Source organism: Cannabis sativa, chromosome 7, assembly GCF_029168945.1.
Source record: "Cannabis sativa cultivar Pink pepper isolate KNU-18-1 chromosome 7, ASM2916894v1, whole genome shotgun sequence".
Classification (NCBI taxonomy): Eukaryota; Viridiplantae; Streptophyta; class Magnoliopsida; order Rosales; family Cannabaceae; genus Cannabis; species Cannabis sativa.
Genome location: NC_083607.1, coordinates 59,242,492 through 59,306,962, shown reverse-complemented (window position 1 = coordinate 59,306,962; position 64,471 = coordinate 59,242,492). Strand labels below are relative to the sequence as shown.

General features: G+C 33.8%; 4 protein-coding genes across 4 annotated transcripts; 1 reads left to right on the top strand and 3 right to left on the bottom strand.

The window, feature by feature from the left end:
- Positions 1-4,873: 4,873 nt before the first annotated feature.
- Positions 4,874-6,562, bottom strand: LOC133039921 (uncharacterized protein At5g01610-like). Its single transcript, XM_061119047.1, has 3 exons — positions 6,359-6,562; positions 5,562-5,616; positions 4,874-5,462 (listed from the first exon to the last, which is right to left on the bottom strand). Exons 1-3 carry the CDS (start codon positions 6,458-6,460, stop codon positions 5,083-5,085), a joined length of 537 nt encoding a protein of 178 aa, XP_060975030.1. The 5' UTR covers positions 6,461-6,562; the 3' UTR covers positions 4,874-5,082.
- Positions 6,563-42,109: 35,547 nt separating this feature from the next.
- LOC115697243 (cullin-4) lies at positions 42,110-49,682 on the top strand. Its single transcript, XM_030624170.2, has 17 exons — positions 42,110-42,690; positions 44,338-44,453; positions 44,538-44,884; positions 45,689-45,869; positions 46,061-46,183; positions 46,326-46,613; positions 46,943-47,068; positions 47,224-47,325; positions 47,436-47,489; positions 47,909-48,015; positions 48,102-48,162; positions 48,259-48,390; positions 48,515-48,652; positions 48,766-48,846; positions 48,964-49,044; positions 49,150-49,230; positions 49,329-49,682. The coding sequence occupies exons 1-17, from the start codon at positions 42,339-42,341 to the stop codon at positions 49,440-49,442; spliced, it is 2,484 nt and encodes an 827-aa protein (XP_030480030.1). The 5' UTR covers positions 42,110-42,338; the 3' UTR covers positions 49,443-49,682.
- Positions 49,683-52,552: 2,870 nt separating this feature from the next.
- Positions 52,553-53,184, bottom strand: LOC115696895 (uncharacterized). Its single transcript, XM_030623782.2, has one exon. It carries the CDS (start codon positions 53,032-53,034, stop codon positions 52,759-52,761), a length of 276 nt encoding a protein of 91 aa, XP_030479642.1. The 5' UTR covers positions 53,035-53,184; the 3' UTR covers positions 52,553-52,758.
- A 1,770-nt stretch (positions 53,185-54,954) lies between these two features.
- On the bottom strand, positions 54,955-57,198 carry LOC115697480 (F-box/kelch-repeat protein At1g30090). Its single transcript, XM_030624503.2, has 2 exons — positions 57,040-57,198; positions 54,955-56,593 (listed from the first exon to the last, which is right to left on the bottom strand). The coding sequence occupies exon 2, from the start codon at positions 56,357-56,359 to the stop codon at positions 55,145-55,147; it is 1,215 nt and encodes a 404-aa protein (XP_030480363.1). The 5' UTR covers positions 56,360-56,593; positions 57,040-57,198; the 3' UTR covers positions 54,955-55,144.
- Positions 57,199-64,471: the final 7,273 nt, after the last annotated feature.

The following is a 64,471-nucleotide window of genomic DNA, read 5'->3' as shown; positions in this document are numbered from 1 at the left end:
CGTTTCAAAACTGCAAAACAACCAAAATGAAACCAAAACGATAAAAATACAACTATTAATTCTGGCGAAATAAACTGGAAAAGAAGACCTGCAATGATCTAAACAGAAAATGACGAAAAAAAATCAGAAAAACTGTGAAGAAACTGAAATTACACATTTGTTTTCTGTTTTATTCGATCAAAATAACTCCCCCTAATATCGAAATCTATATTCATGAAATGTAGATCTGTAACAAATAGATCTGAAGCTCTCACCAAATCTAAAACAATGTATGATGTGAAAATTTTTAAAAAAAACCTCATAAATAATACATGTACGTTATATACAGTTGCATTTTGATTGATTACTGGTTTCCAATATAAATATATTTTTTTAGAAACACAATAAGAAGAGTAAATTCGAATTAAGGTACAACCAGTTACGTATAAGTCTGTTTATTTTTTGTTTTGGTTGCCTTATAGTTGCATTATCGTTTTATTATAGTTTATATATTATGCATGAATTTAATTTGACGGGGACCAAAAAATAGTAGTTATAATGAAATAGTTGCATATTACTTTTATAATGAAATAACATATGCAAGTAGCAAAACTATAATAAAACTACTAAACAACTGTATACAAACTAAAATACAGGAAAAACTCTTTGAACATCAACATCCATGATAAATCTCATTGTTACCCATTGATGATATAAAAATGGACAAGAAACAACTAGACAAAAAACATATTTAAAAAAAATACATACAGAAGGTGTTTACACTATTAAAAAACTATTACAAAATGAGAAATAATTAAATGAAGAAACTGAAATGAAAAACAATAAAACATCTGAAAAAACAAAAACAAAAAAAACAAAAAAAAAACAGAAATTAAGACTAAACAAACGAAAATGAAAAACTCATAAAAAGAACAAATAAATTAAACTAAAAAATAGAAGCCCTAAAAAACTAAACAAAACTAAAAGAAATGTTAAAATGAAAAACCTAAAATAGTAAAATCGATAAACACGAAACACAATAATGTCAAATATGAAAAAAAATTCAAAAAGGGGGGAAACGAAAAAGAAACCGAAAACAAACCTGAGATCGAAGACCAGCTCCATCTTAATCATTTTTTGAGCATCATCTTGATGAATTTTTTCCTGAGCATCATCTTAATCATTACAGTTATGGGATTCGGTAATGGGAGTTGAAAAAAAATTAAAGAACAAAAAGAAGAGGGAAATCGAGTTGGGATCGTGGAGGGGGAAGTGTTTAGCTATGGAGGTTAATATTTAAAAAAAACTGAAAAGAAATGAAAAATAAAAAGAAAAAAGAAGAGAAAAAAAAAAAGAGAAATGATATATAGAAAGATTGATGTGGTACATCAATCTCACGTGTCAATCAAGAAAGCATTCATTGTGTGTGCATGTGGTACAAATGTAAAAAATTAAAAGAAAATGGTATAAATGTTTGGGTAACCGTGTAGTGGTTTTTTGGTAATAAAATTAATATTTTGTATTTTTAATGTAAAAATTTCTTTTAATTATTAATAAAAAGTAAAAAGGATATAATTGTAACTATACTTAAACATACCTTAAAAAGTTACATGTCACTCATTTATAAAGAGAGTGCAATATAGAGTGCCCTTAGCATTCCTCTTTTAATCAATTGTCTTTATTTCACATGGGTCCCTAAGTGTGTATCATATTTGTGTGTGATTTATGTGTATACATATCATTCTTTATTGCACAAAATATGTTAACTTTAGAGAAAAAAAAATTAACAATGGAAAAAAAAAACCATATATAAATAAAGTTAACAAGATTTCTAAGAACAAATATCGCTGAAATAGTTACCAGAGCAGACATCGTCACCAAAAAAATCGATGGAGCAGCCATCATCCCTGAAATTTGTTGATGTCGTTGACTTTTCTTCAAAAATACTGTGTCATGTGTTAAGTTTTTTTACTATTGTTTTACGGTTATTTTTTAGTTATTCCACTGTTGTTTTTAGTTATTCTGTTTTGTATTCCACTTGTTTTTATAAAAATACAATATTTTTCGAAAAGATTTCCGTGTGACAGTATTTTTGTAAAAATTAACCAAAATTTTAGTATTTTTTGTAAGTTTTTCTTTATTTTTAAATCCTTACAGATAGAGTATTTTTTTAAATCCCCACAATAGAAGAGTCCAAAATGTATATTACATTAAAAAAATAAATAAATAAATAAATATATATTGTTAAGAGTTCCTGAAGTGTTCATGCTTGACCTTAATTTCATTTTAATATTTAGGTTTACAATGGTTTTTTTTTTTCTTATTATTACCTTTAGTTAGTTATTTATTTATTTTTATATTAATTATTATTTGTACTTTAGTTAATTTTTTAACCATGTTATTTATTTTTTTAAGGGCCCCACGTATTTTTTAAATTGAAATTAATTTGTTTTTTTTTTAAAAAAAAAAAAGACATTATTTAAATTTAAAACTTTTGAAACACGTAATAATTTTTAAAAAGATTATATAATCCTAATATTTTTAGAACTTAAAATAGATATTTATTGTTTATATAGAACATTTTCATTTTCATTTTCTATACCTAATCATATAATAGTGATCACAACACCTCATCTTTACAAAATTTTGCAAATGGTATTTTATTTCCTTATTCCTTCTTTAATTAATTAATTAATTATTATTATTATTATTATTATTATTATTATTATTATTTCTGTTAATTTCGGTAGTTTGTTTTTTGATTTTATATTACTTGTTATTAGTTTTATCCATGTGCGCTTAGTTGTAAGTTATTATTTATTTTTTTAAAATATCCTAATCCTAATAGTATAATTTAAAGTTTATAAATATGTAAGTAATCCTAATAGTAACGTTTTCAATTTCATTTTCACACTCAAAAAATTAATTACTCTCTCTTACTCTTAATCTCTTCTCTTTTTCGGCCTATACTAACAATTCATCATCTTAGTCCATTACAAGATTTGCAAATGGTATATATATTTTTCCAAATTAATTATTATTTCTGTTTTCTTTCTTGAAAAATCATTTCTGTTTATTAATATCCTAATTTAATTTGGATTTTAGATGGATAAAGACATGATACATAGCTTAACTTCCATATTTAATGGAATTGAGGAGAGTGATGACAATGATATCATGGGACTTCCAACTCCCTCAATGGACGAAGAATATTTAACACAATATAATCAATGTGTGTTAGATCAACATTTCAAGATATATTATGAAGATGAAAATGAAAATATAATCAAAGTTGGTGGTAGATTGAGTGACAAAAATTTCGAACAAGAACTCTACACTCCTAAGCTTTCTGATTATTTGCCTAAGCAAAATAAAATCGAAGAGGTATATACATTTACACTTATAAAATAAACACATAAAAGTTATAATTTATTACATTGATGTTCTTACTTTATAATTATAATATGCATGAAACAGCGATATGTTGATGTTGAAGCGAAATTAGAGTCTACAAAACGAAAACTCCACAACAATTACCAAAAAATAGAGCAAAAGAAGCATAAATCGATAAAACTTTCTGAGGTAAATGATTTTTCCAAAAAAATCAAGGTACCAGAAAGTAACAAGGCTCGTGAGCACTTGTGTGACAAAAGGTCCCAAGCAATAGAACCAAACACCCAAAAGTTTCTTGATCATCTCCCTAAGAACAAACCCGAAAAGGTATATTATATTTACACTAATTAGACAAGCACATAAATTATAATTTATTGCATTCATATTTTTTTTTACATTAATGTTCTTACTCTATAATTATAATATGCACGGAACAGCAACAAAGTATTAATCTTGAAGCGAAACTAGAGTCTACAAAACAAAAACTCCACGACAGTTATCAAAAAATTGAAAAAAAGAAACACCAATCGATCCTACTTTCTGAGGTGAAAGATTACTCCAAAAAGATTGAGGTACCAAAGATTATCAGAAGTTCCTTGCAAGTAAAACAAAAGACTCTCAAACTTCCTGATTATGTGCCTAAGCAAGATAAATCCGAAAAGGTACATATATTTATATTTATTAGCCAAAGAATTGAAAGTTATAAGTTATTCCATTAATGTTCTTACTATATGATTATAATTTGCATGAAACAGCAAAGTGTTGAGGATGAGACAAAACTAGAGTCCACAAAAAGGAAACAAATGGAGCAAATGAAGCCTATAATATGCATGAAACAACAAAATATTGACCTTGAAACTAAACTAGAGTTTACAAAACAAAAACTCCACAACAGTTACCAAAAAATAGAGCAAAAGAAGCATAAGATAATTAAACTTCTTGAGGTAAAAGATTTGCCCAGGATAACAGAGGTACAAATTTTATTCAACTTGTACAATTTCATTACTAATGCTTTCTTACTTGATAAAATCAATACATTAATACTTATTATTATTTTTTTGATTCAGACTAAGAGACGATGCTCGTGGCATAGACGTTAAATGAACAAAGTGATAATTTTGCAAATGATTGGTGGTTTGAGTGGGTGCCAACCTAGTTGGTATGTACTCAAATCATCCAACAAAATCAAAGGATGGTACAATTTCATATATATAATTATTTCACAAATGAAGACTCTATAATTCTTACTTCATGTATGTATCCAATTTCAAAATATGTTTATATCATAGACAGAAGAACAATTATTCTTATAATGCAATACAAAATTATTTGACATATTTACTATTACTAATCAATTTACCTTTAAATTTTCAAGGCCTAAATTATTTAGAAACTAAGATATTCTTGGAAATGTGGATGTGGATCATAAGTATTATTATGTTTTTATATTTGTGCTTCAAATTAATGGATAGAGTCATAAAATATGTATTGACAAAGAATATAAAAGTATCAAAGCTAACCTTAATTAGCCAATGATAATGACTAAATCCCATAACAAGAAGCTTTTGACATTAATTGCTAAACAAAAGTAAAAAAAACAAACACCAAAACAAATTTGATAATTTTGGTATTATATGTAGCCAAGTTGATGACACCAACAAATAGTTAGCACCTAAAACAAAAACTACTATCTTTTATCTTTCTTAAGAGTCAGAAATCTTCTATCCTAACACCATTACTGGCAACTAGATAAGCATCCTTGGACCTAGATTTCTTGACTCCAGCAGTGAACCATACCTTATCGGATTTGGAACTTTCAACTGCCACACAAGTGACCTTAACCCAAACTAGCACCTTTGTTTTCATTCCCTCAATTCCTGTTAGCTTTCCCCTTAGCAGTATCGCTTTCACTCGGTTTGCATACCTTATTACAGATGAATCCTTGAAGCTAACTTCGCACGGTGATGGCAAATACACGATCAGCCTTGCCTTTGTTTCATCAAATTCGTAACAGGTTATGTTCTGAGGAAAGAGTCCCGGTGGTAAGTTGTACTCTCGGAGGAGATCTGGCAAGGTTTTTGGTGGTGACCCTACAACAATATCATCAATGTGAATTATAGGGTATGATCTAGACACCATTACCATTTTCAAGATTTCATTTCAGAGAGATTAATTAACATAAAAAATACCTTTGAGTTTGTTGAAAATCCACTTTGCTTTCTCCTCAACTGTACTTGACAAAGTCTGAAAACCAAACCAAAACAAAGAAAATCTTTAGTGTCTGCAGGTGGATATCTTGTAAGACAGTTTAGATTCATTTCTTAATTGCCATTCAAACCAATTTCTACAAGGGTTGTTACAATTTCTTGGTAGAAAACTAACTCTTAGCTCTAAAACTATATTAGTCATTTTCACTGAAAACAGCATAATATGCTCTCATCACATCTCATCTCATCTGGATTAAATTTAAACAGAGTTCTCTTCCTTTCCTTAAGCTTTTTTCTCCATAATGAAATGAATCATCTAAGCATAAAACCATCAAATGAGAATCTGAACACAAAATCCCCAGGTGAATTTTACTAATGCACCCCATTTATTTAATGCCAATTGTAGTTGTAGACTCAATCACTCAGTCATATCCCAAAATGTTCACAACAACAAACCTAAAAAAGCCATCATCTTTTCCAAAATCAAATCTTTAAATTCCCAAAATCTTCACAGAAAAACAGCAATATAAAGGGAATTTCCACACTTTGAAGGAAACAATGATAATACAAAATGGGTACTAATCAAATAAACCCACATTACCAAAACCATAAAGGGAATCACAAATAGGAAAAGCATAACAAAAGATTGAAGTAAAAGGAAAGAAACCCAGGAGAAAGAAAGTAAAGAAAAGGCATTTACTTTGAATACTAACACAAAAAATGAAAATGAAAATGAAAAAAGAGAAAACCCCATTACTATTTAGTACTACTCTACTCACAGTGATTTCCTCAGAGATATTAGAGAGTTCTTCCTTGGCTTTCTTTGAAATCCATAAGCTTCCAACTTTTAAGCTACCCACTTTTGTCAGAGCCTTCTCCATTCTTCTCTCTCTCTCTCTAAAGCTTTACTCACTCATTAAGCAGAGATAGAAAGAAGAAGAAGAATCAACAAAAATGGTTGTGTGTGTACTGTGTAGTGTGAAAAAGTGGCGCTTTTAGACTTTGGTTTAAAGAAGTGAACAAGGGCATTTTGGTAATTTCATAACCATATATTCTTTCTTTCTGGTGCTCATTCGCTACAAATGTGCTGTACTCTGCTTCTCTTTTTAAAAAATAAAAAAAAAAAAATGCTCAATCTTCAATCTTGAATAATATTTCCCATTACCAGTCGTTTTATTATAATTTTATTTTTTTTATTAGTTTGTTGTAACAAAAACTTTAAAAAAATAAATAAAAATTAGAAAACTTTAAAGTTGTTGAATTAGATTATTTTCTAGCAGTAATACATTCATAGGAACATGAATGTACTTTCACAGAATGTATTCCGTGATGTATGGTAGCCGTTAGATGAATGAGTTATTTGATCTGAGGGTTGAGATTGATCTAGAGGTAATTAGGGTTAAAAAATAGTAACGTCTGATACTCATCTAATGTACATTAAGACCCATCTAATGCACACGGAGTACCTTAAGACCCATCTAATGCACCACGGAATACATTCCGTGAAAGTACAATCACAAGATAAAATCGTATCCCTACATTCATAATATGAGATTAACTTTAATACATTTTTTTTAAATTTATTTTTTTAAAATAAAAATAATAATTTTTCACATAATTGAGAACTATATAATATATCATGAGAGATGAGTGAGTGTGTGTTTTTTTCATTGTTGATCATCTTAAAGAGTTGATTTGTTTCTCTTTTGTCTTTTCTGCTTATTTGGGATTTTGTGTTCATAATTGACAAAATGACTAATGGAAAGTCCAAAAGAGAAGATAAATAATAGCAGAAAAAGGCTGTAATGCACATGGTGGGTGGGGTAATTAAGGTTGCTTTAATTAGTTTACCCACTTTATATTATGTGAACAAATTCAATTATTTTCTATTATAGTAATTGTGTTGAAATTATGAACAATTTTTATGATTTTGGTATAGTGATTGTAATTAGCAAATTATGGTTAAATTACTGCATATCCCAATCATAAATGACTTCAAGATAGCTTTAAGCTTTAGTCTTGAAAGTCCACTTATTTTGAAAACTTAGGAGGTGGTTGTCATGGCTTTTAGAAACTATTTTTGAAAATTATTTTCGAATTTTTGAAACTTTAAATAGATTTGGAGAATTTTCAAAAATACCATTTTTTATATATTTTATTTACAATTTTATGATTTAATTTTTTTATTTATAAAAATACGTTTTTAAAATTTTAAAATTACAAAAATATATTTTACTCAGCACAGAGTAAAAAAAAGCAAAAAATCAAACTCACAATAACTATAAAACAACCAAAAACAACTAGAAAAATAACTTTACGACAACTATAAATAAACTAAAATAAATACCATTTTGGACCCTATATTTTGCAAAAGTTACCAATTGGACCCTCTATTTTTTAAAATGACAAAATAGACCCTGTATTTTCTAAAATAGTACAAATAGGACCATGAATTGATTTTTTGTCAAAATAAAATATAATTATAATTCGATCGAAAAGTGTTATGACAAAACTATTTACATTTTCTGTATCTGTACGTATTAAAAATTGTCTTCAAGTTGGTTATATTATATTGGGTCAGTCGCACTTAAATTTTTGTAACTCGATCTTTACATTAGTTGAATAAAATATAACGTAAACTGACCAAACCGACCGACGTACACCCCTAGTTGAAAGTGTCTATAGTATAACTGATGTGTTTTTATTAGACCAAAATGACCAAACTAATCTTACAAAATAAAAATTAGTCATATTGACCTTACAAAATTAAAACTATAGTCATACTAGCTTTACAAAACTAAAACTAGCAATACTAGTTGAACAAAACTACTAACTTTACATAACCAAAACTAGCCATACTGGCCTTTTACAAAATCAAAACTAGCCACAATAACTGTACAAAATAAAACTAGTCACATTGGCCTTACAAAACTAATTAAAACTACAACTATTAATTGGTGCATGTAGAAGCACCATATGAACTATATATGCCATTTGACTTTTCTTTTCTTTTCTTTTTTTATTTTAAAGAAAATTTACAATTTATTAAGATAAATTCACTGTTACAAAAGAACTTGAAAATTGTGGACAAGCATCCGTCCATCCATACACACTCTCTTAACCTAGTAACAGAGGTTGCCAATGTATGGATAACGCCATTCACAGACCGCAAAATAGCACTAAAAAAATTACCACCAACAACAACTAATAAAAAATAAAAATTTATCTAAAAGAATTAAATGAAATACATCATCTGAGTGAGGATTATTAACCCAACCAAGAGCTACAGTAAAATCACTCATTACAAAAAAGAAACTATCTTTAGTGATAATTTTTTAGTCATAACATAATTTTTTTGTGACTAAATGTGATTTTTAGTCACAACAAAAAGTTACTTGTGACTAAAACATATTATTTAGATACAAATTGTCATTAATTTACTTTTTTTTTAAGAAAAGTGTTTATATATAAATAATATCAGTTAGACCACACGGTCATTACAAAATAGTTATTCAGGGATAGAGGAAATCGGAATACAACTAAACCTCTGGTGGGAGAACGTCCATCTAGCCACATTATGGGCTGCAAAATTATAATTTCTACTAATATGTTCAAAAATACAACCAACAAAAAAAAGAAGAGAATTTAACACAAAATGAGACATAGTTCTCAAGCTCCCAGCGGGACTCCTTCCCATTGAGAGCATTGATCACTACCCTCGAATCACTCTCAATCACGATAAACTTTGAGCCTCGATCCTTAGCCGTCTCCAGGGCCAAACAGCAAGTCGCCGCTTCCCCACAAAGTGCATCAAAAAATTCCAGTTTAGATGTAATAACCCAGATCACCTTGCCAAAATGATCCCTTGCGACCACCGCAACACACATGCTGTCTAGTCCCACTCTAACATCACAATTCAGTTTCAGCCAATCCTGGGGGGGACGCCAGACATCCTCCGTATTCGAAGAGGGGCAAGCAAATAAGCATGGTGATCTGCAAAAGATAAACGAATAGAGTTAATACATTTCTTAATATCAACAGGACAATTATTGTATACATTGTCATTGCGCGTCCGCCAGATAGTGTCAATAATTAATGAAGCATAAAGGAAGACTTCCTCAGAGTTAATGTCTTTGATTTTGAGATCCCACAAGAATTTAACCCAGTCCCACATCCGAACCCCATTATCACAAATTGGGAAGATACCCCAAGGAGAGGACCGCCACAGGTGAAAAGCCACATTACAGGAAAGGGAAAGGTGTTCCATAGATTCAACTTCGATTCCACAAAGAGGGCAGTTATCATCCCCAATTGGAAACCTTTTACTAATTTACTTTTAGTTGTGACTAAAAATATATTTAGTCACAATAAATTGTGAATTTTGTGAATAATACTTTTAGCCATGAATTTTTTGATCACATCATATGAATCATACTTAGTCACAACTTTTTTACTTTTAGTCACAAATTTTGTTATGAGTAAAAATTTTTATAATGACTATTAATAATGGAGATACTAAACCCAAATTAATGCGCAAGAGGTTTTTTTTTTTGGAGAATAAAAACTGTTATATATTAAATCTGCAAGTTTAAAATACAACAGTTTAGAGAGGAGGTAATTCCTCCAACCAAATACAATCTGTGTCCACCGAAAGAGCATATTAGCTAGCTTATGAGCATAAGTATTAGCAGATCTAGGAACATAAGAGATCTGCACTCTTGAAAAATCGGTCACAAAATTACAAATATCAGATAAAATACAATGAAATTCAGAAACTAAGGCATTAGAAGATTGCAATCCTTTCGTTACTAAAAGTGAATCCGTTTCAATATAGTGCACCGAGAATTGAAGAGCAATCAGTCTCTCTAGACTATAAAAAATGGCCAAAGCTTCTAAAATTTCTGGTTTATGCGCAAGAGTTAGTCGTATACAAGCATGCATGTCATTTGACTTTTCTTTTCTTCTTTTTTTTTTTTGGTTCAATATTCTTTTTTGGTCTTATTATTATAAGTCCGTACAACACATCCGTGCCTTTTCAACAGCCACAAAATCTAAGCAAAGTGATGACCATACATATACTATCTTCTTCCTCCATTAATTAATCGCCAATTAATAATTATAATTTATTATATAATTATTATTATTATTAAATGGATTATATGATCTTTAAATATATTATCTTTCTTCCATCCTCTAATTTTTACTTATATACCTAATAATAATAAAGCTTTTAATCATGCATATATAATATCATCAATTATATATAAAAAAAATATCAAATATATATAGGAAATATACATGACCAAATGAAAATAAATATATATATAATTAAATAGGAAAATATTACTAATTGATTGATTTATACTGATCTGGCCAGAGCCAACATTGTAAGTCTTCCATCAATGGTGGCATCTCCAACAACATTGTATCTAAATCTTTAAACGACATTCCTTTCCTTAAAAACCTCATCCTATTTTTCATCGAAGGATCATCTCCTAATGATGATGAAGTTGTTGTTGGTCTCTTTCTTTTCTTATTATTAGTTGTTGTTGTTGTTGACTCCGACGACAAAATGGTGGTAGAATCTTTCCCTGTAAGGCTCTGAACGACTGACTTAAACGTTGTCATATCGGTTTTCACATATTGAGTTTCTATCAACACAACTCTCACACCTTTACGATTAGGGCTACGGCTACCCATTATTATTAATAATATTATATTCTCAAAATAAAAACAAACCCTAGTTTGGTGTATGAGATTATGAAAAGTTATATGAATATTATATTGGGTATATAGAAATAGAGAGAGAGAGAAAGAATGTGGGGGTTTTAGAAGACAGTTGAAGATTGTATACGTACTAAGTTATGATGTACATATAAAAATATAATAAAGGGTATATATATATATATGTGTATATATGTATTGTCAAAGTTGACAAATTAATGTTATGCAGTCTGGAAGGACGAAAGTCAAAGTCAAACGGGCACGCATTGTAGGAATTAGTAAGTCAATCGGCTCCACCTGCTGGGAAGAACTTTTCCTATTGGTTGTAATTAAAGATAATTATACAATTTAGTCTCTTTATTTGACTAGTGGTCCTATAAGATTAATTGAGTATAATTACTAAAAAAAATTGAGTAGTATTTCATTTTAAACATTAACTATACTGTCGAATCTCGAGTCCTAATTGTAAGATTAAGCTTGATATTAGGAAGAATGAGATTCTATTGAAGAGGTTCTCCAAGCTTTTGACTTTTCATGGAAATTTATATAGCTAGTGATGATGTACATAAAGACCCCGAGGTACAACCTAATGATTAATTGGTAAACTCTATGGTTTTTTTTTGAAGTAAAAAGGGGACTTCGCTAGGAAAATCCAATATCTCCACTTATCTTTATTTTTGGTATGGAATACTTATCGAGGATCATGGATAAAGTGGGAAGGAAAAAGAAATTTAAGTTTCATGGAAGATGCAAGGGACTCAAGCTCAATCACTTATGCTTTGTAGATGATGTACTGCTTTTTTATCATGGAGATTTCAAGTCAATTTATTTAATGCTTCAAGGGCTAAAACTACTTTCCCGAAAACCTCAGGTTTGAAACCAAGTGTTGAGAAATCTTCTATATACTGCTCAAGCATGAATCAAACAGAGGTTCAACGAGTGATGGATTCCTCTAGCTTTGCACGAAGTCAACTTCCATTTCGGTACCTAGGGGTGCCTATTTGTTCAAGAAAACTTTCACAAACTGAATGCTCGAATTTAATTGAGAAGATGGTTCTCAGGATTCGACTATAAAACTCACGGAATATTTCTTTTGGAGGAAGAACGACACTCATAAATGTAGTGTTAATTGCATTTCATTCGTATTAGGAACAAATAAAGATCCTACCTAAGAGTGTCTTGAAGAGAATTATTGCCATTTGCAGATTCTTCCTTTGGAGAGGCACGACAGAATATAATGGGCCAACCTACATTGCTTGGTCTAATCTTTGTAAGGATCGCAAGGAGGGAGGATTGGGGTTTCGGAATTTACTACTTTGGAACAAGGCTGCACTCGGTAAATATGTTTGGACAGTGGCAACTAAGCAAGATAATATGTGGGTTAAATGGGTACATAGTGTGTACTTAAAAGGAAGCAATTGGTGGGACTATAAGAGTTCTACCCAAAGCAGCTGGTACTGGCGACAAATTGTGCATGTCAAAGAGGAGCTCAAGCGACATATCAATGTGCAACAATTTCTCCAAACCAGGTATACAATCAAGCAATGTAGAGTTTCAGAATATGAAACTTGAGATACAGAGTAACAAAGAACCAGAAAAACAAAACAGAGTATATGAAAAACTGAAAAACCAGAACTTACATTACTTGACAATTCTTAATATGTTTATATACAAGAGAGAGATAGAAAACAAGACTGTAACAGACTAAAGAAAACAGTTACAAAGTTAGTTATAACAGATAACTAACTCTTCAACCTCACTCAACTATACTAACATCCCCCCTCAAACTAAATGGTGTAGACACCATTTTTAGTTTGGATCTTAAGTATAGAAATCTCTCTGTTGATAAAGCCTTGGTCAGAACATCAGCAGCTTGATCCAAAGAAGGGACATATCGAACTGAAATTTGTTTGGCAAGTATTTGGTCTCTGACAAAATGAAGATCGATCTCTATGTGCTTGGATCGTGCGTGAAATACAGGGTTGGCTGCTAAGGCAGTGGCGCTTTGATTGTCCACCCAGATGACTGGGATCTGATCTATGGACACCTGAAGCTCATATAGCAGTGATCAAACCCATTTAAGCTCTGCTGCAGCATTAGCCAATGCTCTAAACTCACTCTCTGTACTAGACCTGGCTACGACTTGTTGTTTCTTAGCTGACCAACTCACTAGATTGTCACCTAGAAACACTAAGTAACCTCCAGTAGATCGACGATCATCCAAGCAACTTGCCCAATCAGCATCCGAATACACTTGGAGAGTCATAGCTGATGATGGTTTGAGCCAAAGACCATCCTTGATAGTACCTTTCAAATACCTTAGCAGTTTCTTGCATGCCTCCCAATGGGTTGATGTAGGAGCATGAAGAAATTGGCTAAGCTTATTGACTATGAACGCCACATCAGGACGGGTAAGAGACAGATATTGCAGGGCACCTAGGGTGCTTCTGTAAAGTTTGATGTCTTCAAATGGTTCCCCCTCTGCTAAGGACAATTTGACACTGGTGCTAGTAGGATTAGGACTTGCTTTTGCTCCCTCCATGTGCAATTTCACAAGCAAGTCAGTGATATATTTCGTTTGAGACAGGTACATGCCAGTGTGATCTCTATAAACCTCAACTCCTAAGAAGTAATGTATAGGACCGAGGTCTTTTAATGAGAAGGATTTATTCAAATCCGAGATCAGTTTGGAGATGAGAGTTGTGTTGGGACCTGTAATTAATATGTCATCGACATATACCAACAAAATTACAATATTAGCTCCTGTCCCATAGATAAACAAAGAACTATCTGCTCTAGAACCTTGAAAACCCCAAGAGACTAGAGTTTGTCTCAACTTATCATTCCACGCACGTGGGGCTTGCTTAAGGCCATATAGAGCCTTTTCCAACTTACACACATGAGTAGGGTGAGTAGAGTCTTCAAATCCTGGAGGTTGGCACATGTATACGGTTTCATTCAATGGTCCATTTAAGAACGCATTACTAACATCAAACTGAGATACATTCCAGTTTTGTGTAACAGCCAAGGATAGCACAGTTCGAACAGTTGTGGGCTTAACCACAGGACTAAATGTCTCCTCAAAGTCTATCCCAGCCTCTTGTAAATAACCCTTGGCAACTAATCTTGACTTGTATCTGTTTAAGGACCCATCTTTATTCAACTTCACCCTGTGAATCCACTTGCAACCAATTACATTCATGTTGGGCTCATAAGGAACTAGCTTCCATGTTTTTGCCTTTTTCAGAGCACAGATCTCATTACTCATGGCATTGTGCCATTTAGAATCGGCTAAAGCTGCTTTCAAAGACCGTGGTTCAGAGGGTAATAAAGACTCAGGTAAAGGATGTTTAGTAGCTATGTAGGATTTTGGTTTGGAAATGCCATTTTGTAGTCTTGTGCGCATAGGGTGGGTTCGAGTAGGGGCAGGCAGGGCTACTGGTGGGTTTACATGGTTGGGAATTGATTGAATAGAGTGGGGAAGGAGTTCTGTAGGGGGAATGGTAATATCTGGTGATGGATGAGATATGTCTTGTGGTATAGAAGATGGTTCAGTGTTTGGTAGAGTGGTATTGGTATTTCTGGTATTGACAGGGACAGGTGCATGAACATGAGCTGTATGCAAGGTAGGAGGTACAACTGTTGCAGGGTTTGTCTGGTTAGTTGGGAAAGCAACGGGTACAGGACACGCAGGGTCAATAATAGGAGCATGGTGAGGAGTATTATAGGTGGTACTAGGACAGTGGTTATTAGGAGAAACTGAGAACTGAGCAAAAGGAAAAACATGGTCTGAAGTTACCTGTACTTGTTGATGCTTTATGGATGCAGGAAAAAGCTTTTCATTAAAAACCACATGCCGTGCAATGAATAGCCTTCCTTCAGGATTTTCACAAAGATATCCTTTGTGTGAAGAAGAATATCCAAGGAAAACACATTGTTGAGTTCGAAACTCCATCTTGTACCTGTTGTATGGCCTGAGATGTGGATAACAAGCACATCCAAAAGGCTTGATGAAAGTATAGTCTGGTTTCTGTCCCAGTAAAGTTTCCATTGGAGTGCTGTAGTTAAGAACCGGTGTTGGCAGCCTGTTTATGAGGAATACAGCAGTGTGAAATGCATGCCACCAGTAGCTGAAATCTAGACCAGACTGAGCAAGAATAGTTAACCCCATTTCTGTAATATGCCTGTGTTTACGCTCTGCACGCCCATTTTGCTCACTGGTTTTGGGACATGGGTGTTGAAAGTGAATTCCTTGGTCACTCAAGAACCTTGAGAAAGGTCTATATTCTCCTCCCCAGTCAGCCTGTACTTTCTTGACAGGTAAATTGAACTGTTTCTCTACCATTGCTTGAAATTTGACAAAGATGTCTAAGGACTGAGACTTTTGCACAAGTGGATAAATCCAGGTATATCGACTATAATCATCAATGAAATGAATATAGTAGAGATATCCATCTTTAGATTTGATGTGGGATGGTCCCCATAAATCTGTATGAATGAGCTCAAGAGGTTGAGTGGCTTTGGACTGTGTGCTAGAAAATGGTTGTTTGTGGCTCTTGCCAAGTTGACAAGCATGGCAAAAGGAAAGGGATTGTATATTGGCTTTGTGGTTACTGTTTGTAAGTATCTTTTGGAGTATAGTGGGAGATGGATGGCCAAGTTTGTGATGCCAAACATTTATGTCATTAGTGGTATTAGTCTGTAAAACAGTGGGAGGATAGGAATGAGATGGAAAATCATTATCTTTATTGATCTGAGTTGAATTACACATAATGTTGTTGTTTACATTGGGAAACTGTAAAGAACTTGTACAACTCATAGCAGTAGGATAATGACCACTAGACACACCACATTGATGCCTTTCCTTAGCCGAATTCTTGGAACATTCTTCTAGCACATAAAGCCCATCTTTAAGAGTCCCCTTGAGCAACACCTTCCCTGTTTGCTTGTCCTTGAAAAAGCAACATGATTTGTGAAATTCAAGAAACACAAAATTATCATTAGTTAGTTGAGATACACTAACTAAGTTCTTAGTGATTGCAGGTACATGAAGAACTGATTGTAATGTTAAAGATTGACTATTAGATGCAGGTAAAGAGGCAAGACCAATATTGGAAATGAGGAGTTTCTTACCGTCTCCAACAGCAAGCCCTTCTGATCCTGGATAGACAGTTGCTGAATCAAGATGGCCAATGTCATTTGTTACATGATTGGTAGCCCCCGTGTCCACAAACCAGCCTGAGTCATCCCCAAAGTCAGGAACAAAAGATGCAGCAAAGGCTTGAGGATCGTAATCGAATTCATGCTCAGTAAGAAAGGCTTTGGGAGGAGGTTGATTTTGAGAGTGTGTAGATGAACCAGGTTTAGGAGTGACCCAGTTTTTGTCAAAACGATAATGACAAACTGGTGCTGTATGGCCATAACGGAGACACAACTGGCATAAAGGTCGATTTGGGGGATTATGGCTCCTGAAGTTAGATCTGGCACCAGTTTTGGAGAATTGGGGTGGGCGATAGGGATTGGTTCTTGAACCAGTGAATGCTATGTTGGCTTGAAGCTTCATGGAGTGATCTGTAAGAGAGCTGTGATGTTCCAGGCGACTCTCATGAGAGAGTAAGAGAGCCTGAACTTCTTCAAAGGTCAGTGAGTCACTACGGGCAGTGATCCCTGAGACGACAGGATCGTACTCTGGTCCGAGACCATTGAGTAGCTGCAGGATGAGATCTTGATCAAGAATCGGAGAGCCAGCCACTGCAAGAGAGTCGGCGATGGCCTGAACTTTATCAACATAGTCCGATATAGTTTGACCTCCTTTGCGAATCGTTGAGAACTGATTCTTGAGCTGAAGCAGTCTTGCTTTAGATTGACTTGAAAATTTCTGTTCAAGTGCACGCCAGACTGCGTGGGAGGAGGAGAAACACGCCACCGAGGCAAGAACACCTTCGGACATGGACGATCGGAGCCATGACAAGAGCAATTGATCTTTTCTTTTCCACTGATTGTACTCAGGGTTTGGTTCTCCGGTTAAAAGATTTTGCAGAGGAGGAGTACCAGCAAGTAAAATCTCATCCAGATCATGTCCGATCACAGTAGGGATCACCTGAGATTTCCAAGAAGGAAAATTAGTACGATCGAGTTTTACAGTCAAAACAGAGGTTAGAGAGTGAGAGAAGGGATTCCAGTTGGAGTGCAACTGGTTTGGCATTGCAGAGGCAGAAGTTCTGGTGGCCGGAGCAGGATCGGAGGAGGTAGACTCCATTGATGACGCTAGTCGAAGGCGGCTGATACCATGTAGAGTTTCAGAATATGAAACTTGAGATACAGAGTAACAAAGAACCAGAAAAACAAAACAGAGTATATGAAAAACTGAAAAACCAGAACTTACATTACTTGACAATTCTTAATATGTTTATATACAAGAGAGAGATAGAAAACAAGACTGTAACAGACTAAAGAAAACAGTTACAAAGTTAGTTATAACAGATAACTAACTCTTCAACCTCACTCAACTATACTAACAAGCAAGGATACTCTTTGCTTGCTCTGGAACATGAAAATAAAAGTTGGTATGGAGAGGTATGGGGACGATTCTTAATTCCTAAATATCGATTCTTTATCTAGCTTGATGTACTTAATTGATTACAAACAAAAGATAGGTTGCTTCATTTTAATATTATTACAGACAAGATATGCTTGATTTGTGATTTAGGAGATGAAAGCAATGTGCACCTATTTTTTGAGTGCCATTTCAGCAGGAAGTGTTTTGAAAGAACTGTCAATTGGCTTGGTTGTAACCTTCCGGCTGCTGCTACACTCCCATAGATCTTGCAAGAGATCAAACAAGAGAAGTCGAAATGAAGTCTTATGGCACCAAAAATTGAGTACAATGCACACAGTAATAAAGATAATTTAACAAGAAGTGAAGTTGCAAATCACTGCGATTTGGCCAAAAAAGATGAGGGGAATAGATATAGAATGGTTTGAACAATTGTAATTAGTGTATAAAGGGAAACATATAATGGCTTTCTAAAAAGAAAGTGCAATTTTTGTATAGATTAAAAAGTTTGAAGCAATACAAAATTTCGTTTTTTTTTTTAAAAAAAAATATATATTAATTATTCTAAAAATATATTATTTTCTCGTGTAATTACTAACTATTTTGCCAAACAAATTATTAGTAACTCATATGTAATTACATACCATATCTCATATGCAAATATACCTTATATTTTAAAATATAGTGTAATTACTATACTATGTAATTACCACCCTAGTAATTTACCTAGTAATCACACATTTACTTCCAAACACATCCTTATTTATTTTCGAATAAATAAATAAAAGGATTATTTTATAAATACACAAAAACAACAAACAAATACAAAAATACGTATAGTTGTACTGAATTTTAAATATTTTTACGATTTTTTATAGTTTTATTTACAGAAAATATAGTCTTTTAATGTATTTTTATATTGTACTCTTGTTATTTTTTTTTTTTTTGTGAGGGAAACCGATAAAGGTTAAAATAATAAAAATAACAACATTAAGCAAAAAAAAAATGGAGTATTTTCTTCCATCTATAAAGGTTCATTATCTATCCTAAGGTCATGCATAAATACCCAATTAGACAATTAAACCTTATTAATATGAGAAAAGAAAACCTCAAACTTGAGAGTTGTGACTTCCATTTCACCAAAAGAACACCTACCAAATATAGAAAAAAAAAATTAATATCAAATATTTAATAAAATATGAAAAAATTTATTGTCACACATAATTCTATGATGTAAAGATTAGGACTTATCTGTACTCGTCTCCATTGTTGAAAGTAGGGTTGTACATAAACTTTTGTAAACCGTCCAACTCGAACAATCCGCCCAAATTAAACTGAAATAACCTAACAAAAAATGCAAACCGAAAAATATAACGAAAATATAACCTGTCCAATCTTTATATTGGATTGGTTGAAAATAATATCAACCCGCTCAATCAACCCGAACTAACCTGACCAACCTGATAATTAAGAGAATTTTTTCATATATTTTTCATATATATTTTATATATTATATAATTTATATACATATTTAAAAAAATATAGAAAGTTCAAAATACTATATTTCTTTTATGGCGTATGATTTGAACTTTAAATTCAATATTTATATTTATCTCATTATCACAATTAACTAAAAGATAACAATTGAATGTAAAAAAAAATTAACATTAGTGCGACCAATTCATTAAACGGCTTAAAAAAAATTTCTTAATTGGGCGGGTCGCACTTAAATTTTTGTAACCCGATCTTTACATTGGGTTGAATAAAATATAACGTAAAATGACCAAACCGACCAACGTACACCCCTAGTTGAAAGTGTCTATGATATAACTAATGTGTTTTTATTAGACCAAAATGATCAAACTAATCTTACAAAACAAAAATTAGTCATACTGACCTTGCAAAACTAAAACTAGTCATACTAGCTTTACAAAATTAAAACTAGCAATACTAGTTTAATAAAACCAAAACTAATCATACTGGCTTTACATAACCAAAACTAGTCATACTGACCTTTTAAAAAATCAAAACTAGCCGTAATGACTGTACAAAATAAAGCTAGTCACATTGGCCTTACAAAACTAAAACTATTCACATTGGCCTTACAAAATTAAAACTAGTCACATTAGCCTTACAAAATTAAAACTAGCCACATTGATCGTACAAAATAAAATTGAAGATAAAGACTCACCAACCTAGCTAAACAAAACTAAAAAACGGACTATTACTGACAAAACAAAACCAACATAGGTCAATCTCAATTATGATGGGAATATAAAATTTATTGTTAATTTGTTATTTGTATGCTTTTTTTTTATGTTAATTTCCTGTTACTTTTATGTAATTTTCTTGTTGTTTTTATACTATTTTTATAGAAAACCGTAAAAAAGTAAAAAAAAAAAAAATCTTTAAACGTAAACATGTAAAAAATTTATAAAAAAATTGTTATACTTGAAATTCGGCGAGCACATCAAAAGAAGACACGTGTCTAGCTGAGAAGAATGAAGAACTCAAACACACAATCATAAGTACACTTGACGTGGAATAACTCGTTAAAAACATAATTAGCAGAGTATGTTTATAACTTGGATGACTGAACAGTCTTGTGCGAGATAAAAATGTACTAACTATTGATTTGTGTCTCGACGAGAAACCATGTAAATGCAAATGTCCATGACGAGGCATTTAATCTCGTTGCATGGAGGAGATGTAATAACAATACTTAGCGTAAATAACACGTTATACAAACTAAGTATGAGCAAAGGGGTAGAACAAGGTGACAGACAGTGAGGCGTCTATCTCGCTGTAAGATGGCATGCACACGAGAAAGATCATCTCGACACCAGAAATTGTAGTTATCAAAATTAAAGCAATATCAACCTCAAGAAGTTATATGACGAACCCCAGCTCGCCATCAAAGTTAACTCGGTTCCATTCCCAGCGAGGCATCCTCATGAGATAAGGCTTACCACATATCTTTAATGTGCGCTCATCTTTACGCAATAAAAGCGGGACATTCACAGCTGTGTGTGAATTCTAAATAAAAACCGCATTTACTTAGCGTGATTTGTAACTCAAATCCTGTGATTTGAGGGAATAATTGCTGTAATACAGTCAACCTTGTAATTAACTGCTCACTATATTATTATAAATAGTGGCAAGCAAGATGAAAAGAGGGATGAAAAAACTCATACAAGAGGAGCCCTGAAATGTTATATTATTTATTAAATAATATAATGTTTAAGATTAAAATTGTGATATATTATATATATTATTATGAATATAATATATAATATAATTGGGAATTATATACATGTAATAATCACAATATAATGTGATTGGGAGTTACATATATGTAATAGTTGTAACATAAGAGGTGGAGTTACTAATATTTTGTAACTTCCACATGATCACTAATTAAGTGTGTAAAGAGTGGTTACACAACTTAATTTTTAAAATTCAAAAACTATAATTCAAATATAGTTGTTGGGGATTGAATTTTATCATTTATAATGTGTATAAGTGATATAAAATAAAGTGAGAATGGTTTGGAATAGGTTGGAGTGTTATTTGCAAAAGCTGAAAAATTTGGTAACTAGTAACTAGTTACTATTTTTTTCAGCATTAATAGTAAAACGTTTTTTGCTATTGGGATGGCTTTTAACAACTCCCATAACCTCCAAATCACCCATTTAATCCCATTTACACCCCATTAAGAAATAGTAACAGCCATTGGGTGTGTGATGTTTGAATTTCAAGTTTGTGATCCTAAACACTATCAATAGAGGTCTTGGTTCACCTTTGAGACATACTCTTCTCTTCTATCTTTCAAACATAAATCTAGAGAGTTATAAGGCTTGATAATTCCTAGAAGTATTTCCACAAGCACTAATGTTAGGCTATTTTTAGCCTAAGTTTTGGGTCACATTTTATAGTTGTTTTTCTTCTTTATTATTATTTTTGGAATAGAATTACGCTTGTTTTCTTTGGTTTCAGGTTTCTACACTTGGAATGTAGAAATTGGACAAATTTCGGAAAACAGTGATCTATAAAATAGAGAAAATTTTGAAAGAAAATAGAGCTGAAACTTCAAGCCTAAATTCGACTATGTTCTGATCATATTTTGGAAAAAATCAAAACATAAAAGTTTTATATCTCTTTTTTATCTTTCCAACGCATCTTGAATCATCTCATTTGGAGTTTGGATGAGAAAGTTATGCTCATTTTACTAAAACAGATCGAAGCAGAAAATTCCATCTCGCCGCGGCGAGATTTCCATGGCCGCGGCTAGAAAGTCTGGTCAGAAACGTGGTTTTTTGATGCACTTTTGGCCGCGGCGAGACCACTTTTGGCCGCGGCGAGCGTCCGTACGGTCAGAAGTACTTTTGTCCGACGAACCCTAAAAATTAGATATAAATAGAAAACTGCGATTGGAAGTCAAGGGAAGCGATTTGGAACCCTAAAACACAGCAGAGAGCGGCAGGAAGAGTAGAGGAAATCAAAGTGAAGATCCAGAATTCATCCACCAACAGTTTCTTTCTCTATTCCTCTTTAATTTATTTATGTTGAATATTGTTATAGGAATGGTTATGGATTTATTTCTGAACTAAATTTCCCATTTAGGGAGGATGATGATTGTTGTTTAATGTTTTGCCTAGTTAAGGTTTAATTGCCATTCCTTCATTCTTGTTGTGAAATTATCTTAATTTGTGTTTAATTTCATGTTTAAGATTGATCACCTTATGCATGCTTTATGATCTCAATTCGAAATCTGAAAAGTGAGAATTGAGAATGCTAAAATTTGGATAATCGATGTTCTATGTGAAACGAGAGTATTTACATGACTTATGTGACGAGTAGATTATTACCTAATGCTAATTTCATGTTAGTTTAATTAAGGAATTAATTAGATAACATGTGATTTAGAATCTAGAAGATCTGAAAAGAGCTAGGTTACTTTATAATCTGTCATTCACTTCAAGAATAGGATAGCAATAAGGCATTAACGATTTGGGTAAACAACAACAGGATTCTCCACCCTATCATCTTATCTTGCTTAAACTCTAACTGTGTTATAAGTTTTCTGAATTTCTTTAATTCTTTTAAATCAAAATTCTTTACGATTTGCCAAATAGAGTTATAGGTATAGTTTAGTAGTAGTTAATCCAATTTCCTGTGGTTCGACCTCACCTGTGTGAGTTTACTACTTGATTGCGTATACTTGTGTAGTGTTTATAATTTCAGCAACAAGTTTTTGGCGCCGTTGCCGGGGAATTGTTTGAAGATTAATATTACATAAAATTATACTAACTTCTACTTTGGTTCTTTTTGCTTATTTCTAAATTATGTAATTTTAGATTAAATTATGTAATATTATTAAAAATTAAATTTTGTTCTAATTTAGTTTTTCTTTTTAGTTTTAGTATTAATTTTGTTGTTTCAAATTTTTATCTTTTTAGTACTAATTTAGTTTTATTTTTCTTTTAATTTTACGAATGTTTTACTTATGAGTTTGACCTGCAAGATAAATTCAGATGCTATATCTTGAGGATTTTGCCCAACAACACAATGAACCATTCTATTCTGCTCGGAGGAGATTTAAAGAGCTTGGAGAGAGATGTTATCCCACTTTCTCAAGTGGATGTTTTACATGGCTCTTTTATAACGGACTTAACGATGAAATAATAAGCTGGGTTGATTATGGAGCAGAGGCAACTGGAGCGCCTCTATTAATGAGAGGCTATGACGTAATAAATCTGTTGAATGATATGGCAGATTTTGATTACGATTGGCATTGGGATCCATCACTTCAGGGTTGGAGTCACCAATACCCACCTTATTGCCCAAATTCATCCCAACAAACTGAAAAAGAGGAGCAACTATTATCACTTCTACAATCACTTCCAGGAGAGATTAATCGCTTAACTGACATGGTGAGATCCTTATGTGATAATTCAATGACTCATGATTCAGAATGTAATAACTACAATGATGAAAGTTATGAGAGCTGCTGGTACAATGAAAAAGCGTTGTTGGATGAAAGTGTAGATACTATGACATTGGAGGATGAAGAAGAACATGGCATCATTGATTCAACTTTATCAATGATATTGACTAATAAACCACCAATGAATTTATATATTTCATCAACACCATATTATATCCTCTACAAGCTACAAAAGGCATCTCCCAAGCTCATCATCCAAAGTCTTATGTTGTTGGTACTGATTTTGGTTCAAACTCATCACTTGCCAAGCTTGAAGGCAAGTACAACAACAATTTTCAAGTTGTCTTGCATGACGCTTATTACGGGCGTCAACCGCTTATTGATGTGGCACTCAGGTAAGTTTCTCTCAACACAGTTTTATTTTCACACATTGGGGACAATGTGCATCTTTAGTTTGGGGGGAGAGACTTAATTTTTTTCTTTCAGTTTATTTCAGTTTTTTTTTCGTTTAGTTAGTTTTTTTTAGTGTCGTGTGTTGATATCTGAGCTGGAATATTGATTGAACTACTGTTATTCACTTGTGCAATGGATTAAAATCTTAATTGTGTGCTTAACTCATAACTTTTTGAATTAAATTGGATGTTGTGTTAGAAGTTTGTTCATTTAGATGTAAAATATTTATTTTTGACGCGTATCACTTTTGTTCTATTTGGATTGTGGAATGATTTGGCTTGACAAATAGAATTTGTTTGACATACTCTCTTGAAGCGAAATTCTTGTTGATTTTTGTTTGGAAAATGATTTAGGCCAATATTTTTTGGATCGATTGAGCCTTTCAAGCCTACCTAAAAAAGCTTTATCCTTAGTATACCCCAAGTTGAGCCTTAGCCTATTCTTAAAAAATTTTCACCACTTAACTAAGCTGAATTCGTTATCTTTGACTACTTTCACCCTCAACATACCTTATTATGCCATAAGCTTTTAAGCAAGTTTGGGGAGGAGGGGGGATAAATTGTTGTAAGTGGGGGAATAATTTTTGCAGTAAGAGATTAAAAACAAATTAAATAGTTGTTATGTGTTGTGCCTCTATTGAAAAAAGAGAAAAATGACATGTGATAATTTCTTCTTGAGAATCAATTGTGAACAATGGGGTAGGCGCAAAGGAAAAAAATATGCAATCTCTTACTATCTTCTTTGGGGGATATGAAAAAGAAAAAATAAGTGCGGGTGCTTGCTTGGTTAATTGTGCTTATGGTATAACGTAGCTTAAATGACTTGTCACCTACCCATGTACCTAGGCCACGTTGTGATAACCGAAAAAGACCTATTGATTCCAAAGAAAAATTTGTCAACATTAGTGGAGAGAGGTATGTCATCCAAACTTATTGATCATGTGTTAGTGGAATGTCGGGAAGTGTAGAATGGTTGTGATATGAACGTCAAATACTTCTAAATTGTACATCCAAGTTAGTTCTTAGAGTTATCGAGTTGAAATTCTGGTTATTGATTGCTTGAAGTTGTGCAGGTGGTAATGGTAGTTCAATCATTGGAAGGTTTAGTTATCTATTACATTGTTTTTTTTTTTTTAGTTTAGTTGAGTTTTAGCTTTACTCGGGGGGCGAGTTAAGATTCAGTTTGGGGGAATTTGTTAGGCTATTTTTAGCCTAAGTTTTGGGTCACATTTTATAGTTGTTTTTCTTCTTTATTATTATTTTTGGAATAGAATTACGCTTGTTTTCTTTGGTTTCAGGTTTCTACACTTGGAATGTAGAAATTGGACAAATTTCGGAAAACAGTGATCTATAAAATAGAGAAAATTTTGAAAGAAAATAAAGCTGAAACTTCAAACCTGAATTCTACTATGTTCTGATTATATTTTGGAAAAATTTAAAACATAAAAGTTTTAGATCTCTTTTTTATCTTTCCAACGCATCTTGAATCAGCTCATTTGGAGTTCGGATAAGAAATTTATGCTCATTTTAGTAAAACAGATCGAAGCAGAAAATTCCATCTCGCCGCGGCGAGATTTCCATGGCCGCGGCTAGAAAGTCTGGGCAGAAACGTGGTTTTTTGATGCACTTTTGGCCGCGGCGAGACCATTTTTGGCCACGGCGAGCGTCTGTACGGTCAGAAGTATTTTTGTCCGACGAACCCTAAAAATTAGATATAAATAGAAAACTGCGATTGGAAGTCAAGGGAAGCGATTTGGAACCCTAAAACACAGCAGAGAGCGGCAGGAAGAGCAGAGGAAATCAAAGTGAAGATCCAGAATTCATCCACCAACAGTTTCTTTCTCTATTCCTCTTTAATTTATTTATGTTGAATATTGTTATAGGAATGGTTATGGATTTATTTCTGAACTAAATTTCCCATTTAGGGAGGATGATGATTGTTGTTTAATGTTTTGCCTAGTTAATGTTTAATTGCCATTCCTTCATTCTTGTTGTGAAATTATCTTAATTTGTGTTTAATTTCATGTTTAAGATTGATCACCTTATGCATGCTTTATGATCTCAATTCGAAATCTGAAAAGTGAGAATTGAGAATGCTAAAATTTGGATAATCGATGTTCTATGTGAAACGAGAGTATTTACATGACTTATGTGACGAGTAGATTATTACCTAATGCTGATTTCATGTTAGTTTAATTAAGGAATTAATTAGATAACATGTGATTTAGAATCTAGAAGATCTGAAAAGAGCTAGGTTACTTTATAATCTGTCATTCACTTCAAGAATAGGATAGCAATTAGGCATTAACGATTTGGGTAAACAACAACAGGATTCTCCACCCTATCATCTCATCTTGCTTAAACTCTAACTGTGTTATAAGTTTTCTGAATTTCTTTAATTCTTTTAAATCAAAATTCTTTACGATTTGTCAAATAGAGTTATAGGTATAGTTTAGTAGTAGTTAATCCAATTCCCTGTGGTTCGACCTCACCTGTGTGAGTTTACTACTTGATTGCGTATACTTGCGTAGTGTTTATAATTTCAGCAACACCTAAGTGTTTCATAGAGGGGGAAATAATCTTCTTGGACAAAGGTGTACAAACTTTGTTCAAGCTTTTGGTGATCCCCATCGCCACTTTGGGTGTTTGTTCTTCTTTCTTTTTTTGTTCTATTCTCAAGTTTTATATTGTTCTCTTGTTCTCCTCTAAACACTCCTATATATACTATCATATATTTATATATTGACTATATAATATTATATATATTATATATACATAATATATATATACACTCTTTATATCTCTACTATATATCATCTATTATATATATTCTATATCATATATATACACTATTATATATATATATACTTTTATATAGTTTACATTTACTTGTATTTTTGAGTTATGAGTTGTAACTCTTTTCTTTTATTTGTATTTTGTACTTTGGGATTGTAACTCTTTATTTAATATATTGTCCTTGTAATATTTTGTTTAGAGTTGTAATTGTCTTAGTCTTTTATTCATCTTATTTTATTCTTCCATTGTAATTTCTCTATTATTTCTAATAATCAAGAAGATTATTTTTTGTTTTCAATGGAAGGAGAAACAATCAAGATGATGAACCAAGACTTGGTGAGATTGAATCGCTTTGATGGCACCAATTTCACTAGGTGGCTGTTGGGTTTTATGCCCTAAATAAAACTTCATTTCAATGTAATCTATTTTATTCAATATCAATAAAGAAACATAAGTATTTTTTATTCATTTGTATGTTTTGGTTCATCTTATCAATTGCTTGTCTATTTGATTTATAAATTCATCCAAACCCTTTTCACATACTTGATCTTGTTTATTGTGTTGTCAACACAGTGGAAAGTAAACATGTCTATGTGATTAAAGATTCCTAGATTTATCAGAGCACTGGGGTTTTACTGATATGACAATCTACAACAGAGTTTACTTGCATTTGGAGAAATGCTATGTTCTTTCCAGAGCATTGGTTAAAGTAAAGCTTGGGTTGGATGCATGGAGTATGCTTCGGAAGGGACCGATATGGAACTTTGACATAGATTTATTAAACTTACCGTAATATCTATTCAAGTCAATATCGCCTAGTTGATCCTAGATCAAATGATCTTAATCCTTATATGATTAGGTTCAATCTCAAGAGTGTTATTCGTGTTCTTTGATTTGTTAGTTAAGCCTACTTTTGGGTCAGGGTGATACGTACATTTTGGGAACACGGTAGTGCAATTGAGTGGGAGTGCTAACATAAATATGGAATCTATAGCTTCTATCTGGCAAATAGAAAGTAAAGGATGATTTCCTTTGAGCTTGACCAAACGGAAATAAATGGTGGAGTACTCATTTCACTTAGCTGAAATATCATTTATACGGGGTTAAGTGTTTTAAGGATAAAATACATTGTAGGGTGTTACGGTAATCTAATCCCTTTACAGTGTAGATCATCTATATAGAGGATCATTGATAAATTCGAATTATAACAATGGATAACTAATGACGTTGTCTATATGGTGGAACATATAGAGCGTTCTATATATTGAGAGTGCAATTCTAAGTTCTATGCGTGGATTCAACGAAGAATTAATAAGTCAGTGAATTTAGGATGTAAATTCTTGATCTGCTTATTGGAAGCTCGGATATATAGACCCATGGTCCCCCCACTAGTTGAGACAATATTACTTGTAAGACTCATTTAATTGGTTTTGATTAATCAATTATAATTCTCAAATTAGACTATGTCTATTTGTGAATTTTTCACTAAGCAAGGGCAAAACTGTAAAGAAAGAGTTTTAGGGTATATTTGTTAATTAAGATACTTTGTTTGGTCTAATTAATAAATATGATAAATGACAATATTATTTAATAATTATTTATAGTTATTAAATAGTTGAAATTGACATTTAAATGGTTGAATTTGAAAATTGGCGTTTTTGAGAAAATGAGATGCAGAAATGATAAAATAGCAAAATTGCAAAAGTGAGGCCCAAGTCCACTAAGCCATGGCCGGCCACCTTAGTAGGTTTTATCATTTCATATTTTCATTATTTTAATGCCAAATAATTCAAACCTAACCCTATGTGGCATGCTATAAATAGATAGTGATGGCTTTAGGAAAAAGTGACTTTTGCATCTTGTTTCCTTCAGAGAAAAACCTGAGCCATAACACTAACCTAGCTGCCACTCTCCTTTATTCTTCTTCATTGAATATTTCGAACCCTCTTAGTGATAGAGTAGTGCCCACACACAGCAAGTAGTACCTCAATCATAGTGAGGAAGATCGTGAAGAAAGAAATTCAACAAGAAGGACACTTGGGCTCAGATCTTGATAATACTCTGCGACAGAAAGGATACAAGGGTTAGAGAGCTGAGTGGAAGGAGACATATTATTCCGCTGCACCCAATGTAAGGTTTCTCATACTTTATATGTGTTTATTTATAATCGTTTTAGAAGTTCATATTTAGGGTGTTAATCAACATACTTGTGAGTAGATCTAAGATCCTGGTAAAATAATTCCAACAGTGGCAAGACAAGGTAAGGTTCCTCCTAACCACACTCAAGATTGCCTATATTCTTAAGTCCACCTTGGAGCCCTTACCCGCATCTACCGACAAGGATACCGATGAGATCAAGGCACAAAGGAAGAAGAAAGAAGATGACAATCTTCTATGTAGAGGACACATCCTCAACTCACTCTCGGATAGGCTTTATGACCTATACACCAACACTAAAGATGCCAAAGAAATTTGGGATCACCTTGAAAAGAAATTCAAGGCCGAGGAGGATGGTACCAAGAAATTTTTAATTTCTCAATATTTTAATTTAAAATTTCTTTATGTTAAACCTCTTTTACCTCAAATTCATGAGTTGCAAGTTATTGTTAATAAATTGAAAGTGCTCAAAATTGAACTTCCCGAGGCATTCCAAGTTGGTGCAATAGTGGCAAAATTGCCACCATCTTAGAAGAATTATAGGAAGAGAATCCTTCATAAAAATGAGGATTACTCTTTGGAAGAAATCCAAAAACATATTCGAATCGAGGAGGAATCGATATGTAGGGATAAGCTTGTGGAGGGGTCTAATGAAGAGACTCCAAAGCAAATGCAACTTCCAAAGTTCCTAATAAGAATAAGGGAAATACCAAAAATGGTAATACCTTGGGTCCAAAGTCTAAACCAAACCAATTCAAAGGTGGAAAAGGTCCATGTTTTGTGTGTGGAAAACTTGGACACTATGCTAAGGATTGTAAGCATAGAAAAGACTTTAAGGGACCCAAAATAAATGCTATCGAGGAGGATATCATTGCTACTCTTAGTGAGGTGAATTCCGTGCAAGGGAAAGTGAAGGGATGGTGGTATGATACATGTGCCACCGTTCATGTCACATATGACAAATCATTGTTCAAGACCTTTGAAGAGTCAAAGGGTAACCATGAGATCCAAATGGGCAATGAGGTCAAATCAAAGGTACTAGGCAAAGGTACCATTAATGTGTTTTTCACCTCCGGTAAGAAAGTCACATTGGTGAATGTGCTTTATGTGCCCGACATGAATAGAAACTTGATAAGTGGTGACTTACTTGGAAAGCCCGGCATTAAGGCCGTTTATGAATCCGGTAAGCTCATACTTACCAAGTGTAATGTATTTTTGGGCAAGGGGTACTCTTGTGAGGGAATGGTGAAATTGTGCACCAATGATGTAACTTTTAATGTTAGCAATAATAAAGCATCTAGTTCCACTTATATGATTGAGCATGATTCTTTATTTTTGTGGCATCTTAGATTAGCTCATATTGATTTTTCTACTATGAAAAAAGTTAAAAAAAAAATGTGGCATGATTGATTGTGATATAAGAAATTATGGTAAATGTGAAACTTGTGTAAAAGCAAAGATGGTTAAAAAACCTTTTCCAAATGTTGAAAGAAATTCAAAATTGTTAGATTTAATTCATAGTGATTTATATGAATTAAATGCTATTCTAACTAGAGGTGGTAAAATGTATTTTATTACTTTTATTGATGATTATAGTAGATATACTTATGTATATTTGTTAAAGGAAAAGGATGAGGCCTTTGGTGCTTTTAAGATTTTCAAAGCGGAGGTTGAAAATCAACTTAACATGAAAATAAAAGTGTTGAGAAGTGATAGAGGAGGTGAATACTTCTCTAATGAATTTACTCATTTTTGTGAGGAAAATGGTATAATTCATGAGAGTTCGGCACCACATACACCACAACAAAATGGTGTAGCCGAAAGGAAGAATAGAACGTTTCTTGAAATGGTCAATTATATGATAGTGTACTCTAAGTTGAACAACAACTTATGGGGGGAGGCACTTTTAACCGCATGTCATATTCTTAATAGAATACCTATGAAGAAAAATGACATGTCTCCATATGAGTTATGGAAAGGAAGAAAACCAAATATTGGTTACTTCAAAGGGTGGGGGTGTCTTGCTTATTGTAAGAAGACCGAACCAAATAGAACCAAGTTGGGTTCAAGGGCCATAAAATCTGCATTTGTTGGTTATGCCAACAATAGTAAGGCATATAGGCTATTGGATGTGGAATCTAATGTTGTAATTGAATCTAGAGAAGTAGAATTTTTTGAGAATAAGTTGTATGAGGACAACTCTCAAAGTTCCACACCTCTAGGTGAGAATATTTTATATGAAAATAATTCTCAAGCTTCTACTTCTAAAAGAGGATCTCAAGAGGAGAACACTACTAAAGTTGTAGAACAACCCATTGAACCTAGGAGAGGTCAAAGGGTGAGAAAAGAGAAAAGTCTAAATAAGGATGAAATAGATTCTCAACTAATTTCTTTCTACATGGTAGAAGGGACTAAAGAAGAAGTAATAAGGAAAATTCCTTTAATACTTCTTATTGAGGATGATCCTAAGACTTTTCTAGAAGCCATGCAATCTAGAGATAGTGCATTTTGGAGAGAAGTAGCTGATGATGAGATGGACTCAATTCTCTCCAATGACACCTATGATGTTGTGGATCTTCCGCAATGATGCAAAGCAATTGGGTGTAAGTGGATATTTCGAAAGAAATATCTCACTGATGGCTCTATACAAACCTTTAAAGCTAGGTTAGTAGCTAAAGGTTTTAGGCAAAAGGAGGGTATTGATTATTTTGATACTTATGCTCATGTTGCTAGAACAACTACCATAAGGGTGTTGTTTGCATTGGCTTCATTACACAGCTTGTATGTTCACCAAATGGATGTAAAAACGACATTCTTAAATGGTGACCTTAATGAGGAGGTCTATATGGAACAACCTGAGGGGTTTGTCCTACCAAAGAATGAACATAAAGTGTGTAAGTTGAAGAAATCCTTATATGGATTAAAGCAAGCTCCGAAACAATGGCATGTCAAGTTTGACAATGCTATTCTTTCAAATGGCTTTAGGCATAACAATGGAGACAGGTGTTTGTATTCAAAAACTTGTAAAAAATTATGTGATAATTGTTTGCTTATATGTGGATGACATGTTAATCCTTAGTGATAACATGAAAGGAATAGAAGAAACTAAGAGGTTTCTTTCTTCAACCTTTAAAATGAAAGACCTTGGAGAAGTGGATACTATTTTGGGTATCAAAGTTACAAGGCATAGTGGGGGTTTTGCTTTAGGGCAAGCACACTATATTGAGAAAGTGTTGAATAATTTTAGCCATCTAAAGGCTAAAGAGGCCAACACACCATTCGATCATAGTAAAATAGTGGTAGAGCAGTGGCTCAGTTGGAGTATGCAAGTGTTATAGGGAGCTTTATGTACGCTGCCCAATGTACAAGGCTCGATATATCATTTGCGGTGAGTAAACTTAGTAGGTTTACTAGTAATCCAAGTGTGAATCATTGGAAGACAATAGGGAGAGTTTTGGGTTATCTAAAGAAAATCAAAAACCTATGCCTTCACTACTCCAAATTTCCTTCAATTTTAGAAGGATATACTGATGCAAGTTAAATAGCCAACCTTGAGGATAATTTGTCCACAACTGGTTGGGTATTTACCCTAGGTGGAGGGGCGGTTTCTTAGGGGTCCAAGAAACAAACTTGCATTTCTCATTCCACAATGGAAGCAGAGTTTATAGCTCTAGCTGCCACTGGGAAAGAGGCCGAATGGTTAAGAGATCTCTTAATTGGGATTCTAATAATTAAAGAGGATGTATCTACAATATCAATAACATTGTGATAACCAAGCAACATTGGCTAGAGCATACAGTAGAGTATATAATGGGAAGTATAGACATATTAGTCTAAGACATGGATATGTAAGTGAGTTGATTCAAAGATGAGTCATCTCAATATCCTATGTGAGATCAAGTGAAAACTTGGAGGATCCGTTTACGAAGCCACTAACTAGAGATATAGTGGAAAAAACTTCTAAAGGGATGGGACTAAAACTCCCTAAACTGGTTCACAATTGAGGGTAACCTATCTTAATACTAGTAACTTTACTAGTGTTAGGTTCAATAGGTAAGAACAAATCAATGTGTGAACAAATGTGATAAGTACTATATGTCCCATCCTATAAAGTTGTGAAGTACTTACTGAGTTACCAATTTGAGGGTTAGACTTTTAAAAGTCTTTAATAGAATTCAGTTTAGAAAACAAGTATTTTGGTAACAAATACTGCAAGAATTCTACCTATATTGACCTAAGGGTGGTGCCGCCCTAAATGAGAAATAGGGAGTATATTTTCTCAACAAGGTCAATGAATGGAATGTGCACAAGGCCATTAACTGTGCAAAGCGAGACATGAGGTCTTGGGTGAACCTAGCAAAAGTGTGTGTGTCATTACCGTTTTATTATAAAGAAAAGTTAGTTTAATGCTCTGTCAACCAAATTTTCAATAAAATTTGTGATGGTTACACTATGGTTAAGTTCAAGTTGAAAAATACTTAACCTTATGCATTTAAGCAAGGACTCTATAGAGAGTGTTAATTATTCAATCAAAGTGGGGGATATATGAGGTATTTGATTGATTAAATAAAGTGTTACAATGAGGTATCACAAATTTTAATCTAGTGGGAGAATGTTATATTATTTATTAAATAATATAATGTTTAAGATTAAAATTGTTATATATTATATATATTATTATGAATATAATATAATTAGGAATTATATACATGTAATAATCACAATATAATGTGATTGGGAGTTACATATATGTAATAGTTGTAACATAAGAGGTGGAGTTACTAATATTTTGTAACTTCCACATGATCACTAATTAAGTGTGTAAAGAGTGGTTACACAACTTAATTTTTAAAATTCAAAAACTATAATTCAAATATAGTTGTTAGGGATTGAATTTTATCATTTATAATGTGTATGTGATATAAATAAAGTGGGAATAGTTTGGAATAGGTTGGAGTGTTATTTGCAAAAGCTGAAAAATTTGGTAACTAGTAACTAGTTACTATTTTTTTCTGCATTAATAGTAAAATATTTTTTGCTATTGGGATGGCTTTTAACAACTCCCATAACCTCCAAATCACTCTTTTATCGAAATCTAAATCGCTAGATGTCGCAAATCAAGTTGCATGTTATCGCAACTTAGATCGCAAAATATCGCAACATATTGTGAAAGTATTATACTAAACACAAGCTTAAAAAACAATTTTGAGGATAGCATATGTTGCCAAAAAGTTGCAAAATGTTGCGAACATATCGATAAAAAGATAACATTAAACAAAAAGCAATCATAATATGGAAGGCATTTTATGTGGCAATAATGTCGCGATAATGTAGTGAAATGTCAAAAAAATGTAACATAATTAATAAAAAAAATAATAAAAATATTATAAAAGAGTACCATAAATAAATACTTACGTCCTCGTCCAACCAATTCCCCATCATCAACAACTTCGTGAAGAACTTGACATCGCCCATGTCAGTGTGCAGATTCTTAGGACAAACATTTGGAATATCCCCAATCAACCACCTCTTGAGTGCACGTAGCAATCTACAATCATGTGGTCTTTTTAGATCAACGTTCTCTGGAAGAACTTGCCTCTTCTTCTTTTCCCCAATGTAGTCCTTCAAGTAGCAAGGCAACTTTCTCTTCCTAAAAAATGGTACATCTTTTGGGGGTCCAGTCAGGAGTAGAACATCGTCTTGTGATTGTGTATCACCAATGGCCATGATAATTGCTTCCATAAGAGTAGACAATGCCACATTATCATCTAGTTCCTAATTTTTTGGGAACACATCTTCATTATCACTCTCCACAGGTCAACAACTTGCTTGGTCATATACTGCTTGGGTGGGTTGTGGTTCCCCCTCCTTCGGGTTCAACAATGCCATCAAAATGGTCATCTTAGCCAAAAGAGTCTCCTTCAAATCTTTCTAACTTTCTAAAAAGGATTGTCTCATATTGAGATGGCTATTCAGTAACTCTGTCTACGACAATATGATGGTAGCCTGCTGGGCCTCAAGTCTATCCAACCTCTTTGTCAGGTCATTATCCACATATGTGTAGGTTGGAGCGGACAGAGTGGCTGAAGTAGACAACTTGTTTGCTTTTGGAGCAGGTGGTGGTGGAACTAACTTTGCCTTTGTTATGACCTCATTAATGGTCTTTGCTTGGCTTTGAAACACAAACTCTTGTGTACCATCGCCCTCTACCGTCTGATCGATGTCCATCTCAAAACAAAGAAGGGATTTACCCTTATTAATGGACTTAAAATATTCCTCTTCAGTGGGCTAGGTAAACAAGCACTTATTTACGACCAACTACAAAACAAAAAAACAATCATAAAATAAAAACTGCCAAAAAATGTCGTAAAATATATCATAATTAAATTGCAAACAAATCATAAAATGTCGTGAAATCATCAAGAACATGTCGTCAAAACAGGGGCAGCATTTTAAAAGAAATATATATACCCAAATCGCGAATGACATCACAAACTGTCGCGATACAAGTTGTGAATTGAAAAGCAAGCATTTACGAGAAATATACATAAAATTATCGCAAATGAAATCACATAATATAGCAAAACAAGTCACGAAACTGTTGGAAATATTTTACCAGGATCTAGATTTACTACCAAGTATGTTTCATTAACATCCTAATATGAATTCTAAAACAATGAAATAAACACATATAAAGTTTTGTAAACCTTACATTGGGTGCAGCGGAATATAATGACTCCTTCCATTCAGATCTCTAGCCCTTGATTCCTTTCTGTAGCAGAGCATTATCAAGATCTGAATCTGGATCTCTTTCTCTAATTCCTTTGATGCTGATTCTCCTTCTTGTTGTTTGGATTCTCCTACAGTCTTACACACTATGATTGAGATACCACTTGATGTGTGTGGGCACTACTCTATCACTCAAGGATTTCGAAATTTTTAAGAGAAGAAAAGAGAGAGGAAAGTGGCTATGGCTTTCTCTGAAAGAAACAATGTGCAAGTCATAGTTTCCTGAAGCCAACACTTTCTATTTATAGAATGTCATCTAGGTTTAGGTTAGAATTGTATGGCATTAAAATAATGGAAAATAAATGGTAAACCCCTTGCATAGTGGGCGGCCATATAAGGGAAATGGGCATCACTTTGCAACTTTCCCATTTTGTCATTTTTTAATCCCATTTTCTCAAAAATGCCAATTTTCCAATTTAACCATTTAAATGCTAATTCTAATTATTTAATAACTAAAAAATTAATTATTAAATAATATTGTCATTTAATATATTTATTAATTTAGACATATAAACTCTCTTAATTAATAAATAAACCTAGAATCTCTTTTCTTTACAATTTCGCCCTTACTTAGTGAAAATTCATAAACTAGACATAGTCTAACTTTAGAATTATAATTGATTAATTAAAATCAATTAACTGAGTCTTACAAGCAGTATGGTCTCAACTAGTATGGGGACCATGGGCCTATATAAACCGAGCTTCCAATAAGTTGAACCAAATTTACCAAGTAAATTCCCTAACTTATTAATTCCTTATTGAATCCACACTTAGAACTTGGAATTACACTCTCAGTCATATAGAACGCTCTATATGTTCCACGATATAGATACGTCATTAAATATCCATTGTTATAATCCTAATTTGATCAATGACCCTCTAATAGATGATCTACATTGAATAGGCACTAAATTACCGTTACACCTTCAATGTATTTTATCCTTAAAACACTTAGCTTCGTATAAATGATATTTCAGCGAAGTGAAATGAGATCTCCACCATTTATCCCTGTTTAGCCAAGCTCGAAGGATATCATGGTTTCACTTCTAAATTCCTATAGAAGTTATAGACTCCATATTTATGTTAGCGCTCCCACTCAATTATACTATCATGTTCCCAAAATGTACGTATCACCCTGACCCAAAAGTAGGCTTAACTAACAAATCAAAGAACATGTATAGTACTCTTGAGATCAAACCTAATCATATCAAGATTAAGATCATTTGATCTAGGATCACCGGGTGATATTGAATTGAATAGATATTACGGTAAATTTTAATATATCTAATCAAAGTTCAATATCGGTCCCTTCCGATGTATACTCCATACATTCGATACTGGTAAACTTTGCCAATGCCCTGGAAAGGACATAACACTTATCCAAGGTGTAAGAATACCTATCGCTGATTATCATGTCAGTCTAAATCCAGTGAACTGACAAATCAGGGAATAAACTTTCGAACATATAATTAAGATTATATTCCACTGTGCTGACAACACTATAATTATTACCAAATTCATATGTTCTGGACTTAAATAGAATTCATACATTATATATATAATCATGAAATAAATCATGTGAACCATGCAACATAAAATGTTATTTCTGGTCTTTATTAATAAGTAAATCTGATTATATTGAAATGGGTTTTATTTAGGGCACAAAACCCAACAGAAACAAAAGTCAAGTTTTTAAAAATGTGTTATACTCAATAAATCGCGAATGAAATCGCAATGCGTCATAAAACAAGTCGCAAATAACTAATTTAACTTTTAAAATATAATTTTTATTGAATTAACAAAAAAAAATCTTGCAGAATAGAAAAGAAACATACCCAAGTGTTGAATAATATGTACATTGGTGTTTACCTTTATGTAGTGCAATGGGAAGATCATCATTGAGTGGCAGATCTGATGACGAAGATGCAAGTGCATGACATGAAATGAGAGGTGGATGCCTAGAGTACACTACAAGAGGCTTAAGAGGTGGTCGAGGTGTAAGAATTGGGGGAGCTATGACCGAGGCAGGCGAATGAACAAGATACTGATCAGAGCAGAAAGAACTTATATTTTTCACATAATCAAATTCAGGGGAGAGCCTTACTAGAAAGCTCATGATAGCCATCTGCTCTCGTTGACGTTGTTGAACCTTCACATCAACACTAAAGGGCAACATCAAATTTGTAACGTCCCCGCTTCAAGCCTCCATTGGGCCCTTACACCCACGATCTAATGGCTCTTATACACGAGTTCGTCACTCTGGCTGCTTCAAGGACTGATGACTGACCCTACAGACCAACACGAGTGTTTCCAGCATGCTTTGTCCTCACTCGCACGCTTCCTGGGAAAACTTCCCAGGAGGTCACCCATCCTGAAATTGCTCCAAGTCAAGCACGCTTAACTATGAAGTTCTTTCGTGATGGGCTACCGAAAAACAAGATGCACCTTGTTGATATAGGTAGTACCAATCAATCCATTTAAGCTCTCTTCAACTGTGTAGTCCCATACCTACACAGTCTCAGAATCATCCTACTTGACCTTCCCCAGGCGGTGTGGGATTGCACAGCTTACCCGGTGTTTCCCCTTACGGATCACGGGACTACTGACTGTCACAATCACCCCCCTTTACGGGTCCGACGTCCTCGTCGACCACACTTCCGGCTGGGTCAAGGCTCTAATACCATTTGTAACGTCCCCGCTTCAAGCTTCCATTGGGCCCTTACACCCACGAAGTAATGGCTCTTATACACGAGTTCGTCACTCTGGCTACTTCATGGACTGATGACTGACCCTACAGACCAACACGAGTGTTTCCAGCATGCTTTGCCTCACTTGCACGCTTCTTGGGAAAACTTCCCAGGAGGTCACCCATCTCGAAATTGCTCCAAGTCAAGCACGCTTAACTATGGAGTTCTTTCGTGATGGGCTACCGAAAAACAAGATGCACCTTGTTGATATAGGTAGTACCACTCAATCCATTTAAGCTCTCTTCAACTGTGCAGTCCCATACCTACACAGTCTCAGAATCATCCCACTTGACCTTCCCCAGGCGGTGTGGGATTGCACAGCTTACCCGGTGTTTCCCCTTACGGATCACGGGACTACTGACTGTCACAATCACCCCCTTACGAGGTCCGACGTCCTCGTCGACCACACTTCCGGCTGGGTCAAGGCTCTGATACCATTTGCAACGTCCCCGCTTCAAGCCTCCATTGGGCCCTTACACCCACGGACTAATGGCTCTTATACAGGAGTTCGTCACTCTGGCTGCTTCATGGATTGATGACTGACCCTACAGACCAACACGAGTGTTTCCAGCATGCTTTGTCCTCACTCGCACGCTTCCTGGGAAAACTTCCCAAGAGGTCACCCATCCTGAATTTGCTCCAAGTCAAGCAGGCTTAACTATGGAGTTCTTTCGTGATTGGGCTACTGAAAAATAAGATGCACCTTGTTGATATAGGTAGTACCAATCAATCCATTTAAGCTCTCTTCAACTGTGTAGTCCCATACCTACACAGTCTCAGAATCATCCCACTTGACCTTCCCCAGGCGGTGTGGGATTGCACAGCTTACCCGGTGTTTCCCCTTACAGATCACAGGACTACTGACTGTCACAAAATTATGTTACTCATATGTCTTCTTGACATCTATAAAATGGTTTATGAGGGATTTATCTTATTTTCCACACGATAAGATGCCTTGCACACGTCATACATGCAGGAGAGATTCCTTTTCCAGAGTACAAAATTTCTAAATAATCTATTAGTTCTTTAACAAATTCATCGTGATTGATCAAACCAATCACCTCATTTTAATTTGAATTTTGAATCTGAAGAAATAAGTGAGCATTCTCCCTAAGCCATGTTAAATGAGCCATCTCCTTGAAATTTGACTTTGGAGGATCTCGAGTCAAGTGATCATCTTTGTCAATACTCCGTAAATAGAGGCGAATAGTCTTGCTCCAATCCAAATAGTTTAAACTATTGAGTTTATGATTAGTAATTTTAGACATTATTGACACCACATCCGTCATAATTGAAGAGTTATTTTCAGCCATAATTTTGAACTAAGAAACAAGGACAATAGAAAAGGGAAGAACCACAAGAAGGTACGACAAACAAACCTCAACAGTCACAAAAAAGAATTTGATGGAAAAAATAAATACAAAACTAAGTCAAAAATACCATGGATAGAAACCGGTAGAAAAACAGTTGGAAAACATATGGCCACATGCCTACATGCATTGGCACATGGGAAAAGTCGCCAGATCTTCAGGCGGCACGTGAGGCTCACATGTAAGGGGTCCGACCACCAAACTCTTGGGTTACTTTGATCAGCGGCTGGGAAATCTTATGGTGACGGTAGTAATATGTTACTTGCCCTATAAGTATGGTTTCTAAAAAATGGAACCCCAAAAAGGAAGAACCTTAATTACAATTTTTTAATAAACCATAATTTTAAATTTCGTATTGATGCTCTATACCATGTTAACAAAGGCGAAGAGAATAATTCACTTGTATTTCATTGAGAAAAGATAGTATGTATTTATACACAACTTAGAAAAGTTGTACTAAGAAACTAATTAGTCTAATTTTTAGTTGATTTTACAGCTAATATACATCTCTAATAATTTTGAAGGTAGGTCTTTTTGGGATAAAACTGTTTAAGGACTACATACAATTGGATTTTATCATTTGAATGTTATTTTGAGTACGAATTATGAAACTATAAGTGTCCGCACACGAACTTTGAAAATTTAATTTTTAAGAATTTTTAGGATTTCTCAAGTAATTTAAGAAAATTGAAAATTTTTGTATATTAGGGTTTCAAAATGTTGGGTTGTTTCAACACCAAACTAGAAACTCACCATAGAAGAGGAACAAAACACGAAGGAAATGACATAACCACATCAACAAGATTAATACACTTTTAAAATGCCTGACCAAAGCCACGCCTAGGGCTAGCTCTTTAATGGAACTTATAAGGAAAAAAATTTGTACAAATAAAAACAATGTTTGTTTCAATTCGACAACTCTTCAACGACCTTTTCCCCATCACAATTTTCTTTTATTAAGTTCAAATGAGATCAATTAATTAAATAATAGGTTAATTAAGACTTTTGCCTTCCTATTTTCAACATGTACCAAATCTTGCTCTAGTGCGTTTGGTAACATTTTTTTGAATCAATTTTTAGTTTTTTAAATCAGAAAAGTGAAAATATTTTTCAAAATCATATTCTATAACATTGTTTTCACTTTTTTATTTATTAATTAAGAATCAAAATTTTAAAAATTTTGAAAATAAAAAAAAATTATTTTCAATTTTTTTTAAACAATTTTTTTTTTCTTAATCAATATTTTAGAGTCCGACCCCAAACTAGACCTTGGAACCCGGACCCCGATTTTAGACCAAAACCCAATCCAGACCCCGGACTCGAACCCTAGACCCGAACTTAGATTCAGACCTTAGACCTCGAACTCAGACCAAGACCTTGGACCTCAAATATGGACCCAACCCCAAACTCAGACCTGGACCTGGACCTGGACCCAGACCCTGGACTCAGAACCAGACCCCAAACCCAACCCTAATGCGGACTTGGACTTGGACTTGGACCCCAACCCGAACCCTAGACTCAGACCCTCAAACACGACCCCAAATCCCAGACCCTAGATCCCACATCCAAACTCTGGATCTCGAACTCGGACTCAGACTCGGACCCTGACCCTGGACCCAGATCCCGACCCGGACCCAAGCCCGGTCCCGGCCTCAGACCTGATCCCGGATTCAGATCTAAATTAAATAAAATCAACAAATAAAAATAAAATTTACAGAATACAAATTTGTTTTTTATTTTTAAAATTAATAAACTACAGAACACATTTTAGTTTTTCAAAAACAAAATTTTAAAACAAAAATTCTACTTTTATTTTTGTGATTAAAAATTTAGAAAACAAAAGTGTTTTCAAACACCATCAAAGATTATCAAATTCAAAAACTTCCATCAAATTTTACTATTAAACACTTAACGTGAATAAAAATTTATCGAAACAAAAATACTAATTAGCCATTCTCATTTTTCAAAAAATAAAATAAAATAAAATAAAATAATAACAATAAAAATAAAATCTCTCTTCACTCTTCTCACAAAAACAATCACAACAACAACAACAACAACACACACGGATATCTCTTCCTTTCTCCTTTCTCTCCTTCTCTTTGGCTTTGGCTTTGGTTTGGTGATTTTGGGTTTGGGTTTCTGGTTTGTCTCATCATCAAATCAACAATCTTTGTGTATATTTCTCACTTACAATGCTCTGTTGTTGATCACACTTTTCATGTCTCACCCCACCAAACGTTTGGCCGCCACCACCTTCCGTCCTCCTCCTCCGACCTCTTCTTCTTCCTCCTCTTCTTCTTCAGCTCCTCCCATGAAGAAGTCCAAGTCTTGCTCTCTCGACCCAGCTAAGAATGGCTTACACCATCAACATCCTCCTCCTCCTACTGCTGCTGCTCATGATTTTGCCTCACCTGCTGATAACGACGTCGTTTTCGACCCTTCTTCAATGACCCTCGACGAAGATCTTAAGCCAGAAGACTCCTCTGGTCGAGCCGTAGCTGCTAATTTGTCAAGGAAGAAGGCTACGCCGCCGCAGCCTGCTAAGAAGCTCGTAATCAAGCTCAACAAAGGTTTGGTTTGTTTCTGCTCTTCTTCGATTTTTCAGTTTGCAATATTGATTTTTGAATTGTTTTGCTTTGTGGGGTTTTCCGAATTTTTTCTTTTTTCCTTTCTTGAAGATCTTTTTTGATTTGTGCTTTTGGGGTTTTGTGGATAGGTTTGATTATTTGGGATTGAAAAGCTTAGTTCGGTATTGGGGTTTTAATTTTGGTTGTGGGTTTAGCTGGAAATGAGTTCTTGGCTGGGTAATTAGATTCTCATACAGGTTTTATGAATTCAATTGTGTTGGAAATGAGGAATTTTTCTACGAGTTACTTCTGTTCTATTGATAAGAAATGACACTAGTATTACTATTTTATATCAAATTAGATCCGAAATTTTCGTACTCAGGGAACTTATATGCTATTGAGCTAGCTAGCATTGGTGTTTGGGTTCTGTGAAAGTTTTGTGCTTTTGGACTTTCAGGGTCTTCTTATGACTGAACACTGCTTACCTTGATTGACTGACAGGTTATGTTATGTTACTCTAATTTAGTTTTTGAAACTAGGATCCCGCCTAATCCTACAATATTTGGGGACTCGAACCTCAAACCTTGTAGGAGCAAACCACATGTTTGACAATTTGGCTACCCTTTTTGGGTGTTATGTTACTCTAATTTAGTGATCATCCTTTTGGTTAGTTACTGATATGGGAGCTGTGTTTTGCTAATATAAAATGGTTTCTAAAGTAGTAAGAGATGAGCAGATCTTACATGTCGTATCCAATGTCTTATCTTCAAAATTGTTTCCGATTCATAGTTTTTTTATTGTTAATGTCGACTCTGCGCTTATTATTTGTTGGTTACTTTGTTTCTGTCGAAATGCTTATCTTCAAATCTTTGATTTAAAAGTGAAAACTCAACTTAGGGTCCTGGTAAAATATAAAGTTTATGTCACTAAACTTTCGAAATTTTGCTTGTCAAATATTACCATTGCAGAAATGTGCTCTAGTGCCAACCTGAAAAGTTTCACCCGGGCTTAAGATTTCTTAAAGTTTTGTGTTTCCTTGTTTGTTGTGAAACTTTAAACTTATATCTAACAATCTTATCTCTCTTTCTTTCTATGGTCTTTAAGCATATTTGCAATTTTTTACTGTTACTAAGAGTGCAATGATTGCTATTCTAGCGTTGTAACATCAAAAGTTCCTAAATTTCTGTTCCATTCTTTAATCTTTTTATCTTTTGATGTGTGATCCTTTGATATTGTTTATCCTTTTAACATCCAATTGACTATTCTTTGTCCCCAACTCTCTGAAATGGCACATATCGTTGTGCGGTAGATTCCAAGTTCCAATTTAAGTTTACATTTCAACTAAGGTGGCAAATGGGATTTTGGTACAGACCTCTATGTGATTTTAGTATTTGTTTCCCTTATGTTCTTCTTTTATGATTGCATACTTGTTTCATATAAACTACAGCTGTTAAATGGTAAAAATAAATTAAAAGAAAGTAAAATTCTAGGCTCGAAATTGAATATGGATATCCGAATTCCAAGTGGTTTATGGAAATTGGTCTGTACAGTCATCTTTGAAAAGGTTCTCATAGAATTGGTTTTTCAAGTGTTAAAGTAAAATTATGTATTTAAAGGTTGGCTGATACATAGCACTTTTCGTTATGTTAGGAAAACCTATGTTGCCCACAAATTTTGAAGAGGAAACATGGGGAAAGCTTAAATCAGCTATTTGTGCTATATTCTTAAAGCAACCTGATTCTTGTGATCTAGAGAAGCTATATCAGGTATTTTCTACACGATTTCTTCTTTCTTTGAATAAATAAACATTACAAATGTAGATGAGTGTAAACCATTTGTGTTGCTCTCAGGCCGTCAATGATCTATGCCTTCATAAGATGGGGGGAAATCTTTATCAGCGGATTGAAAGAGAATGTGAAACGCATATAGCTGCGGCATTGCAATCCTTGGTTGGTCAAAGCCCAGATTTGTTGGTTTTTCTATCCCTCGTTGAGAGATGCTGGCAGGATCTATGTAACCAAATGTTGATGATCCGTGGTATAGCTCTGTACCTAGATAGAACATATGTGAAACAAACACCAAATGTCCGTTCACTGTGGGATATGGGATTGCAGCTTTTCCGCAAACATCTTTCTTTGTCTCCAGAAGTAGAGCACAAAACTGTTACTGGCCTTTTAAGAATGATTGAAAAAGAACGGTAAATTAAATTCTTTTTTCATTTAGTTATTTTATTTTATATAGAATTTATATATTCTTTTAAACATGCAAGTTTAACATGTACTACTTCCAATAACATTTTATAATGTAATTCCTATATTTTCTTTTCTCCGTGTTAAAGAAATTAAGTTTAACTATATTCTCCAATAGAAATACAAATTATTGAAGGTTGGCACAATTTTTTAATGTTTCCTGTGCTTGGGGCATGCCCTAAATAGAGATGCTATGCAAGATACCGAAAAAAAAAATGATGCATGTGGATATATTGGCTATTCAATTTTATTGTTGCTGTGAACTTGGGTACAGCTACATTGAAAGAAGGGATAAAAGCTTACTTTTTTTTTTTTTGAAAGAATTTTGTTGGATTTTTTCTCCCTTCAGTATTCAATAATATCTTTTCTTTGTATTTCCAAGGTTCAATTTTCAAGAGATTGTAGTTTCTCTAGTTAGGTCCTTGCTTTACAATTATTTTTATTTAATTTATAAGGATCTCATTCTTTTTTTTTTTTTTATCGAACTAAGGATCTCGTTCTTTGTTTTTGTCGTAACATCCTTTAATTGTTTATTTATCGGTTAATTTTACTGGCTCATGTATAATTACTTTCTAGTGGGGCAGGTAGGATTAGTCTATGTGGACTTATTGAGGCATAGTTGAAGATGCTATAGTAAAAACATCATGATATGGTTTTAAGATTTGTGTTCTTTAACTTGAATTTTCAAATTATTGCTTGTGATTTATCATTTGAGGAACTTATAATCTGCAATATATGTTTTTGGTTTGCAGATTAGGTGAAGCAGTGGATAGAGCACTTCTTAACCACCTTCTGAAGATGTTTACCGCACTAGGAATTTACGCAGAAAGCTTTGAGAAACCATTTCTTGAGCGCACTTCTGAATTTTATGCTGCTGAAGGCATGAAATACATGCAACAATCAGATGTTCCAGATTACTTAAAGCATGTAGAGGTGCATATTTGTTCCACTCCTATTTGTTCAAATGACTGTCGATGTTTTTTTTTTCTCCTTTCCTTTTCCTGTCAATGATTTAACAATTACTTCGGTCCCATGACCTTTAACTCTCGTGATATTGACCTAATCTGAGAAAGAAAAACAAATCCTGTATTTGGTATTTTACATTTATTGGTGATTTGTTACAGACAAGGTTACATGAAGAACACGAGAGATGCTTGCTCTACCTGGATGCTACTACAAGAAAACCATTAATAGCAACTGCAGAAAAGCAGCTTCTTGAACGCCATATATCTGTTATTCTCGATAAGGTTTCTGTTTAACGTTAAATGATTGAATCATCTATTTTATCCTTCACTGTAGATATATATATTTATATTTATGTAATGTGTCAATTTTTACCTTAATGTAATCACTTTTCTATCTTGCTGCATTTTTTTGGATGTGTTCTAGGGGTTCATGTTGTTGATGGATGGGAATCGTATTGAAGACCTTAGAAGGACATACAATCTGTTATCTAGAGTTAGTGCTCTTGAATCTCTAAGGCAAGCCCTTAGCTTATATGTTCGGAAAACAGGCCAGGGCATTGTCATGGATGAAGAGAAAGATAAAGATATGGTATCCTGCCTTTTGGATTTCAAGGCTGCTCTTGATACGATTTGGGAAGAAAGCTTCTACAAGAATGAAGCGTTTTGCAACACAATAAAGGATGCTTTTGAGTATTTGATTAATCTGCGTCAGGTTACATTTTTGACCCCTCGCATACTTTCTTTCTCCTGCTATTCTCTGGCTGTTTTACTTAATTTTACAATGGAAGGTGGCATAGAAAAATGAAATAAAGAAAGATACTCAAATCAAAAGTAGGAAATACTTAACAGCACGAAATTAACTTCGGGTATCTTCGTACTTAGGCAACCTAGACATAGTTAAATTTGTGCTTCTTATTCTCATTTTCCTGTTTTGTCCTGACCTGATTGATCATGCATTTCCTTTCATATTATGCCGGTGCAATTTATTATGTGTACATATATCCTGTTTGTAAGAGTGCAAATTTCTTTTCTGCATAACAGAACCGCCCTGCTGAACTGATTGCAAAGTTTCTTGATGAGAAACTTCGGGCTGGGAATAAAGGTACCTCTGAAGAAGAATTGGAAGGCACCCTTGACAAAGTCTTGGTGTTGTTCAGGTTTATACAGGTATGCTAGTATTTGGTTTATGAATGGAATAGTCAATTATATTCCTCCCAATCCTTGTTCCTGCTTTTCAATTATTTGTATTTGTTTATGTTTGTATTCAAGATGATACCAATAATGAGTAACGGCAATTGCTTTTCTCTTTTTTACTAATTAAGGGCAAAGATGTATTTGAAGCCTTTTATAAGAAAGATCTTGCAAAAAGGCTGCTTTTGGGGAAGAGTGCTTCTATTGATGCAGAGAAGTCTATGATCTCTAAGGTTAAGATTATAACTACCCTTTTCCTTTTTTTGAAGATTGTAACTACCTATGTTATGTATTCTATTTTCAGCCTAAATATGGTATTAACAGTATTTAATTTCTGATGCAGCTGAAAACTGAGTGTGGAAGTCAATTTACAAATAAACTTGAGGGAATGTTTAAGGTTTGCTAGTTTCTGTTTTCAGTTCAGCAGTTGTGATTAATCGATAAAGTTTTGTTTCAAAAATTGGTAGTTTGATTTAATTGTGGTAATCTAGGCCTTGAAAAAAGAGGTGTGCAGACGAAATTCTCTTTCTTGACTAAACTTTTTCTTCCCAAGAGTAGGGGTTATGTTTTAACTGTTAATTGTTCAACTGCATTATTTTCCGTCTTATGTGTTGATTTTTGTGGATCAAATTAACATGTTGAAGGGAAACTTTCTATAGGCTTACAATTTTGTCCAAATTAACATCCAGTTCTTCGTATCAAAGATATTTTATAGGCTTTTTAGTTTAGCTTGATTGATACATCAACCAGTTCTTGCTCAGATTCAATCTGTACCAGTTAAGATTTTCTTACCGTATTCTGTTTATATCCCTATAGGATATTGAGTTATCGAAAGAGATAAATGAGTCCTTCAAACAATCATCCCAAGCAAGGACGAAACTCCCATCAGGGATTGAGATGAGTGTTCATGTCCTAACCACAGGGTAATTTGAAGAAATTTCTTCATCTAATATAATTGTGCATCATTATTAATCCAAAGAAGCTTAATCGCTACGATACCTTGCTTCAGGTACTGGCCAACATACCCTCCCATGGATATTAGACTCCCTCATGAACTGAATGTGTATCAGGTAGTTTATGCAGTACGGATTCTCTTCACGATGAGTAATGCTTGTGTTTTTAATCTTATGTTTTTTCTTAATTTTATTCTTTTGCTTGGTTAATAGGACATTTTCAAGGAGTTTTACTTGAGCAAGTACAGTGGAAGGCGTTTGATGTGGCAAAATTCATTGGGTCATTGTGTGTTGAAAGCCGAGTTTCCTAAAGGCAAAAAGGAGCTTGCAGTTTCTCTTTTTCAGGTTGGTTTATAGGCTAAACTTCATCAGTTTTCATAAGCATATATTCCTTCTCAAGTTCTGCCTACCCAAAGGTGTGATGACTAAAGATTGTTCGTGTGCTCATGTTGAATTTATTATACCGCAGACTGTTGTTCTTATGCTGTTTAATGATGCCGAGAAGCTAAGCTTTCAAGATATTAAAGATTCCACAGGCATCGAGGATAAGGAACTAAGAAGAACTTTGCAGTCCCTTGCTTGTGGAAAGGTTCGAGTCCTTCAAAAGGTAGGTTCATCGATATAATTCATTCATAGGATTTATAAGGCCGGAGTTTATATTACGTAGGAATTTTATCATACAATTCAATATTCAATTCCCTTTGAACATGATTTCTGCAGTTGCCTAAAGGGAGAGATGTGGAGGACAATGATTCATTTTTGTTCAATGACGGATTTACTGCTCCTCTCTACCGTATCAAGGTACAGTTTTTTAAATTGTTGCGGTCCAGAGAATCTTTGTGATGATTGTCAAAATCCCGTTGTTGTTGTTCCAGTTTGTATGGCAGATCTTGAAGCTAACAATCTTTTCGTGTACAGGTAAATGCAATCCAGATGAAGGAAACAGTAGAGGAAAACACGAGCACCACTGAAAGAGTATTCCAAGACCGTCAATATCAGGTTACCTTCGTTTTATGATTATGTTATTGTTTTTTTAACCCGAAAGAGATTATTCTTAAAAGAATCTGTGGCCTAACCAAACTACATTTTCTTCTAATCCCTTAGGTTGATGCTGCTATTGTTCGGATAATGAAAACTAGGAAAGTGCTAAGTCACACACTTCTGATTACCGAACTCTTCCAACAGGTAAACCACCCTCGTTTTATTTTCAAAAACAAGTTCACCGAAAACAATGATTGTAACTAACCCGAATGGCAATAATTGCTGTATTGTGATATGATCAGCTCAAGTTTCCGATAAAACCAGCTGATTTGAAGAAGAGGATCGAAAGCCTCATCGACAGAGAGTACCTAGAGCGAGACAAGAGCAACCCACAAATTTACAACTACTTGGCATAATCGAAACCTTTTTTTTTACCATTTTGTTTTTCTTTTTCTTTCTTGGCTCTTGTAAATGACAGTGGAGGGGAGCTTCTGTCATCTGAAGAAGGAGGCAGAATGTGCAATTCCTTGTCGGATTAATGTACAGTAATCGTTCTAGTTTTTCATTTTTGATGAGATTGTTACTTATTGTAAATTATATTCAGTTTTATTTTTCTCTCTTCCAATTTATATTCCTTTGATGGAGTTGGTTCTTCACTTTCTTGGAAAGAAATAGGATTGTTCAGTGTTTTGTTTCTTAATATGATAATGATTATTATTACTAATATTAAAAGAGTAAAAGTTTAAGGGCAGTGAGTTTATTCTGACTTGGTTTAGTGTTACAATTTTTTTTTTGTTTGCTTGTTTTAGGTTAATAATCTTAAAAGAGGTTTTGTAAATGAGAACAAAGGTACATATTGGATTATTAAACATTGTGATTCATTATGTGAAAGAAAAAGAAAAAGAAAATACAAAAGATTAGAAAGATATCAAAATTTATTACAGTAATTTGTGGTATAAATATTTAAGCTTAACTCTTAGTTGCAAATAAATACTTTAATTTTCGACAGGTGTTAAGTAAATTGTCACGCAATAATTTTTGATTGCTGTAAGTTATTAAATTTTTATTGTTTTAAAAAAATTGGTTTAAATATATTAATAAAAAAAAATAAAACGTGGATAATGACTTAGTTTAGTATCTAGTTCTAGAAATATAACTTAGTTTTTTTTTTTTTTTTTTTTTTTTGAGAAAATTCAATGTTATTATAAATTAGAAGTCATCTACAACAACAGAGAATATGGGATAGGGAACTTCTCCTATCCAACAAATGTCATCATCCAACCCTAAAGAGAATTTAGCTAGACCATGTGCTGCTTGATTAGCAGAGCGTTTTACATGGGTAACTAAAACTTGAGGGAAAAAGGACAAAAGACAACGAACATCCATAATCAGATCAGAAAAACAAGATAAATCCTGAGAAACAAATGATAAAGCATTAGAGACTCTCAAAGCATCCGTTTCAATATGAGTGACAGCAAATCTATTCTGCGAAGCCCAATTAAGTGCATGGAAAAGTGCCTTTGCTTCCATTTCGTCTGATCTAAAACTTCCTTGTACAACTTTTGAATAAGCTGCAACCACAAAACCATTGTGATCTCTTATTATAGCACCAATGCCCAGTTTTTTCTGATCCACATTTGTAGCAGCATCTACATTCAATTTAAAACAATTATTTGGTGGAGGCTGCCATTTTGGAGCTTGCTGAACCGTGGGAGGAATGGAAGTTTCAGATGGTTGGTGGCTATCGACAGTAGCAGGTAAAGGCACCTGCTTTGCTCTGGAAAAATCTTCATGGAAACGGACTGCATAATTCACTATAGCAGCAGGCTGTCTAGGAGAACCACCATGAACCACTTTATTTCTATCAGTCCATATGCCCCACATTATACATAGCAGTAACTCAAAGTCTTGCTGGTTTAAAATGGTAGATAAAGAAAGTAAATAATCACCATTAAACATGTTTTGAGCCATAGAAAGATCAAGCTGAAACTTAGAAGCTTTCCATATGACTCTAGCATGTTTACAACCGAAGAGAGCATGTCCGATTGATTCCCAATTTGAGGCACAAAGAGAACATTCAGCAGAGGTTAAAACTTTTTTCTTGAATAATGCAGCAGCTGTTGGAAGGATGTTATGAAGTACTTTCCAAGCAAAAATTCTGATCTTAGGAGGCAACACTAGTTTCCAGAAAAATTTCCACCAGTCACTATGATTATTAGAAGCAGACGAGCAAAGTTGTTTCTCCAAAGAAGTTGCTAGGTGAAAACCCGATTGCACCGTGTAAGATCCATTGGAGGTGTAGTGCCAAATTAACCGATCCATGTCAGCAAAGTAACTTAGTGGAATAGTTAGAATACGATCTAAGTCAATTGGTTGAAAAAATCTATTCAGCATACTTACATTCCACACTCGATCCTCTGTGATAAAGCTAGACACTGGTAAAGAGTTGGATCCCAAATAACTGACTGGCTTAAATTCATTGAAACCCGGAATCCATGGATCGAACTTACTGTCTATATGATTTCCATTCCCAACCTTATACCTCAATCCTTTTACCAACAACTCCTTGCCCCAACAGATACTTTGCCAAGTCAATGATGGTGAGTGGCCAATATTAGCATCTAGAAAGGTACTATTGGAAAAATATCTATGCTTGAGAAGTCTACTCAAAAGAGAATCTGGCATATCAAAGATCCTCCATGCTTGCTTAGCAAGAAGCGCTTGATTAAAATGAACAAAAGAACGAAACCCCATACCACCTTCATGTTTCGATTTACATAGGGATTTCCATCTTTTCCAATGAATTTTGGTGCCATTTTGATTGCTACCCCACCAAAAATTAGCCATCATACTCTCTAATTGATTGCAAAATTTCTTTGTGAGCCTGAAACAACTCATTGCATATGTAGGAATAGATTGTACAACAGCTTTTAATAACACTTCTTTCCCTCCTACTGAAAATTTTTTTTCATTCCAAGAATTAAGGAGTTTCCAAACCTTTTCTTTGATGTTCCAAGAAATATAACTTAGTTATTATTACCGCTATAAATTAAATTTAGCTATTTATTTGCAATTGAAAGTTAAATTTAAATATTTATGCTGTAAATATATATACTAAGAGTGTCACTTTTGTTTATATCGATATTTGAAGAAATTAAGTATTTTTGTTTTCGAAAAATTTGAATAATTTTAATACTAAAGCCGTAACTTGTGTAATTGAGTGCGAATTCTACTTTTAATAAATTATTCAGATTTTTGTTTTTATTTTTACATTTTTATAATAAATCATAATTAAAATTTATATAGAAATTATTAGAGCAATAGTAAATTAAAAAAAAAACATAGTATATAAAGTAATTTCTTTAAATTATTTTAATTTATTTTTGAAAATAAATAGAATATGTGCTTAATTATAATGAATTGTGCCTTACAAATGTATTATATGATCATTCAAACAATTTTTTTTCTTTATAGATTTAATTACAAATATAGTATATATACAATTTCAGTCACATTGGACAAAACATACACAAATCATTCAAACAATTTTATTACAAATAAAGAAAAACTACACTTCAAATATTAAACTTTTTTCCTTCAAAAAAAAAAAAAATAAATAAAAATAGTAGTTTTAGACAATATAGCTGGCATTTGTTTTGTAAAGAAAATAAATACAAATAATAAATTCATAATAATATATAATAATAAATTATTTAGATTGGGTGGATCTGATCAGACGGCCTTGATTGCATCAGAAGTAGAGGAAGAAACGGCAGCGTTTTGGTCTCCGGTACTAACATTTTCAAGATCGGGATTGGGATTGGGATTAAGAGGAGCACGAAGGTCGGCGTTGTTTTCGTCTTCATCGTCGGGATCGTAATCTGGATTGAGAGAGCGATCAATTGCTTGGCGACCTTTATCGAGGCAAGGTTTGCAGGCCATTTCTATGGTGATCCATCCAAGAACCACTCCTGCTATTGCTATCAATGCTGTCGTTATTGCCCCCATTTCTTCTTCTTCTTCTTCTTGTTGGAGCTCAGTTCAGTCTGGTCTTCTTTCCTCGTCACTGGAAATTCGTTGAAGAGAGGAGGAGACTTGTACGAACACCCACCCCAATCTATTGGATTGGTCCACATAACACACCTTACTTTCTTATTGGGCCTCAACCCTCTTTACTGGGCCTTTTATGGCCCACACTATCGAATATTTATTTACACGAGATATTTTTGTTGAAAAAAGATTTTTTTAAGGGAAAAATAATAAAGAATATGATATTGTTAATTGAATTATAAAAATTATATAAAAAATATTAATATATACAATTTTTTAAGGGAAATTATTTCATATATAATTTTTTAATTTTTTTTTATATTTACGGTTTGGGTTGTTCCGGTAGTTTCTCAGTAGTTTCTATATATGTTATTACGTGAATTTTGATTACGATTTAAGTTACTCCGTTAGTTGCTATAAGAATTTCTATGTAAAATTTTGTAAAAATTAAAAAAAAAACCTGTTTTGAAGTATAAAAATAAAAAAGTCCTTATATTAAATTTATGATAGTAGAACATTTATTTAAGAATAAAAATATTAAATTTAAATTTGAGCAAGTTATAAATAAAAATAACCTCTAATTAGTTATACATTGTCTAAGTACTATATTAAAAAAAATATATCTCTATATAAGAATAATTTTATCTTAATAAAATATATACATATAGTTTATTAATTTATTTATGTACAATTAATAATTTTATTCCAACTTAATACATGTATAAATATTATATTTATTTATCTCAAAAAAAAATATTATATTTATTTAAAAATAATTTTATTATAATATATAATTAAGAATTCTTTATTGTTATTGTTATTACATTGATATTTTTTGAATTATTTTTAGTGTACTCTACATGGTTATAATCTTTTAATTAGATTACAATTTTCTTAATCTCAAGTGTATTGGAGTAGTATTAAGAAAGGAAAGGGAAATCTTATTTGGACATTTAATAATTTTCTCTTACTTGAAATAAGAATAGCTCTACTAAGAGAACAAAGATATGGTAACATTACAAAGAGAACAAAGTTGGAAGATGCCCAAATTGGCTGACATATAAATTTCATTTGCCTCAATAAGAAAGCAATAATGAGATGATTAACTGATTAAGTAGGAAGAATTGGCTTGCAAAATATGGTATAGGGCTCTAGCAACCATTGTTAAAGGGTGATCGCTTTCAGAATAAGCGCATCAAGACCGCACATGCTGTTTAATGTAAAATATCTCGACATTTTCTACATTAAGAAGGATGCACGAGACGCACAAAAGCACACAAGTAATCTATGATTATTCGAATGGTTGGAAGACTGAACTTAGCTGAGAGGAGATAAAAAACCGTATAGGCATTTTGTAGCGCGTCTACATGACATGATCTAGTTAACACCACTATTTAGACACTACACTTCCTATATGCTAAATCCCAAACCAGCACAAAAGAACACTACCCACCCTAATCCCTCTCGGGTTTTCTCCATGCGCCGTACAACTATATTGCGAAAATAACTATCCGAAACCACATAACATTAATAATGACTAAAACATGCATTCAAATGAATAAAATGGTCATAAGTATTTTGATCCAAAGCAAAATATGCAGTCTGCTACCGATTTTGTCGTTCTCAATAAACAGTACAGAAGTAACCCAAGTGAATTTATTACATGAGCAATTCAAGAAATTGTTATTGAAAGATGTCTAGTAAGGAACAATTCCAACAACCAAACTTTTGGGACATAAACATGAGCAGAAAACTATTGGGACATAAACACAATCATACATGTTAGATACCTCCATTGGTGGGAGTGATCCTCTTCTATTCTATTTTTGTTAGATTAAGTTGATCTAATGACTGACATAAATTTTTGTGTATAAAGAATTTGAGAAAATAGCACAAGTAATTTAGATTGAAATACATTATAACATAACCACAAGAAGGACTTTCACACAGAACATTAGCACTCTACAACATCAACTATTTTGTATAATTACAGCTTATTTAAGATCAAGTATATTTATATTTATATATATATCACAATATGAAAAGGTAAATTTAGATAAAATATCTACTAAGCAAACAGAACCTGAGAACTTGAGGGTGTCAAGTCAGAGAAACAATCAGGAGCATCAACCACATTCCATTCTACACCGAAATTCCACTTCTCGGAGCTGCTCTTTTGGTTAAGTTTGGAGATGTGTCCAACCGCAACATGAAGGTTTCGACCAACAACATAGATCTTGCAATCGCAGGCGTTCACAGCGAAAGGTTTACATATTTGTTCTGGTAATGGAGGTCCTTCAATAGGTTCCCAAGAATCAGTATCTAAATCATAAACCTTAAGTTTCATTCTTTCGAGCTCTGAGACCACAAACAAGTGTCCATAAACCACCACACTTGAACCTGTCCATCCTTCCCTTAGTCCAACAGCCATACTTTCCCAGTGGTCAGTTCTTGGATCGTAAACTTGACCTCGGGGAGAGACATAGAAAGGCCACAACCAGCCTTCAGTAACAAGAAGCTTCCCGTTGAGAACTGCAGCATCATAAGAAGCCATATTTGCTCCCATGTTAGCAACCGAATGCCAAATTCCTTTCATGGGATCCAAAACCTCAGCAGAATTCAACTCGAAAAGATCTGCACTGTTTCCTCCAGCAACATAAATCTTACCATTAATCACCCCACTCGCGAAAAAAGACCTAGCAGTGATCATCCGATTCATTACAGTCCAGCGATTTTTCTGCATTTCGTACTTAAGAACCAAATCAAGGGGACAATCTACATCAGAAACCATACCCCCACAAACAAAAAGAGTCCCCTCTCGGGGAATCGAAATGCATCTGAATCCATGTGGACACACCTTGTCTTTACAAGGCATTGAAGGGATAGTATGCCAAGAGAAATAAGTGAGATCAAGAACTTGCCACTGAATCTTTCCAGTACACTTGTGGAAAGCAAAAACAAAGAGCCAAGGATCTTTAAAGCCTAATTCTTTTCTTCGAGTGAAAAATCGCTCTTTCCTCCCAAGAAGGAAATGCCATCTTTTACAAACGGTTTTGCAAGCTGAGTGACTCTGAACCGGAAGGCGAAGTAGACAATTTAGTGCAACATCATCAGGAAGACCTGGAATTAAAGGTTCTCCCCTCAAAGACAACTCTAACTCCGACGAAGGGTTCAAGAAAGAAGGCGGTATCACAGCTAACCTAAACTTTGGGGACAATGTCATCTGAGACTCCCCTAATTTGTGCACTGGTGCTTGTTCTGAGGACAATCGAACTCGCTGCATCACCTCTCAACAAATCTATCTAAAAGCCTTAAAGAAGGAGTTCTTAAGTTTGTGATGTTACCAATGGTTTTATTAACTATGGAGAAAATAAAACCATTGGCACCAACCCCAATCAGAGCAACGAATCTAATTCCAAATTCTCAAATTTCTGATCTTGTTTTCAAAGATTAAGTGTGAAAGTAAAAAAGAATCCCAAATCCAAAGTAAAGCACCAAATTCCTCACACTGCAATATCTTCACAACAGAGAATAATCATAAGCATTAAGGAGAAATGTCAATAATCAAGGAATCCCAAATTTAGAAATCACAAAAATTAACACTCTTATTCTCTTTCCATACAAAGCTCCCACATATCAAGATACCAACTTTATAGATTCTGAAACTCACACACAGACACACACACAAAGAAAATCATTTCATATGTGTAATCAAAGAAAATACCCAATACACTCAAGAATCAGAACAAAACAATAATTACACTCAAAACCCAGAAAAACCCAGCTCACAAATTAGACAAAGATTGAAACTTTCATGGCTTTAACAGCTGTGAACACCCATAAAATACAAAACCCAGAAGGCATAATGAGCTTGAACAACCATAAATCACACCAAGAAAAACAGAAACCAAGAACAAAGCGATCAAAAAGGAAAGTGATTATATTTTTATAATAATAACTTACAAGAGAGCAAGAAGTATTGCAAAGAGGGTGACTTTGATGAGGATTGAGAACTCTCTCTACTATTTTTCTTCATATAAGTATAATATAATATAATATATACCGTGTGCTATTTATTTTTACTCGTTTCAGAATAAAGATTATTCTATTTTGTGGAGAAGAAGATGGTTCCTTTGATTTAATGTAAATTAATAAGAATAGTTAAACCACGCGCTACAAAGAAGCGAGTGTGCCAAGGTAGTCAAAATTAGCTTAGTTCCATGAGTACAATGGAGACCGTGTGTTTCACGCGCTATAAAGAATGTGTGGGCTTTGTTGTGGAAGTGAACTGTTATCTACGTGGAAGATTTAGGAAGAAAGAAGACGAAGAAGATCAGCGGCTGTCTTTTGACAGCGCAGCCAATGATGTTAAAAAATGTTTTATTTATTATCTTATGTGTTTTGTTTTTTTTTTGTCAACTTATATATGTTTTTTTTTTATATATTTTTGATATTATTTTAATTTTTTTTTTAAAAAAATTAACGATTTGGGTTGTTTTGGTAGTTTCTTTAGTTATTTTTACGTGTGTTACTATTTGAAATTTAGTTGTAATTAAGGTTGTTCCGTTAATTGCTATGAGATTTTTATGTAAAATTTTTTAAAAATACAAAAAGAAAACTATTTTGAAGTGTAACAATAAAAAAAATTTCTATTTGTTCTAGAAGTGTAACTGCATTATAAATAGGGGTGTTTATCCAGTCATATCCACACTATTTTGCTTATTGTGCATCCGATCCCCACTAAGTGTGGATTTCATTTTTTAGATCTAATCCAATCGACATAATAACTCAAATTCAATTCGCAAAAGTACGAATTTGATCAATTTTTTTGGATTAGTTACTTTTTAATATTAAATTATTTAATATTTATAAAAAAAAATTTTCACCTAACTAGCAACAGAATAAAATAAATTATTATTATTTTATGTTTTAAACAACAAATTAAAATAAATAAAATAACAAATACTAAATTCAAAAAAAGAAAAAAAATTATATATATAAAAATGTTTAATTTTGTTTCACATTGTATTTAGAAAAAAATTATGTATAAGAATGGAATATACATGCGATCTATTAAGTTTTAAAATATAATTGTATTATATGTATTAAACTTTTAAATTACTATTTTCTTTACATTAAAATATTATTAGTATATTTAATTTTTTAATTTTTTTTTTATAAATATGTGTGGATTGGATCAGACCGGTTATTTTTACATGTCAATTAACATCCGATCCGCATAAGTGCGAATTTTGAAATTTTCAATCCAATCCAATCCGCATAAGTGCGAATATAAGTGCAGATATTCGCACTTTGCGAATTGGATTGGATTGGAGTGCGAATTAGATTAGATGGATTATTTTATAAACACCCCTAATTGCAAAGTACAATAAGTTAGAATTATACCATTCCAAACTAGCTCCTTTCTGTTCCTATTGTTATCCTAGCTAGATTATGAGCATAATACATTCAGAGTTCAGGATATAAAGACAAGGAGGAATTAATTTTACTAATTACATTGGAAAGAGAAGATCGATCTCTCGATTCTCTCCACTTATGTTTAATTTTCTCCATTAAAACTTTGCAATCAAATTCAACTAAGGCAATTGGCATTTTAATGGCAGCACACTCTGCCTGGAAGAGTAGTAACCAACTAACTATCACTTGTTCCAAACTCAATCCTCTTTCTATATTGATCTAGATTCTATAGAGGCATTCACATTCAACTTGAAAGCACTTGGTTTGGGCAAAACAGGTTACAATACCAGTTATGAAAGTTTTATATGAGACTTCTTTATTAGCTTGAACCCAACCACCAACACCCTTTGGGATGGCATCCCAATAATCCTGCAGATAAGAGGAGAACCAATCTTCTACAAGATCAAGATTAAACCTATATTATTGTGTTATTAAACAATTACAAAAAGTCTTTAATGTCATGATACTTATTCTTATTGTAAAAATGATAAAACTTAGTGCATTTCCAAATTGCTTTGGCTCTAGAACACTTAAGGAGAGCATGAGTGACTATTTCGGCTCTTTTATGGCGAAAAAGAACACAAACCTTTTTATAAAAGAGGTTTAAAGCAACTGTAACTATATGAAAGAAGATATTCCAAATGAAATGCTTAATTTTGGAGGGTATTCTAAGAGACCACATAACTTTCCACCAAGATTTAATATAGTTGGGATTAGAAGAAGAGGGAGGGGAAGAAAGAAGAATTTGCTAAGTGGTAAGCCGAGTTAACTGTAAAACAACATGAGGAATGATGCCTCCAAATGAAACAATCCTCAAGGGGGCTATTACTACTACTTCTATCATTTAAGGAAAGGTAATCATTAAAGTCACCCACTGTAATCCATGGCAGCAAAAGGGCAAACATTATGCAAACAATCAAGCAAAATCCAAGAATCCATTTTACTAGTATAATAAGGGGAACCATAATAAAGGGAAACATGGCAATTTATATTATCACTAAAAGTTACAAAGCTATCCACATGATTAAAGAAGTAAGATAAAATATGAACATTAACAACATCATCCCAAAATAACAAAAGACCTCCCCCAACCCTTTTTTAGGGACTTCAAAAACATGATCTAAGGACAAAAGACACTTAAACTTATCACCCAAACCACTAAACAACTTGTTTTCCATATCAAAAATAAGACGAGGTCAATGTTGTTTTACTAACAGGAAGAAGTTTTAGAATGCTCGAGGACTCCCCAACCCACGAGCATTTCTACTTTTTATATTGTAATTTTTTTTTTCGAATTTTTTAAAACTTTGTAGAATATTTTATATAATTTCAATATACACTATATATACAATTAAGATTAAAAATGTTTAGATATTAGAAAGAATATTGTTATTAGATACCAGTGGTGCCTAACACTTTCTATAAGTAATACTCTACGATTGGTGAATGATATTTCTTAAAAGTTATTATTTTAAATTACATGTGATTTAATACTTAATTATACTAATAACAATATAATACTATAAAGTGAAAAACCGAGTTTTTGCAAATGTCAGTTGTATATACGAAAATATAAAAACTGTAAGCATTTGCAGCAGCAGAAAGTAATTTCACAAAGAAATCGAACAGGCAGAATATAAAATATTTGCAGAAAAATAAATAACTTGACACAAGAGATTTGTACGTGGTATCAGTGTTCTCCCGAACACTCCTAGTCCACGGGGCCACGCCCAGAGAATGAAATCAATTAATAAAGTATCAAAATTACAAAGACAATTGACTTAAACAAGTTTAGACTCCCTCTAAAGTATTGCCGCAATCCTTTGTAATCCACTTTATGAATCTGACTTCTTGAAACACCTTCAAGCCCGAACTCCCTTCGTCTTTGAAGTGTGAGTGCTTACTTCCTCCCGAAGTAAGGCTTTAGCAAGTCTTCTCCCGAAGACCAAGTGCTTACTTCCTCCCGAAGTAAGGCTTTATCAAGTCTTCTCCCGAAGACCAATCTCTTGTTCAGTCAAGTAGTTCTTCACAACCTCTAGGATAGAGTAAGAACAGAAATAGAACAACTAGAACCTAGGTGAACAACTAGGCTCTCACAAAATAAAGAAAGACTCTCTTCTCTCAAAAGATAAATGTAGAAAATGAATAATGGAAGAGGTAATCCGAATGGTTGCTCTCTAGGCTCTATTTATAGATCATAGAAACCAAAGAGGCAACCACAAGTTCGAATTAGCAGCTGTACAAAAACTTTCCAAAAACAAACACGATCTGCTACAACAGATTCGGTTGCTGACGAAGCAGATCTGCCCAGAAACGGGAAACTTACTAAAATCGGGTCCGATCTTCTTTCAAAGCTAGATTCCTGCCAAAAACAGATTATACATTCTGATTGTATCAAGATACAATCGAAATTAAAAAGGAAAAGGCAATAATCAAAGTTTCCCTTAAAAGGACAACTTTCCAAAAGGGAATTTCTTCTCTTTTGAGAAGTTTTCAACAAAGGAAAGTTCAGCTGAAAGTGCAACTTTCCAAACAAGGAAAATGGCAACTTATAACCGAATAAAAGAGGTAAGATTTCGAAAATGAATGCATAGCAATCTTACCATAAAAAGGAAAAATTATTTTGTCACCTAACTTGCCAAAAAAGGACTTTACAATCTCCCCCTTTGGCACTTTAGATGAACAAAATAATTTTTACCATAAAGTACCTGCAATGCAAAGTTAGCAAGAGCAAACAATACTACTCCCCCTGAGTAACACAATCAAATATCACAACAAAACCAAAAAACATGCTAACTTTAAATAAAAAGAAACATTAAGTTCACAAGTACTAACAAACCACAACTCCCCCTGAAAAAAGGGTCCAGAGTTGGGCAACAAATCAAAAAATAACTATCTCTCCCCCTTTTTGTTTATCGGAGTGCCAAAGTAAACAAAGAACAAAAATAGACCAAAGTTTAAGAAAAAAGAAACAAACGAAAACACTTTAATTTTTGTAGAGTTGAATCAAGGTGGACAGTTGCCTGGACATGTCATGCTGGACATCAGCCATTGCTTCAAGACGAGTGTACACATTCTGAAGTTCAGACTTGACTTCCAGGAGCTCGCGGCGAGCCCGAACTTGCACCCGGCGGCAAAGCAGCACCAGCCTTTGGCCGTTTTTGGAACACACCATCAAAATACTCAGAAGGTTGGAAAGTAGGGCCAGTGATGGGAGGCTCAAGTGTTTCATGTGCTTGGGCCACATTCTTCTGAGAGGATAAAACCTTATAGATTAAATTTGGAAACACAAGTTTGAAGGTTGGCTTTTTACCTCTTCGAAAGGAGACAATCTGGTTGAGAATATGAGAGGCTAGATCAATGGAAGTTCCAGATGTGATGCGGTATAGGAGTGTAGCCACTTCTTGAGACACCACGGTCTTGTTCGAATTTGGAACCCAATTGCTTAGTGCAAACCGCATAAGGGAAGCATGAGCAAAAGTGAGGTGAGTAATTCGAAGACTCTCCCCTGGTTTCAATTCTGAACGTGCACCAGTGAGTTCAGAGTGCATCAAGTCACGATCCATGGACATCACAAAGATTGGAAACATTCTCGTGCAATTGCGGGGCACGAGCAATGTCCTTTTCGTAAAATGAGAACCAATGACCCCTAACATACACTCTTCTATACAGTCTAGAGTTCTCATCAAGGAAATCATCAGTAAGATTAGCATAAAATTCTTTAATAATGTTAGCAATGAATCCAATAAAACCAGTAAGAGTGTGTTCCCATTGATGAAATTGAATGAACTTTACAATACCATACACACGATGGGCATGCAAATCATAATTCCTCTCACTTTCAAACTTACGAGTTGCATAAAGATTCCCAAATACGCTCATTGTCTCGATAGTAAAAAGTTGGACAGCCGGAGATAGAGGAAGGGATATTACCGGATGGAGGATCTTCCATGGGTCGCTTGCCTTTGGCGACGGCGAGAGGCCTTTGCTTTGCGAAGCGTTTTGAACGAGGAGGCTCTGGCTCGAGTTCTGTGTCCTCACTGTCCTTCTCAGTATGCAGAGAAACTGATTTGTCTGAAGAGACTTCCATTGGATCCTCTTCTTCTGAACTGGAACTCGAGGAAGCCGAGGGAGGATTGGTCTTGAGTTTCTTCTTGGGCCGGAGGAGCGGACTTCTCTCGAGATTGAGAGGCTTGAAGTTCTTTCTCGCCCGAGGCTTGCCGGGCTCGAGTTCGAGTGGAAGGGCTCGTTGGAGTGGTGCCGCCCATTGATGCGGCGGGGAGGAGGAACGACCAATGGAGGAGGAGATTCCTTCGAGGATTCAGACGACGAAGTCCAGGTGCGATAGGGCCTTACAGATTTGCGAGCAACTTGCTTGGGTGGACGTTTTGGCTTCACGGCTTGAGATTCACGCTGGGGAAGCGATGAATCTCCAGGCTTTGCAACAGCAGGGGAAGGGACTGAGGCAGCAGGAGGAGCACTAGAAGGAGTTGGAACGGTTTCTTCTAATTTTTTAGAGTGCCCTAGATTCTTGGTTCTCACCATTTTGAAACTGAAAGAGAAGGTGAATAGTGTCTGACAAAGAGACAAGAAGAAGGTTCGGGTAGGTGGTGAAATAAGTGACAAAAATTTGGTTTATATAACCTTGGAATCAAAACAAGAAAAAGGAAACCAATTTTGAAAATTCAAATGAAAACCGCCAGCCCATGAACCAAAAGAGGAAACCGCCCACTTCTCAACTCCTTTCCCCTTTCCCTTTTTTTTTTTAAAAAATAAAAGGAAACTAGAAATGCCAACAAATTTTTCCAAAAATAAAGCAATCTTTCAAGAATAAAGACACATTACCATACAAAGATTAATCTTTACTTGGAAAAATATCATAATAAATCAAAGAAAGAATGAATGTTGATACTTACCATTTATGCACAAGATTTTCCTTGACCCATGAAGCAAGTCACACGCCTCCTTTTTTTTTTTTTTTTTTTTTTATTTTAAAATAAAACCGAAACTAAAAAATAATGTGTACAGTGAGTATATGTGATTCGAATCAAGCATAGAAATCAAATATCATTGACAATTGACAAAGTAGATTACATGTTATGCTTTCAAGGAAAATAACTAATTAGAATCTCATGAGATGATCATACTTAATTGATGTTGAGGAAAAAGATATGCATGTTACTGAGAATTGTGAACCAGGATTATTAATTTAATTTTAATAGAGGAGACTTACAGAGTTGAATACACTTGTCAGACATAAGTGTGTGCAGTGAAAATAGGATCATTGTCCTTGGCATGATTTTTCATTTTCGCCTTTTTCAAATTGATCCCGCAACTGGATGCTTTCACACCATACTGAAGGTAGCCCTTTTCTATGGTAGTGCATCCTCATCATAGTTGCTAATTACAATGTTCCAGCTTACTCATCAGATGGCTTTCACACTTCAGTATGGGTAGCTCTATTCCAGCAAGGGGCCTGACAAGCATGAAACAAAAATTGCTCAACTCTGTATAAGAACATTATTTAATCCTAGACACAAATAAAGAGTAACATGAATCTTTTAACACAACATCACAAAGTATGATCAGACAGAGATCCTAACTAATTATATTCCAAAAGCATAAACATGATTTGTCAAAAACAATGATAGAAGAATTAGAGCTAGAGAAGAATCACACAACACTATTGTACACGAATGATGAACAGATAAAATTAAACAATGCAAACTCCCAAAGACTTTCTGAGGGAGTCAAAGCGACTTGCATCTAGGGCCTTTGTGAAAATGTCAGCTAATTGTTTTTCAGTATCAACATATTCTAATTGCAATGATTTATTTTCAACAAGTTCCCTAATAAAGTGGTGTCTTATATCAATGTGCTTTGTTCTTGAGTGTTGAACAGGATTTTTGGAAATATT

Bases quoted from the DNA above. Each gene is read 5' to 3' on its own strand.
- LOC133039921 (XM_061119047.1), bottom strand. From the start codon at position 6,460: ATGGAGAAGGCTCTGACAAAAGTGGGTAGCTTAAAAGTTGGAAGCTTA. The intron at 5,617-6,358 runs GTGAGTAGAGTA...TTTGGTTTTCAG, and splicing joins ATATCTCTGAGGAAATCACT to ACTTTGTCAAGTACAGTTGA. The intron at 5,463-5,561 runs GTATTTTTTATG...ATATTGTTGTAG, and splicing joins GATTTTCAACAAACTCAAAG to GGTCACCACCAAAAACCTTG.
- LOC115697243 (XM_030624170.2), top strand. From the start codon at position 42,339: ATGTCTCACCCCACCAAACGTTTGGCCGCCACCACCTTCCGTCCTCCT. The intron at 47,490-47,908 runs GTTTGCTAGTTT...ATATCCCTATAG, and splicing joins AACTTGAGGGAATGTTTAAG to GATATTGAGTTATCGAAAGA. The intron at 48,016-48,101 runs GTAATTTGAAGA...ACCTTGCTTCAG, and splicing joins GTTCATGTCCTAACCACAGG to GTACTGGCCAACATACCCTC.
- LOC115696895 (XM_030623782.2), bottom strand. From the start codon at position 53,034: ATGGGGGCAATAACGACAGCATTGATAGCAATAGCAGGAGTGGTTCTT.
- LOC115697480 (XM_030624503.2), bottom strand. From the start codon at position 56,359: ATGCAGCGAGTTCGATTGTCCTCAGAACAAGCACCAGTGCACAAATTA.